Source organism: Camellia sinensis, chromosome 8 (genome assembly GCF_055761805.1).
Source record: "Camellia sinensis isolate YWXY chromosome 8, ASM5576180v1, whole genome shotgun sequence".
Lineage (NCBI taxonomy): Eukaryota > Viridiplantae > Streptophyta > Magnoliopsida > Ericales > Theaceae > Camellia > Camellia sinensis.
In genome coordinates this window covers 129,776,275-129,848,363 of record NC_138968.1, presented here as the reverse complement: position 1 = coordinate 129,848,363, position 72,089 = coordinate 129,776,275, and the positions used below count along the sequence as shown (strand labels likewise).

General features: G+C 34.4%; 4 protein-coding genes across 4 annotated transcripts; all 4 read left to right on the top strand.

Annotated features, from left to right (window-relative positions):
- Nucleotides 1–15,304: 15,304 nt before the first annotated feature.
- On the top strand, nucleotides 15,305–46,531 carry LOC114258608 (DExH-box ATP-dependent RNA helicase DExH6). The gene is made up of 14 exons (XM_082883463.1): nucleotides 15,305–15,730; nucleotides 16,721–16,811; nucleotides 16,967–17,279; nucleotides 17,444–17,518; nucleotides 20,344–20,388; nucleotides 23,558–23,648; nucleotides 23,775–23,833; nucleotides 27,334–27,495; nucleotides 28,731–28,783; nucleotides 29,916–29,949; nucleotides 30,073–30,162; nucleotides 30,254–31,258; nucleotides 44,750–45,856; nucleotides 45,945–46,531. The coding sequence occupies exons 1-14, from the start codon at nucleotides 15,571–15,573 to the stop codon at nucleotides 46,344–46,346; spliced, it is 3,687 nt and encodes a 1,228-aa protein (XP_082739589.1). The 5' UTR covers nucleotides 15,305–15,570; the 3' UTR covers nucleotides 46,347–46,531.
- A 1,756-nt stretch (nucleotides 46,532–48,287) lies between these two features.
- On the top strand, nucleotides 48,288–61,734 carry LOC114258610 (protease Do-like 10, mitochondrial). Its single transcript, XM_028198591.2, has 8 exons — nucleotides 48,288–48,852; nucleotides 50,826–51,071; nucleotides 52,402–52,597; nucleotides 57,735–57,994; nucleotides 58,417–58,544; nucleotides 59,328–59,531; nucleotides 60,972–61,022; nucleotides 61,279–61,734. Exons 1-8 carry the CDS (start codon nucleotides 48,465–48,467, stop codon nucleotides 61,528–61,530), a joined length of 1,725 nt encoding a protein of 574 aa, XP_028054392.2. The 5' UTR covers nucleotides 48,288–48,464; the 3' UTR covers nucleotides 61,531–61,734.
- On the top strand, nucleotides 54,189–56,658 carry LOC145797114 (uncharacterized). Its single transcript, XM_082883464.1, has 2 exons — nucleotides 54,189–55,733; nucleotides 55,825–56,658. Exons 1-2 carry the CDS (start codon nucleotides 54,748–54,750, stop codon nucleotides 56,462–56,464), a joined length of 1,626 nt encoding a protein of 541 aa, XP_082739590.1. The 5' UTR covers nucleotides 54,189–54,747; the 3' UTR covers nucleotides 56,465–56,658.
- Nucleotides 61,735–64,625: 2,891 nt separating the features above from the next.
- On the top strand, nucleotides 64,626–65,545 carry AS2 (Lateral organ boundaries (LOB) domain family protein). The gene has a single exon (XM_028198616.2). It carries the CDS (start codon nucleotides 64,664–64,666, stop codon nucleotides 65,366–65,368), a length of 705 nt encoding a protein of 234 aa, XP_028054417.2. The 5' UTR covers nucleotides 64,626–64,663; the 3' UTR covers nucleotides 65,369–65,545.
- The last annotated feature ends 6,544 nt before the right edge of the window (nucleotides 65,546–72,089 follow it).

Below are 72,089 nucleotides of genomic sequence, written 5' to 3'. Positions count from 1 at the left end.
TCTAAAATCATTTGAACCACCCATGAGGGAGATAGAAAAAAATAAGGCCCAGCTTGTCTCAAGTTGAGATCAAGATTGGATCCATCCAGTTTGGCCCATGGGGCCCATTTTTGGGCCCGTATTGATAATCCGAACCGAATGTGTAGAAATCGTCGAGTACTACATGCTTGTAAAAAATCACATTGATCGGATATCAATAGCTATGTCATCAAATCAGTTTTGTATAAAAAAAAATGGACGGTGAAATAATTAACGATTGATAAAAAATTATTTTGTTCACATGGCTATCGATATCCGATCAACGTGATTTTTTTACAGACATATAGTACTCAACGAGTTATACACATTGAACGGTTCGGATTATCAAAACAGGACCCGTAATAGGCCTCCACGGACCCAATAGTATGGTCCAGTCTGATCTTAGACTGGACCAAAGTCATTGCCAAAAAAATATATATATACTTAAATAATCCAAATTATTTTAGAGGTCCTGAGTCATTCATTTTTGTTTTGGCATGTGTGGTTGCTGCCAAAAGTCACATCAACATTTGAATGAAAGTCTGGGTGAAGTAAACACATGGTGTCATTTGTTATTGTTGGTCAAGTACTTTTTTTCTAAAGAAAACTCTAAAATCTAATCTTTCAGTAAGCATTACCACCACATACCACCGCCATTGCCACAAATCTCTTTCACAACTATCAACCCTTCCACTAGCTCCATCGTACTCCCCAAAACATCTAGAAGAAGACCAAAAACTATCATTTATCATCCCTGTTGCTTCTCCTTGAAATCATATATTTAAAAGAAGAAGAATAAAAAAAAAAAGAATGGGAGGGGGTGGCAGAAGAATCGCCACAATTGGAACCCTATAATAAAAGGAAAATGAAAAGAAAAGGAAAAAAAAAAAGACGAGGAGCTTGGGAGAGAGGGGTGATGGAGAGACTAATGGGGAGTAGAGAAGGTTGGGAAGGGAGCAACAACAGGGCCGGCCTTTAGATTTGTGATGTGTAAGGCAAATTACGAAAATTGGACTCCTCTAATTTATATTTTTTTTAATAAAAAAATTATGTATAAAATGATAAGTATCCACAAATTTTTTATTTAAGTATGCCCTGAAATTTGTGGGGTCTAAGACAAATTTTTTATTCAAGAACTATACTTCGTAAGAAACATAGCTATAATCACAAACACTTCAATTCACAAATCACAAATACTTCAAATCAATCCACAAATCACAAACACTTCAATTTACAAATCACAAACACTTCAATTTACAAATCACAATCCACTGATCTGATAGCAAAAAAATTATTCAATTAAAACTGATAAATACTTAAGTAAAAAAATTAGGGTTAAATTATTTATTCCACTAAAATCTAATGGATAAAGAAGGTAACAAAAAAATTAGGGCAAATTTATTATTCCACTAATTGATAGAGAAATAATATAGAAAAAAAAGTAGGGCAACTTTATTTAATAAAATCTGATAGTGAGAGAGAGGACATACCATGAGGGAGAGTGTGTGTGAGAGAGAGTGAATCGCCGGAGAAGTGTGTGAAAGAGAGAGAGTGAGTCGCTCACAATGCTATGCTCTGCGTCTACCTTCAACTTGGTGTACATACTTCCGTCTTCATTTAATCACTTCATTAAAGAGAGAGATTGAAAGCAGAAGCACACTAGCAGTGCATTGAAGTAATGTTGTATATTGTATGTATGGTTTGGGTTGGGGCCAAGCACATTTTCTGTTTTTTTTTAATTTATTTTTTTATTTTATACATTTTCATTTTAATAAATATGGGCAAAACATATTTATAAATAAATATGGGTTAAATTATACATGGGTCTAATAAAACATTTTGGAGCTCTTTGAATTGATCTTAAAAAACAAAAAAAACAAAAAAAAAAGGTTGGGCCTATAACAATTTTTAAAATTTTGGGACCTTATTTTTTGACCAAAATTTGGAGCCTAAGGCACAAGACTTACCTACTTTAGGTCAGGACTGGCCCTGAGCAACAACGATGGCGGGTTAGGGTTTTAAAGTTAGAGAAGATGAAAGAATTTTGAGGGAAAAAACATTGAAATGGGTTAACGCTTGAAAGGTAGAGATGATGAAACAATTTTGAGAACGAACAAAAAATTATTATTATTGAGCGTGATGTGAATTGGTGTACATTGAGATAAAAATACCTTCAATAAGTTTTTTTAAAAGAAACTTGTTGAATATTGTAGTTAATTGCATCTTATTTTTGCTAATTACATTTGGACAGTTTTGATAAGTTCTCTAAATAATTTATACGAATAAATAGATCAAATAATGAGTAACATTAGAAATATACATAAAAGATAATTAAATAAAATAAAAAAGTATACAATACTTTAGCTAGTGTATTCAAATTATTTAATGTATAGTATAAAAATAAAGAGTGGTGCAATAATCCCTAAGAGCACCTGGTAGGCCAACAACTCTATTTTGACATGAAGAATAAAATTCACTCAATATGCCAAATGCTGAGTTGACATTTGGCATGAACTTAACATATCAAATTTGACATGTTTTATGCTGATGTCAAATGTTAGTCTACCCAATGAAATAATTTCATTTTTAAAAATAATAGAATAATAGATTTGACATATTGGATGAAGAGTTTTTATGTCTAATTAACATATGCCAATTTGCTATTTCAAAAAAATTTAGCACACCAAATTTTGAAAGTTTGGGTGGAGATGCTCTAATATATCCTTCATATTTGGGTAAATTACCAACAAGTCTTCTCTAAAAGAGATGTGGCTTATTTAGTCCCACAACTTTTTGTTTTTACTCAAAAGTCCTGTAGCGTTTTTCTTCTTCTTTGTCTTTGTCTTTTTTTCTTCTTGATTTTCGGCGATTAGCGACAATGCCTTTCTTATTCTCGTTTTCTTTTTTATATATAGTCATCGATGACCGCCATTGATTGAGATTCATAGGCAACCACCGACTCTCTACTTCATCTCTACCGACAACGAAGAAGATCAGTTTTCGACAAAGAAAATGAGTAAATCTACATCAGATCCGACTAGTTCTAAATCAAAAATAGTTGTCGGAGTACAATCTTCTCTATATTTATCTCTCTCCTTTGATCTCTCAATTTTTTTTATATTTTCTATGCTACACATTTCTCTTTCCTTGTTTTAATGTAAAAAAAATAAATAAATAAATAAAAAATAAAGTTCTAAACAAGTTGTTTCGTGTTTTAGTTACAAGCGATGAAAACTGTAAAATTTTGTAGTTTCAATTTTTTTTGTGCTGAAATGAATCATTGTTTAAAATTGTAAAATTTTACAGTTTTATGACATGTTTTCTAATTTGATTAATAAGGATAAATGCTTAATAGATTTTTACTTTGAAATTCTAACATTTTGCAGTTTCAAAATTTACTTTTCAGTTTGATTAACATTAGAGATTATTTACTTAAACCTTACAAAAATTTAAAAAAAAAACATATGTTTTTTTCTCATTGTTGTTGTTTTATTGTTGTTACTAGGGTATACCCGTGCCTGAAGGCACGGTGACCATTAATTGAATATAAAATTATTGGGTTAAAATGTAATTTATTTAATTTGTTTTTCAAAAAAATTTGAGGTGAAAATATAAATAGATGATCCGTATGGTTTTAAATTTTCAAATAAATTTTATAATTAGATTTTTGAAAAGAGTTTGGTGTATCGTAGTATTTTTGTTTATGTAATCCACTTGCAATTTGTAATAGAAAATAAGCATTTTATTATCCTAGCCAATAACAGTACCCAAATAAATTTCTATATCCACATTTTTTTAGATAGTGAGTTTTGGTTGAACTAAAGAAGAGAAATCTCAAAGCTATAGTTTTGCATAAATTTTAATGTAATGGTTAAAATCTATCAATTCTTATGGTTTGGTGGTCAGTTTATTGTGTAGAAAATTAAATAAATGAAAAATAAATAAATTGTATGCTGCTTGGTGAATAAATCAATTTGAACATAAATTTTCCAAATTTATAGGTAAACGAAATAGTGAAAAGTAAACACATAATTACGTAAAATTCAAGCACAATAAAAGTATAAGATTTTAAACAAACAACAAAATGTAAATCCCACAATACAAAAACATCTATATAAAAATCAGACGAAATACGCCAGCCAATGCTATGCAATAGAAAAAAATAAACAAATTAAACACACTAGCCAATGCTCTGCAATACAAAAAAAAAATGCCAAATAACAAATTAAGCACCCTAGCCAGTGCTCTGCAATACAAAAAAAAATGTCAAATAACAAATTAAGCACACCAACCAATGTTCTGTAATACAAAGAAAATACAACACCCTTCCTAATAAAAAGATAACCAAATAAAAATATGATTAGTTTTGTTTAACCTAATTCAAGATCATATTAGGAAGAAAAAATATCTAACATTTACAAAAACATATATCACCTAGTGTGTTACATTTACAAAAACAAACTCATACCATAAATCAATAATTCAAATGAAAATTATCTAACATACATCTAAACTTAGTTATAAATTTCACATAGATAAAAGGCTTTACAAAACTATTGTAAGTAATAAATTTCACATCGATCGGAAACTTTACAAAATATGGATCGTAACTAGCATATGTACGCTATTCACAAAAGTAAATATGAGATTCAAAATTGTTCTTTCTTAGAAATCCTAGGAGCGCCTCATCACTTTCCAAAAAGTCCTCGTATCAACTTGTATGTATCCCCAGTGAGAAACATGCACGACAATCTATTAATTTATGAAAATAAAAAAGTTAGTATATTAGCAAATAAAAAAGTTATATATCAAAACACTTTCAAATTACCTTGTTACATCCCCATCGAAGCAATCTAGTTGTATTTATATTTTTGAGCTCCATATATTTTTTAACCCAATCCTACAAAAGTCGACACATATAGTAAAATATTTTTAAAATAACAAATTTATCAATAAATAAATTGTACCTTTTGACAAAGTTTTTCTTGGAGTTGATAAAGGTTACAATTATTTTTTAGGAAATGTTAAAGAGAGCTAAAAATACTTTGTTTGAGTGTACAGAAAACAAAGAGCACACAAAAAAAATTGACAACACAGTTTAAATGATCAATGGTCACTTAAACAATATGATTGGCTTTGTTTTACTCGATAAATATTTTTTAAAAGATGTTGAATATATACCATTGGACATGCGTTTTCCTTCTATTTGACAAAAGAAGTTGTCTTTTCTTTTCCTTTAGACATTGCCTTGGCCTTTTCCTTTTCCTTTGCCTACCAAAAATAAATAAAATTTATTCAGAATACGAAAAAGAACATGTATTTATAGAATTTATTAAGATTACGAAAGAAGAACATTTTGAACTTGATATTTATACTTACCTTAGAATTGCGGATAATATTAAGATTGCACTAATCACGAGTAACAACACCAATATTCCTAGTCTCATGGAGCAATGAGTTTGCATGAGTAGGCCTACAAATATTTGTTGTGTAGAAAATAAAATTTGTTAAATAAAATCTTAACAATAAGAATATGTATTTGTATAATTAAATACAATGTTTTACCAATTCCTTTGTGAAGCTGAAGATGTGCTTGGCGAAAGTAGATGTGTAAACATTACTCCTTTCTGAGCCGGTGGAGTATTAGTTGTGCTTGGTGGAATCAATTCTCTCGATCTTTCTCGTTCACGTCGCGAACATTGTCCCAATTGATATGAAGAACTTGCCTTATCATTTCTTTCGCGTTCTCGCCGTGCACGTTGAGCCAATGCAGCTTTCGATATAACATTATTGTTATGTGCCTAAAACATGAAGATTAATTTCATAAGATGCCTAAATTTTATCGTCTACTGTTTTATACTTTTCTCTTCATTTTTCATTTCTATTAATTTACTTTATCTTAATTCCCTTTCCTTCTGATATTTTGTAAAAAAATTGAAAACTTTTTCATTCTGTATCCCTCCTCCCCTCATTCCTTTTTTGTTATATTCCTTTATTCTCTTGTCAATAGCAAAAAGCCAAAAAAGAATAATAATAATTTAAAACAAATATATTGTTTTTTGTACAAATCTTATTTTAGTATGCTTAAAAAAAAACATTTCACAAATTTATATGAAACTGTTTACTATAAGAACAGTATATGTCACTATGCAAGTAGTATGTCAATTTTACATTTACAAATAAATAAATAATCAAGGTTCATGGTCCAAAATAAATATTTCAAAAAAAGAACTTTAAGTGGGAATGTTGAAGAGCCATACTGCTGAACATGCATTTTCCTTTCCCTTGCCCGAAACGGTGGTCTTTTCGTTTTTCTTCAACAATGCCTTGGCAATTTCCTTTTCTTTTGCCTACAAAAAAAAAAAAAAAAAAAAAAATTAAAGAATAAAGAAAAAATCTATATATGTAGAAAGTTTTTAAAAAATCTATAAATAAGAATATACGGTGTATACAGTGTTTTGAATGAAAAAAAATCTATATAATTAAATTGGGCGTACCTCTCGAACACGGATGACATTAAGGTCACGCTCATCACGGATAACAACATTAACATTTCTTCCTTGAAGAAATTGGACCTAAAAATACAAAAGAATTAGAGGTAAAAAAAATAAAAAAATTATACATGTAAGAAAATGAGTAAAAGGAATCAATATTACAATTCGACGTAGGTCTCCATCCATCTGTAAATTATAAGAAAAGAGAATTTTGTTATAAGGAATTAGATAAAAAAAAAGGAAAATTTACCCATAAATCCTAGTTTCTGAAAAGTTGAACCATTTAGTCCCAAAAGTTTTCTTATGCTCCATTTAGTCCCATTTACACATCAATCTAATGTTTGAAACATTAATCTGATGTTCGAAATCTAATGTTCGAAACATTAATCTGATGTTCGAAATTTAATGCTCGAAACATTAATCTGATGTTTGAAACATTGTAATGGGACCTTTCAGTCTATAAGAAAACTTTTAGGACTAAACAGTGTATAAGTTCTTAATTTGGGATTTATTGGTGCATCTCCCTAAAAAAAATTATGAAAAGAAAAGAAAATTGACTTTTGCTTATAAGAAAAATGTTTCTTTTTTTTCAAATAAATAAAAAAGAAAACAACTTACGTAACCAAAAATAGTAATGTTGTCCATAATTAGCGGTTGAAGGTCAATGGTGTCTTAACCTGAAAGTGCCTGGTTATGTAAATTTGACAAAGATAACTGTACGAAGGCAAAATGAGGTTTAATAATTGCCATAAAGAAAAATTAACCGCTACAAAATTAACAGCCTCCTAACATATTTTAGTTAACAACCTAATTTAAGAAGTTCGTTTGTGCATGAATATCACAGATGGAGAAAAAGGATAGAAGAAAAATTAAATACTCTCATAGAAATCTTCATAATTTTTCTCTATTGACCAAAATGTAGAACTATAGCAATACATGATTTTGTGGTTGATTCTATATAGCAACTTTGCACTGACAAAGGTTAATTGTTATGGATTGTGTTGCCCATTTTTCCTACTAACAACTAAGTAAATTATAAAAAAAATATGAATTATACTAATGAATAAAATTTTAGCAAAACTTAATTACAGAAATTTAATTACTAAATTTGTATTTTAAAATGTAAAAAAAAATAAGTAAAAAACTGCAATAAAAATTTATAAAAGGGCTCACCACACTGTAACTGAAAAATTACAAATACCTTTTGTATGATCTGTATAATTGCAAATGCCTTTTTCAAAAAAGTATACTACACAGTAGCTTATTTACTCCAAGGAGTAATACTCTCATAAAAATCATTAAAAAGTTAGTAAAACAAATTTTTAAAATAAGTTTAAGTTTTTTCAAAAGTCCTGATAAACATCTAAAAAGTATTTTTTTTGTTTGAAAAATTCCATAAATAAAATTGAAACAGCAAAATAAACTGGACTCTTTTTAAAGAGAGAGAAGCCTAAACATTTTAAAATAGCAGTTTAATAAAAAACCAAATTAAAAACAATTCACTAAAAGCAAAAAAAATAAGGGTCATCAAATAAAAAGGATTAACTTTTTAATATTCCCTTTTCCTTTCAATCAACAAATTCCCTTCAAATCCTAAATCCAAATACAGCCTAAGAGAGATGAAAAAAAAAAAAAAAAAAAAAAAGACCTATCATATTACAAAATTAAACTGTAACAAAATCTTTGTAAAAAAAAAAAAAAAGAATAGTTGTTCAGGCCCAAAAGTTTGACTTATTTTATAGGTCTATTGATATGTTTAGAAGAGGACTGGTTGATAATTAAATATTATCTAATTATCAACCAATCATCTTCTTAACACATCACTGGGTCTATAAAATGGGTATAAAAAATGAACTTGTATAAGTATTCACATAATTCATCATACATTCCAAAAAAAAAAGTATTCTCTAGAAATTGAACAACTATATACCAAGATACATAACTATACCAAACATTAAAAGCTTAATGTGTAATCTAATTATTGAAATGGGTTTGAAATGGTTTCAACTTTGAATCTATATCCAACGGTAAAGATAAAAGAGACAAAATCTCAAATTAATCTCAACCATTCAATCTCATGGACACTTAGGATAGATGTCCCATCTGGGAAAAAAAACAGAGCTCCCTTGTTATATAGATTGGCACAGGTTTTGTTAGACATGGCTTTCTTAGACATGACTTCTCAATATATATATATACATACTGGAATCATACGTAAAGAGAGGGCTTGGGGTTTGAAAAATACGAAATGTGGTTTAGATTTCCATACTTACCACATCTGTAAAATTAATTTAACTCCTAATAAAATTAATAAAATTCAAACTAATAATAGATTAATTTAACTCCTAATAGATTAATTTTACAAACTAATAAAATTCAAATGTTATCGAATGTTACAAACTAATAAATTCGAACGTTATCAAAATGCTATACAAACTAATAAACATGTGTTTTATGCAATAAATAAAACTCAAACTAAGGCCTTGTTTGATTAATAGGTTAATAAAATAGTACCACTAATACTACCAATCAAACATGCCCCAAGTGTCATTCAAGGAGAAAAGAAAAGAAAAAGAAAAAAAAAACAAAGATTAATTTAACTCATATCCATATTGGTTAAATTTGAAACATTAGATAAAAAGTCAAAAACTAATACAAAAAATAAACCGATTCAACACAAAAAACATGCCCTAAGAGGCAAAGGAAGGTATGTTTATTTTCTTCTTCCAATTTTTCATTCTGTTTATTAAAAAAAACAAAAATCGCCCTTTGTTTGGTTTCCTAGAAAGCAGAAACCCACTTCAATTTGTTAAGCAATTGGCACAGATTTTGTTAGACATGGCTTTCTTAGACATGGCTTCTCAATATATATATATATATATATACATACTGGAATCATACATAAAGAGGGGGTTTGGGATTTGGAATCATATATACATACATATTAGAATCATATGTATAGATATATATACATTCATAATCATATATAAAAAGAAAAGATTATTTACCTTGTTTGGATATGAAAGGTCTTAAGGAAGTCCAAAATGCTTCAGACTCAATGCTTCAAACCTGTTGTCAATATTATTGAAACAAAAGATTATTGAAGATTATTAAAGATATCCAATTCATTAATATTTTGAAAGATTATTAAAACAAAAGATATCCAAAGTTCAGATTTCCATTTGGCCAATTGTTAGCTACTAATTAATGCTTGGTTGGTTGTGTATGAATGACATTTAATAAATCGTAGAGGTTATTTGTAAATCAAATTTGAATGTTATGAAAATGCTATACAAACTAATAAATGGGTAGTACCTTTGATTAATAAAATAGTGTCACTATTACTACTAATCAAACATGCCCTAAGTGTCATTCAAGGAGAAAAGAAAAAACAAAAAAAAAAAAGATTAATTTAACTCCTATCTATTTTGGTTAAATTTGTTTGCGAATAGGAAAATTAGCTAAAAAGCCAAAAACTAACACATAAAATCAACTCATTCTCTCTATTTAAAAAGCCACAAAAAATAAAATTAAATTATGGACTTGTATCACATACATACATACATAAAATACAATTATACACTTGTATCCAATCAAAACTCAGTTTTCCATTTTCCCCATTATTTGTAAATCAAATTCAAATGTTATCAAAATGCTATACAAACTAATAAATAGGTGTTTTATGTCCATGCCTGAATGTACTATCTAATAAAATTCTTATATTACAATCTATGTGTTGCAAAAATGTTAACGACCATAAAAATGTTTTATGAAAAGTGTCTCAAAGTTGTGATCAAACAATCAAAAATGTTTAGGATCAATCAATCAACCAACAAAGGCTAGATGATTTTTTGTAAAACTTTTAAGAGAAATTATGTATTATGTAGCATACCCAAACAAATATAGCCCTGAATAGTATATCAAAAAAACAATAGGAAGACCACTATATCAAAAGTTACATTGATCACAAATTGTTCTAGGACCATCTCAGATGAAACAAACAAATTTAGATGAGTAAACTAAACCAAGCCTGACGTCCCATCAAATGGGATCGATTGCATAAATAAAAATGTACACAATAAAATAATCAATTTCAAATTAGTTTAATAAAAATTAAAATTAAAATTAAAAAAGCCATTGCCTATTTTGAAGAGTGATTGTGGTCAGCCACCATGACAAAATAAGAAGCCACTTACACACAAATGCAAAAAATATATTCTTGAAGCCCCAAACACATTTCTCATGTCATGGCATTTTTTGATGCCCAAAATATTAGAGTGATTTCATGTGGACAATGACACTTTTTACCAAGAAAGGTAATATATCTTGTATATAAGAATAGCACTATCACATTCTCTCTTCTTCTTTTTTCATCTTGTCGCACTCAAATGCCTCTCCAACTCACAGAAAATAATGCAGTGGAATGGAATACATCTATTGATCCTCCATAGCAAATTTTGTTTCATAAAGTCAAAAAGCCAACAAATAATTTCATAAAAATAGTACCACTTTGATTAACAGGTTAATAAAATAGTACCATTAATACTATTAATCAAACATGCCCTAAGTGTCCTTGAAGGAGAAAAGGAAAAAATAATAATAATAATTTAACTCCTAATAAAATTAATAAAATTCAAACTAAAAATAGATTAATTTAACTCCTAATAGATTAATTTTACAAACTAATAAAATTCAAATGTTATCAAAATGCTATACAAACTAATAAATTCGAATGTTACCAAAATGCTATACAAACTAATAAACAGGTGTTTTATGCAATAAATAAAACTCAAACTAAGACCTTATTTGATTAACAGGTTAATAAAATAGTACCACTAATACTGCTAATCAAACATACCCCAAGTGTCATTCAAGGAGAAAAGAAAAAAAAAAACAAAGAATAATTTAACTCCTATCTATATTGGTTAAATTTGAAACATTAGATAAAAAGTAAAAAACTAATACAAAAAATAAGCCCATTCAACACAAAAAACATGCCCTAGGAGGCAGAGGAAGGTATGTTTATTTTCTTCTTCCAATTTTCCATTTTTTTTTATTTAGAAAAAAAAAAGCCCTTTGTTTGGTTGCCTAGAAAACAGAAATTAATATTAATATTCTTCCAATTTTCCATTGGCACAGGTTTTGTTAGACATGACTTTCTTAGACATGACTTCTCAATATTATATATACATACTGGAATCATACATAAATAGGGGGTTTGGGGTTTGGAATCATACATATATATATATATATATATACACGTCCATAATCATATATAAAAATAAAAATAAAAATAAAAATAAAAGATTAATTTAACTCCTATCTATATTGGTTAAATTTGAAACATTGGCTAAAACGTCAAAAATTAATACAAAACACCAACCCATTTTTTTCTCAACCCACAAAAAATAAATCCATCCAACACAAAAAATGTATGTTTCTTTTCTTCTTCCAATTTCCATTTTTTTTTTAAAAAAAAACACCCTCTGTTTCGTTATGTAAAATTAGAATTCTCTACTCATAAAGACCCACTTAAGTCTTCGTTCCAATGATTTTATCGATCAAAAGCTTTTCAAAACCATAGAAAATCAACACCCATTTCCCATTAAAGAATCAAACCCATTGGATGATGTTTCCACAATAGATGTTTATCTGCCACTATAGATGTGGCAGATACATAAATAATTTCTATGTATAAACATCAGATGTAGATGTTTATCCACACCCCTAGGACTATAGATGTTGGAAAAATAATTTTATAAACATTAAATATAATTTCCCACAATTGGATGTGGCAGATACATAAAACCATGTGAGATATCAAACATTTCAAATTAATTTTATAAATGCATATCAGATTGGGATCAAAATGCATATAAATAAGGCAAAACTCAATGGATACAAATGAAAGCACAATCAAAGAATTGGATTAAATCACAGTACACAGCAAAGGTCCAATAATTCAAACCTTGGGGACATAATTCATCTCCAGAACATTCCTTCCCTAAGTGAAAGAATTGGATTAAATTTAGATTCAATTCTCTCTCAAACTATCAAATGTATATGGTATTACACATACATATCAAACACATGAATTGAACTGAATAAACAATAGGATACCTTGAGTTCGGCCTAAAGTTCTTCACGTTCATGACCTGTAGCAATTGGCATAACATCTGCAACTGTCTTCTTCCCCTTCAGAATAATATCTGCCATCCATCAACAACTAAATGATATTTCGAATCCTTCCTCCTCTTTTTTCATCAAATTCAATTGAAATCTTGGTTAAAAACTTAATTTGATAGGAGTACTCCAATCCTTACTATTTTTTTTCAGCAAATCTTTTTGAAAAATTCCAAACTCCAATCCTTAATTTGATGGGAGTACTCCAATTATATTAAATTTACTGTGATATTAATTATAATATTAGTTTGATTATGTATGTCTTATGTAACATTTGATTATGACTCGATTTTTTTTTACGTACAACATTAAAAGAATTCAATTATGACATTTATAATGATTAATTTTATAAATATCATAATTTACATATAGTACATATATTTAAAAAATGGGAGAATTACTTAACAGTGAAACAGAAAAAAAAAAATACAAACATATGAGATATAAGTGATTCTGTTATAGGGATGCAAGTCTCATTTGTGTATTTTTTTTCCCCTATTACACAATTAAGAAATTAAAAAAATAAATAAAAAAACACTTCAACACATATTTTCAAAAAAGTAAAACAAAACAAAATAAATAAAACACTCAATCAGTGAGCCAAACAGTGTCTCATTCCTACCCTAAAACCCATCCCTCAATTACAGGGTTTCTGCCAAAATCTAATCCTTTTCTCTGTTCAGTACGTGCATCATCTCCGTCACCCTCCTTACTGTCTCAATGACTACTATCATAATAGGGGACCTGGGGAGCATGTTGTGCCATGTGAGATTCACTGAGACTTATAGGTATATTTTGATGGTTTGAATCAAATATAATGGCCTTGTTTGGTTTAATCAGAACCATGTTCAACATCAAACATTTCAAACATATGAAACATATCAAACCCATTACATACATTTTTATCTATATATATCAAACATTGTTTAATCAGATTAAATATTTCAAACATATCAAACCCACCATATCAAACATTTCAAACATATCAAACCCATATCAAACATTTCAAACCCATTACATATAATACACACAAATACATACATGTTCAACATCAAACATTTCAAACATATGAAACATATCAAACCCATTGCATACAAATTGTTTAATCAGATGACATATATCAGATTACAAACAAATTGTTTAATCAGATTACAAACTCATTACATACAAATTGTTTAATCAGATTACAAACCCATTAATCAGATTACATATCATCAAACCCATTAAATATATCAAACATTGTTTAATCAGATTAACCATATATCAAACACTGTTTAATCAGATTAAACATTTCAAACCCATTACATATATGATATATATAATACACACAAATACATACATGTTCAATATAAATCATCAAACCCATTTCAAACCCATTTCATAAATCAAACCCATTTCATAAATCAAAATTATGTTCAACATCAAGCATTTCAAATTAATCATATCAGATTAACCATATCAAACATTTCAAACCCAAACATTTTAGATTAACCATGTTCAACATTTCAAACTATGTATATATATGTATACATATATATACATCCAAAATGCAAATTATATATATTATACACACAAATACATACATATTGGCTTGAGAGAGAGAGAGAGAGGGGGGGTAACCGGGGACAGTGACGGTGATGCTCTGGCCGGGGACAGACTTCGGTCCGGTTCCGGCAGTGACGAACCCCTGTTGACGGTAGAGAGAAGATGAAGACAGGAAAGCACGGCAAGGGTTGGGTTGGGTTTCGACAGGGAAGCACGAGAATGGCTCCAATGGAGGTAGAGAGAGAGAAAGAGTGTTCAAAATTTGAAAACACAAAGAGAGGAGAGGCGTATCTGTGTGAGAGAGAGAGGGTGTGTGTTGAGAGAGTGTGTGTTGAGGGAGATGTTTTTGACCCTCAGATTAAATGAATCTAATGGTCAAAATTTAGACAAAGGGACAAATGTCCCATCTGATTTGAAAAACAGAGCTCCCTTATTATATAGATGTTTTTTCTTCTTCTTTTAGTTTACCAATATTTAACACATTTTGCTATATTTTTTGCTTTAATTTCTCTATTTATTTTTTTCCCGATAATATTCTGGGCATTTCGACGATATTTTTAACATTCAACAAACGTTTCTAACATTTCGGCGACTTCTAATAATGTTCAGAACATTCTAGCGATACTCTAGCGAACTTTAGGCGATGCTCTGACGATTTTCAGGTGATGTTAAATATTCTGGCGAGTTTTTTGACGACCGTCTGAAGTAAGTTCGATGGTGGTGGGATGTAGCAGAGTCTATAAATAAATAAATAAAAAGATTTGTTGGTAACAATTAAAAATATGTAAAATTAATTGGTGTAAGTATTTTGTATTATGATTAAATAAGTTTTCAATTTTGTGTATAGGACTTACAGGTAAGTTTTCCTTATATTTTGCCTTTTGATGAAGTGAAAGAGAGAGAATAAAGAGATAAATAGAGAAAGATAAAAAATTGAGAAGTATGGTCTATTTTATATCATTAAAGATGGATTAAAAGTATCGAATTAGAGTTCTCAAATATTTTTTAAGAATAAATTACCATTTTAAATTTATAATCCCCATCTGGAAAAATAAAAATAAAATAAAATAAAATAAAAAATTGAATGTAGTAAGGAGGGGGTTGTATATAGTTGAATTCGTGGGGATAAATAGAAGCTACGGCATGGACAATTGAAGGGGCAAAACAAGGCAAGAATCATTTTTTCAGAACAGAAAAAATATCCCAAATCTTACTTAAATCCTGCAGTATCTCCAAACCCTTCATTTTCCTTCCAGCTGCAGAACAGCAGCAGCAGCAGCAGATTCAGAGAGAATATATAACCCAAAAAAAGAAAAGAAAAGAAGCGAAGATGATGAAATTACAAGTCGCACCATCTTCATATTCACAGAAGAAGAAGAAACAAAAGAGCGGAGGCGGCCAACAACAAGAACAAAACCCTAATGTTGCTGAATCCACTCGCATTCGTATATCCCAAATCATCGACCAGTTTCTTTCTACAAATGATGATAGTAAGCCCAAGTTCGCTCAATCAATCACAACCAAACCCAAACCCAAATTCCAATTTCAATTTTTTTTTTTTTTTTTTTTTTTTTGGGTCCTTAGCAGTTCAATAGTGTATTTTCTTGATGTTTTCTTTTTTCCTTTCTACTTATTTTATTTTTCTTTGCATTTATTTGTGTGATTTTGGAAATTTGGCACATGGGTTTTTCGTTGTTTATTGAAACTGTGTTTACATTCAGATTCTGCTTCTTTTCTGTAATTCTCTGCCCATTCATTAGGTATCGTTTTGGTTTTATCGTCTCTTAACAATACCCATTATCCAGATTGATAATGTTGGTCTTTTTCCGATTCTGGAGAGGGTCTCTACGCATTGGGCCATCTCCTGCCCTTACTTATATTTGTAGTACTCCAATGGCCAAACTCAAAGTTGAGTATAAATTTCAGTAGAAGTATGATAATTGGCACAATTGTAAATTTACAAGCTATTATATCACCCCAAATTGGGTAGTTCTATTTGCACAGCAAACTTTATCTTAGTACACACCATTTGTGTTGATATAAACTTCCGAACAAAAGTAAAATGTTCAAATTCCCATTCAATAGTAGATACGTGAACATTTGTATTTTGTTTGGAAGTTGATATCCGAACAACACAACTGGTGTGTAGTGAGACAAAGTGTGGTGTGCAAACAGAATCACCCCCAAATTGTATTTAGAAATTTGAGTAAAAAAACGGTGTCTCTCTTGATTGGGGTCAAAATTTGAGTAAGACTAAATTTGGTATGAGTTTGAGTAAAGGAGTGGAGAGAGATTTTGAGCATTTTTACTCAAATTCAAATTTGATATGGTTAAAGGGTAAGGATTGGAGATGCCCTTATATGCTCTATGTAGTTTGTAAGATTCATGTGTTCATTGGTAGTTCCCTTTTGGCGCCTTTAGTTTATAAATTCTTGCTTATTTTGGAAAAAGTGATTTTGATAATTTTGTAATTGATGCAGTGTATGCTTTCGAACCCAACCTTACAAATGCTGAACGTGCTGTGGTGCATGAATTATGTAGGAAGCTGGGTCTGAAGTCCAGAAGTAAAGGGTGAGTATAGATATGGTAACATTAGAATTTTCTATATTATTGATTCATAATAATGTAGGCTAGTTTTTCAGCATCCTCTTTTAATTTTCTAGGCGTGCTGGTCATAATATGTTTGCTGTTTACTATATAGTTCTTATGGACTTGAGCTTGTGTAGGAATGGGAATAAACGGCATGTTTGTGTGCACAAAATTAAAAAGAATGGCTTCACCAAGGATGGGAAGGAAAATTGCAGTTCTTTTACATTTTCGGAAGATGCAAAAGAGGTTTTACAGGACTTATTTACTCAATATCCTCCTGATGATCGAGATTTGGGTGAGGAAACTATTGGGAAACATGGTGGAAAAACTGAAAAAATACGAGAAAAAAGAGATGATATTTTTTGCAAACCCTCTATGAACAAGGCCGAAATCGGGAGAAAGGTGGAATCATTTGCTTCTAAGTTAGAAAAATCCCAAGAGTTAAGACAGGTCCTGCTGACTAACCATACTGATTTTTTGAGTTCTATGTTTATTCACATGGTTGGATATACTTTTAAAATGTTATTCTTCTATTGGAGTTAGATTGGGTGGAACTTACAATATTCTTTTAATAATTTGAGAATGATGGTTTCTTGTGATTTTATCCTTGACAGATTACTGAAGGGAGAGCTAAGCTCCCAATTGCATCGTTCAGGGATGTGATTATGTCAACAATAGAATCTAATCAGGTTTTATATGTTCCTTTTGCTTAGTGGTGTTCATTTGTTCTTTGTTTCTTTTCTTCTTTTATTTGTTTGTTTTCATTTTTTATTTTATTTTATTATTATTTTTTGGGGGGAAGGGATGTTTGTTCTTACAGAATTTATCAAGCTATATTCACAGAATCTTCTAAGAAAATAACCATAAGCCTGAAAAAAGCATGTTTCTTTCTTAAAAGAAAATATCAAATAAATAGACCTCCCTTAAGGTCGTAGTGTTGCCATAGCAAAGGGTTTAATGATGTTAATCATGATTTTTTATTTTGGGTTATTTACGTGGACCCTCCCATAAGGTTTTTGACAATTACAAGGACTTCCCCTGTTTTTTTTGAAATTACATTGCCCTTCCTTACTTTACCTGACAATATACATAGAACCCCCCCCCCCCCCCCCCAAAAAAAAAAAAAAAAAAAAAAAAATCCAAAGTTAACATGGCATCAATGGCTAAGATGGAAAAGTATGATGTCATCACTTAAAAATTTTAAAATGGCAATTATGCCCATGTTCAAGTCAAAATATGTTGGAAGAACTCACACTAGTCAAATATAATTTACTTATTGGAGCATAACATTGCAACACTGAATCCTTACCCTGCCCCAGCATAATCAGATGTAGTAATCCTTTTTCATTCATAGCTACGATCACTCATGGTCTCGGGCGACCACCGCAACCTCTTCTTCCTCTCTTATTCCTCATTTTTTTTTCTATAAAACAATCGGCACGCCATTCTTCTCCACCTCTCTCAATCCCTTCCACCACTCCTAACTGCCTCCTTATGCCCCCGTTCCTTTCCTCCAACCCCGACTTCCTTCTGCATCACGTATGCCCCTTCCACCACCCTGCTAGCCTCCTCCAACCCACATTTCCCTACTCTGGTACAACTGATCATTTCATGGGGATGTGATGAGCAATTAGCCTCGGCTTTGATGACGACCCCAACAGTAGTTTGTCGACCAATGCAGATGGGGCGATAGTCCGTGGTGACTCCAGGAATTTTTTTCAAGGTGTTCACAGTTGGTACTCCAGGAATTTTTTTCAAAATAGACATTCAAAAATTTAATTTTTTTAGACTTTCCAAATCACACAAATAAAATAAAATTATAAATATATGGATATCGATGTTTCAAAAAATGAAATGTAGATACAAAAATTTACATAAATATATTTTGTTTTTATCACTAGCATGATAAAAATAAAAAATAAAAAAAAAATTGAAGAAAGCTCCTTTAATTCAAATTGACATAAACTATAAAACTACTGATCATCATTAACATTCAAGTGGTACATTTGTTGAGAATTGCAAAATCACACAATTTTGTCAAATAAGTACTTTGCATAGGCTGAGGAAGCAAAACATATTGTGTGTTTACTTCACAAAGCATATATATTGATTAAAGGATTATGGGATGGGTTGGCTGTACAAGAAAGTGGGCTGTAGTGGGTGTTCAAGAAAAAAGGTTAGGGTGTTCAACATAAAAGCTTTGGGTTGAATTACATATATATATAAATAAATAAATAATTTCAGGGTGTTCAATTGAACACCCACCCTTACATGTAGAGTCACCCCTAGTGATAGTGATGCGTGTTGGTTTCGGTTTCGCATTGAAGGGATGAATTGTGAAAGACATGCTGGAGGAACATTGAAAATGTAGTTGATGAGTGCTATTATCGTCTTTCTTTCCCCTTCATTTGATTTGTATTCCTTTTTTTTATTTTTTATTTTGAAGTTTCAATCCATTTTCTCTCTCCAAAACTTTCAACTTCTCTCTCTAAAGTTAAACCCATCTGAAGCAACTATACTAACCCATATCTGCGACCTATGTATGCAACAGTGCAAAAAAAGAAGAAGAAAAGAATTCAATCTTGCAAGGTTTATGATGAAATGACTGAGAGACTTGCATATGCTTCATGATCAATAAAGTGAACCCAGAACACACAAATTAAGCTGGGTTTAATTTACAGAGAGAAAATCAAATGAGTTTAATTCATAAAGAGAGTATGGGAAAGATAAATCTATATATATATCATTGTTGCTTTGAATTGCTCCTAGAAAACCCACATTATTTGTTGTTGAAATTGGATTTAGTTTTTAGAGAGAGAAGTCAACTAGGTTTAATTTCAAGAGAAAATATGAGAAAGTCTGTATATAAGTATAGACAAAGAAATAATTTATAACGGGAAAAATAGATGAAAAAGAAGGTGATAATATACTGTGGAGGTGTTGGTGCTCTGGGTGGGAGACCATAGCTGGGGAAGAGGGATGTTTGCTCGTGGTGGTGAAGAATATGGTTGGGGAGTTATTTTTTGTGGTAAGATCGAATATTTTAACACTTGTGTTTTCTAAAATGAAGGGTATTTGACACTGCTAGCATGACAACTCTGACAGGGGAGGTTAGTGTTATTTTAGAAACCTCAAGGAGGTCTCTGTAATTGCCAGAAAATTCAGGAAGGGTCCGTGTAATTAACCCTTTTGTTTTTTGACCCAAAAAAGGAGGATTGAGGTCTGGTGTCTTAATTAATTAATTATTTATTTAAAAAAAGGGTATTGTATAGTAGTCTCTATGGAGCTGGGACAAGGCTTTCTTTGAGACTGAGGTGGCGAACATGGTTGCCACCTGCTAATGATTTTTAATTTACAATGTATATTGCTGCTTGCTAATTTAACAAGATATCTGGTGATATTAGACCTTTTTTTTTGGTACCTATCATGTGGATGCCTTTGACCTGTGATTTTTATCCATCTGTTTTCTATCACTTCTTATGGACTTACTATGTGTTGAAAATACTGGAACCAGGTAGTGCTTATATCTGGCGAGACTGGATGTGGAAAGACAACACAGGTTAACATTTCTCTCTCTCTCTTGATAAGCAACAAATTTTTTATTAATGAGAAAGAAGAACCACAAAGAGTACAATGTAGAACACATAGTCCACCAATAAAAGAAAAATAAAAAGCAAAATTGCATGTCACCCACCACTCTCCATCCTTTACTAATAGAAAACAACAGTATCCCCTTAAAAGGGATAAAATGCCAAAACCCAAAAAGATGTCCAGTAACAAATTTTATCCCACAAACCCCCTTTATCTTCTATGTTATCCTAAAAAATCATTGCATTTTTTTCTAATTATAGAACCCAAAGCACCACAAAAACTACGGCCTTGTTTGGTTTGTTTCTCAGAAAAATTTTTGGGAAAAATTATCTACAAACAAATTTTCAAGAGTAATAATAAATTTTTCCAAAAAAAATTTTAAAATTTTGTTTGGTTGCCTACTTTCCAAAATCACACTCTCTCTCTCATACACATCAAATCAATCACTTTTTTTAAAACTCTCTTCCCAAAACAAATTTCCAAAACTATTTCTGAAAAAAGGTGAACCAAATAAGTTTTCGTTCTTTTTATCTCAAAAACTACTCTACAAACACAAACCAAACACACCCTACACATCCATGAAGATCATGTGCCTTCCTATTAAAGCCACATCCCAAAAATCAATGAGAAGCATTCAACATTACTTGACAAAAAGATATTGTTCTTAGTTATCTTCACAGCCAGTGTAAACGTATTACGACTGTGCATGGCAATTTTATTTTCTCTCTTCTATATGATGCTTTAATTTCGACTGGTAGAATGGAAATAAGATTACACCATGCAGTTAGAAGGTTTCCTGAAAGGATCTAATTAGTTTATATTGGGGTTTTTTTTACCACAATTAATTTTATTGTATCAAATTACGTAGAATGGCAGCCCAATTCTTTTAAAAGATTACGAACTCTTCAATGCCGGAGATTTAAAGTTTCACTCTGAATTAAGTGTCATCAAATAGGTTACCAACTTAGAGATGAAAAATAACTGGTTTTGGTCAATGAAGTTCTGGTAACACTCATTTTTAGCGCTGAACTTCCAAACCTGAACCTTGGTTTGTGGTAGTTAGTTGGGTGGGCTTAAAAGACAAGGATTACTTACTACCTAAAAATTATTTGTCCTTAAAGAAAATACAGTTGTTGGACTTGTTGCTAACCAAATCTCCATCTTGCAATGGGCATTATTGAAATAAATTAGTTCGGTAGGGTGTTAAGATGCTATTAGTTAAATCTGATGGCCATTATAATGTGGTCAGGATAATTTTCAAGGGGAATAGTATACTCTTTTGCACTAAGAAAATTGCTAATGGGATTAAATATTAGAGAAACCTTAGTTGTAAGCTTGACTGTAAGGCTTTGATTGACAGGAAATACACTAGCTGAGGATCTTTGGCCAGCTGTCAAGTTTTGTTTATCGCATGACAATTATCTAGTTACTCCTTGATTATATATTGCATCTTAGGGCTACCCCTTTGCCTCATTCAATCTCTCTAAAGCCAATCCCTGTGCTACTGTTCAGTTTCTGTTTTCCCTTGTTTGTTTTGTCCAGTTTTGGGCTTCATGATCTGTTTCAATAAAAAGTTTTTTTTTGGACAAACTGACTATGTTTTTTAGAGTCGAAAATTACATTTGGAAGCCTGCCATATCTGGAATGAGTTGGTTTAGTGTCCTGTGTCCCTAATGTGATCCAAATCTTCCAAGTTCTAAAATTTAAAATTAAGACATGTCTGCTTTTGCTGAATCTGATGCATTTTTGTGCCCGACAAGTCTAACACAGTCATGGACCCTTATGGACCTGTCCTGTGCTTTCTGGTCGGCAGGTTAGAAACCCTCAACAAGAACTTTCTGTGGAGGGTTCCTTTTTGTTTTATTTAAAAAGCAGAGCCAATTTTTATTTTTTAATTTTATCCTTTTGGGTAATGCCTATTGCTCATGAATCTCCCTTTGGAAGTTTTTTTTTTTTTTTTTCACAATCTGATGTTGTTATTTGGTATTTGCCATCTAACTGTCTTTGCTTCTACAAATGGTTTTTACTATTCTTACTCCTGCATTTAATGTTTTTTACCATTTTTAATCCTGCATGTAATTCTTAGAATTTAATGTGTACTAATTGAGCACTTTATATATATATATAATTCTTAGAATGAAGTTTTTCTTCTTGTGCTGCTTTGTTTGGTTCCATTTTACTATCCATTACCCGTACTGGTTCAAGAAAAAAATTTAGTGCAATGATCTATTGCCTTTTGGCTAGGTAGTGTACAAACCATGGGCACTTCATCCTTTTTTCTCTCTTTCCCTCTCTTAATTAAAATTTGTGTTTCCCCCCTTTATCTACTAGATATACCCATTAGCTTTCATACTCCTATCTGAAGTTCTTGTGCAGAGAGTGTGGGGGGGGGGGGGGGGGGAAGTGAGGTCAAGCCAATATTATACACTATGTTTGGTTTGAGTTTTCTGGATTAAGTTTTTTGAAAACTGAGTTTTTTGATTTTCGTGTTTTTTTGTTTTTATTGAATATTTTTAAATTTTTAAACATTTTTTTTACTTTTTTAGATGCACCTTACTTAGATGTGTCTAAAAAGTAAAAAAATTGTGAAAAAATATTTTAAAAAATTAAGAAATACATAAAAATACAGAAAATGTACTAAATATTTTAGTGAATTTTTAAAAGATTTTTTTTACAATTTTTTTACTTTTTAGGTGTATTTATGTTAGGTGTGTCTAAAAAGTAAAAAATTTGCATAAAATATTTAAAAAATTCAGTAAAAACAACAAAACACGTAAAATAAGAGTGTAGAATTTTCTGAAAATTGTTTTTAAAAAATGGGAACCAAGCAAAGTGATAACCGTTCTCTTATGTGTAGAGTGCTTGCGTGTATGTGTGTAAAGGGAATACAAATTTTCCATTTTGTACTTTCGTATTAAATTTTGACAGCTTGGATGGAATTCTTTTGATGCGTGACAGTGATCTTCCATTGCTGCTCTAATATGTTAGTTATGAACCACAGCCAAAAAGCATTTGATTTTTCATATTGCAAAATTTTCTTTGATGTACTTGGTATTGTATTAACTTTAACTTTTTTTGAACATGTCGCAAATATTATTATGCGTGGCACTTGACTTAACCTTATCAATATGATTCAGGTCCCGCAGTTTCTTTTGGATTACATGTGGGGCAAGGGTGAGGCATGCAAAATAGTCTGCACTCAACCACGGCGAATCTCAGCAACATCAGGTGCATTCCAGCTGTTTATGTCTATGAATATCTTTGTTCTTGCTTTCTGCTTCCCTTTTTCTCTCACTTTCAGCTGCATTCAAATAATAAATATTATTTATCTATTTATTTATTTTTAATGTGTAGTTGCTGAAAGAATCTCTCGTGAAAGAGGCGAAAATGTTGGAGATAGTGTGGGATATAAGGTAATATCTATGATCGGTACTGTTACTTGTATGATTGCTATTTTCATATAGCAATAAATTCATTTACTTTTTAGTAGATTTGACTAGGTCTCGGGTTATAGCAATAAATTCATACATCTTGTTGGAGACTCCGCTTTTGTGGGAATCTTGTGCACTGGATTGACCCTTTTTATGATTTATGTTTATCTATTTTACCAGTTTCTACTTCTCTTGCATAAAATTGAATATTGAGAAGAACTTTATGATGGGAGTTTTTTGATACATTCAGTCAACAGTTGATCACATAAGAGATTTAACCAAAATTAAAATTTTGAAACAATTTTAATGAAACGTTTTTTTGCTCCATTGCAACCTCTAGTGAAGCAACTAATGGTTTCTGTGCTTGCCTAGAGAAAGAAGTTCCATGTTATGTACTTTGCAATCATTCCTAATTGAGGAAATAATTACTGGTTGCATTTGTATTGGAATATTTTTTTTGTCAATATTTGACAATTTGTTTGGAAACTACTTCTAATCTAAGTGGAGAAGGAAGATTGTAAGAAGAAAAGAGAAACCGGAGGGGGTAAAGAGGTTGCAAAGCGTGCTAGGGACAGACAAAGGTTCTCTATTCTTCATCTGATTCACACCAAGAAAGAAAATTTAGGATAAAAGACAGTTTTAGTCCCTAAAGTATGTGTTATTTGTCATTTTAGTCCCTTAAATTTCAATTTTGTCATTTTGGTCCTCAATGTTATCAATTTGAGTCAATTTGGCTCTATCTCTTACATTCGTCTAAATTGATAACGGGAACATAGATAAAAGACAGTTTTAGTCCCTAAAGTATGCGTTCTTTGTCATTTTAGTCCCTTAAGTTTTAATTTTTTGTCATTTTTGTCCTCAAAATTGTCAATTTGATCCTACCTAACGTCTGTCGACATTACGAGTACAACTTTGGCAAGGTCAACCTGAGCAACCCGAGCCTTGCCCAACTTTTTTTAAGGGCTTGGACAAAATATTTTTGAATTCAATACGGGCTTGGACAAAAATTCAAAAGCCTGAATTAAATGTAGGCGAACTTGTGCAAAAGACATCAAACAACCTAAGAACTCAAAACCCGAATTATATATATAAATATATCAAAATAGTATATACATATAAATTATTAGCCTTTGGATGATTTTAAAAAAGTAATTTAGATTGTTGTGTGTACAGTACAAGAAGGTATATATTCAAGGTAAATAGACATGTTGCATAAAATGATTGGAGTTAGGACCAAATTGACAAAAATTAAAACCTAAGGACTAAAATGACAAGGAACGCATACTTGAGGGACTAAAACTGTCTTTTATTCGTACTGTTCCCGTTATCAATGCAAACGGATGTTAGAGCTAGGACCAAATTGACTCAAATTGACAACTTTGAAGACCAAAATGAAAAAAATGAAACTTAAGGGACTAAAATGAAAAAGAATGCATACTTTAGGGACTAAGCTGTCTTTTATCCGAAAAGGTATGATAGGCTTCTATAATTAGTGGAAAATAACTGTGATAGCTTCTTATTCAAAGGCTTGCTATCAAGATAGTGACTTGAAAAGACAACCAAGAGAGAGGGGTTGATTTGGATTTTTCTTCAGAAAAGGATCTGCCAGTGTTCCCCTTGAAGCCTAACACAAACCACAAGGCAATAAAGAGAAGAAATAGAGGTAACAAACATGCAAATAATTTATAGTGGTTCAACTCAACCACAAACCTACATCCACTTGTCGATGAGGTGCCTCTCACTACACCGGTTTCTCCACTACATCCACTTCTCTTACAAATGTTTGTTTAATATGGAGCCAATTCTCCAGTTACAACACCTGAGATTTATTCAAAGCCTGTCCCTTATCACTCACACATAGGTGATGGGGAGTGTGAAGGCACATGATGATGCTTGAGGATTTAAAAAGTGGCAAAAGGATAAAAATTATAAAAAAATCAGGAGATATAAGTTGGCCAATAAGGAGGTTAAAAGGAAATTAAGTTAAATGAAAAACATTTAGAAAGCCTACGAGGAGAGGAATATAAAGGAATGTTTTGACCGAACCCAACGACACTAAACGTTGGGCAACTAAAAAACAACACATTCATAAAATAAACGTAGCTGAGATGAGGATGCTCAAATGAGTGTGTGATAAGACTGAAAGATGGAATTAGAAATGAATATATTCGTGAAATGGTGGTAGGAGTAGCACTAATTGAAGATAAGTTGGGAAAAAACATGCTAAGATTGTCATGTACAACAAAGACCGATAGATGCAGTGGAGAGGAAAGGGTTATATGACTACTATATAAATGGAAATGTTAAGGGGTGGGAAATGCCTAAACTTACTTGGGATGCAATAGGAAAAAATAATATGATTTTTTTAATTTAACTTAAGCAAATAGCCCTTTGATAGAGCAAAATGATGAAAAATAATTCATGTGGCTGACCCCACTTGATCTTGATTTGGATACAAGAGTTAGTTGTTTTATTTGGGTTTAGATTTTATTGTTTATTAGGATTCAATTATTTAAAATAAAAAAAACTTTGGTAACTTTTATTGGAGTTTCCTAGGATTCCTATAAATATGTGTAATAGGTTTGGAGATTGTTACTTTGGCATTGATTGAATATTGAGTTGATATTCTGTTTTTGCTTTCTCCTTTATTGTCTCTTCTTCTCTAGTTATTCTTCTTCTCTTCTTCTTCTTAGTGTGACATCAGAATTGGTACTTGGTAGTAATAGTCATGTTTTTGAAAAGCATGCAAAACAAATATGTATGTCTCTGCTTGTGTATGTAGATACTCTAATTTCATAATTATGGACAATCGTATATAGCAATTATAAGTTGCTTCACAAGTGGTATTTTCTCATGCCGTGTTGGAACAGTTGTTCCAATACTATACAAGTGAAACAAGTTGTTTCTAATTGGGGGTGTTTGTTTCAGCTTTTCAGAGCCAACTTATGGCTTTTAGCTTTGAAAAAGTTATTTTGGACTGTTTGGTTAAACTTATTTCAAACAGCTTCTGATTCTAACAGCTTATTTTAACTCAAAAAAGCTGATTTTGAGAAGCTGCTCACCCCTTGCTTCTGATTATCAGCTTCTGCTGTGGACATGTTAATTTATGATTATACTCTTAAATTTTTTTATTTTTTATTTTTTTAAAAATAGAAAAAGACTCAAATGGACTATAGATTATTATTATTATTATTTTTTATGAGAAATGTAGACAAACAAAAAATAAAAATTAATTAAAAAAGCTATTTCACAGCTTATTTAACAAACACTACTCAGCAACTTAAATCTATAATCCAACAGCTACACCAAACAGATTAACAACTTCTGATTAAAGTCATAATCTATAATCTATTAAGCTATAATCTATAAGCTGTTTTAACAGCTACACCAAACGGGCCTAATGTTTCTGGTTTTCATTTACCATTCATTATTCTAAAGCTATATATCTTATTATTACTGACTTAGCTTTGTTGCAAACCCAGATACGTTTGGAGACCAAAGGTGGGAAGAACTCATCCGTTGTGTTTTGCACTAATGGGGTTCTGTTGAGGGTGCTGGTTTCTAAAGGCACTGAAAGGTTGAAAGCAGAATCTTCAAAAAGACTGGCAAAGGATGCTGTTTCTGACTTAACTCACATTATTGTGGTATTCATCTTATTCTAACTTGACGTGTGATTTTTTTAATTATTTGCTCTTGAATATTGTGTTGTATTGTCCAATCTAGGGTTTGTTCTGTTACATTCATTGCATTACAATGCTGACTTGTCTTCCGTTATATTTATTGTTGATGATTCTGATAGCTCCTTAGTCCTGAACATAGATTTGTTTAAATTGGTCCCTTGTCTGATAATATCTATTGCTTCTAATAACTATTCCATATTTTTAATATTAATCTTTATATTCAAATTCTGAAGTAGTGAGTTGTCCCTTTAAATGGGGGTCTACCCCCTTTTAGATTTTGAAAATAAGCGGTTGGTCCATCAATCTTTTAAGAAGTATTTTGAGGAGTGGTGAGAGGGATGTAGGGTTAGTGGGTGAGAGGGCTTCAAGTTTATGAAGCTCAAGTTAGTGAAGGTTAGGTTAAAAGTGTAGAATAGGGGATTTTTTGGGGATTTGAGGGTGATTGAAGATGTGATTTTAAGTAGAATTGAGGAGTTGGATATTTTTAGTTAAGGGGGGTTCTAGATGAGTCTCCTAGGAAGGAAAGATTGGAGTTAAAGATTAAGTTTGGAAATTGGGTGTTAAGGGAGCAAATATTTGGGGTAAAAAATTGAAAATTAGATGGTCAGAGGCAGAGGATAATAATACCAAACTATTCCATAGGGTGGCATATGGGAAAAGGGAGAAGAAGTTGATAAAGAGGTTGGAAACTGATTCAGGAAGGGTAGTGGATGCAGAGGGAGGATTAGATAATTAATTTAAAAAATTCTTTTTATTCTGGGTTGTATACCTCGAGTGGGGTGGACAGGCTTGGCATTGAGGGTTTGGATTGGTTTCCAATCGAGGTCAATAAGTCCAATTGGTTGGAAAGACATTTTGATGAGGAAGAAATTGGATTGGTTTTTTTTAGTTTGATAAGGACAAGGTTTCAGGACCCGATGGTTTGACTATGGTTGTTCTTCAGGTTTGTTGGAATGTGTTTAAGAGGGAGGGATTTGGTGAAGGCATTTACTGAAGTTTTTGAGAATGTGTTTGTGTGGGATCGGTGGCTTCGGAAAGATTTTTTGAAAGTGTCTGTTGCTGGTTCTATGTTCTCTTAACCGGTTATTGAAAGTCCATTGATGTATCTATTTTTTCTTTTTAACTATGTTTTTGAAGTCCTGAAAAATGTATGCTATATATGACTGCTTGTTTTGTTTTGATGATTTGTCACTTAACAGGATGAAATTCATGAGAGGGATCGCTACTCCGATTTCATGCTAGCAATTCTCAGGTACTTCCTTTTTGGTATCTTTTTTTATTCTTTGTGTGGACTTGCTTATGTACATTGCTTGGTTGATAAATGTGGTATATAGACTCCGTGACATAGGACCACTTTAAGAAAACTGACCTGAGGCTATCTGCAGTTGGATTTGTGGTGGGTTTAGGTTAGGAAATATTCAAAGGTGAGAATTTTGAAAAGTAAGAATTCGTTCTACAGTTTGTAGAATGACGAAGGCTTTCAATTTCAGAAGTTGCAGGTTGCTCTATCTATGTCAAAATTAGCATGAATCGAGAGCCTACACTATGTTATGGGTTTATTTGATAAATTGAAGGCCAATAGGTAGGGTGGGCTTGGTTAAGGGAGTTTAGGGGCTGATCTGTGACTTTAAACAGCAACCCAAGTATAATTACTTTGTGGAGGAGAAGACGAGGGAGAAGAAGAATCTAGCAATCCCACCTAGGATTCGTTAGGAATTACGCCCTAAAGTAAGGCTATATAATGCATCAAACAATGCTTCACAAGCCTCTGGTAAGTTCTCAAAATGTCAACACTATTTTGAAAAGATCGTTTACATGTATATTTATAGGCTGTTGGACTTTCATTTCTACTGGAACTTTGACTCGCAAATAAGAAACTAGTGAATCTTTACCAAGTAGAATATTCTAGACTTGTTAAATGCAATATCAAGAAACCTGAAAACTGTGTTTGACCCAGAATGTGTTCCATGGGTGATCCCTATAGCCATGTCCAGCAACTTGCAAAATTACTAAAATCCTCCTAACTCTCCTCATAAATCATAAATAAATATGTCAAGCAACATTCTACCTTAAATGAAACACCAATTTAATACTTAAGTAAATCCTAACATGTTTATATAATGTTTTAGGAATGCTCCATGCATTCTTGTCCCTTTTCTTATGTCCAAGCTATGCATCTCTGTGACATAAATGACAAATTTGTGTTTTTATGTATGAGCATTCAATAATTGTTAGAATCGTGTTTGATTTTTATTAAAAAAGTAGCATTCACTCTGTTGTATTACCAATCATTAGAGAAAGATGAGGTTGGGTTATGCATTAATTTTTCCTTTTTTACAGTATTGATATATCTTTTCTGACATTGGTTAGTTATTTATCTGCAGAGACATGCTTCCTTCATATCCTCAATTACGTCTGGTTAGTACTGTTTCTTCCATGTATTCTGATAACATGCCTTAGTCCTCTGGCCAAGAGTAGATAAATGAATACACTGTGGTTGGTACTACTAAATGGAGTTAATGACCAATTATTTTATGACAGGTTCTAATGAGTGCTACACTTGATGCTGAACGATTTTCACAATATTTTGGTGGATCCCCAATTATCCGAGTCCCTGGGTTCACTTATCCTGTAAATGTTTCTCCTCATCTCCTCTATAGTTGATTCCAATCGATTGGTCTTAGTGATTTTCGTTGTGATCTTCGTCATAATGTTGTTACAGGTCAAAACTTTCTTCTTGGAGGATGTACTTACAATTCTGAAAGCAACAGAGAATAATCACCTTGATTGTGCTTCAGAAGATGCCATGGTCGATGAGTTTGAGTTGGGAGAGGAATACAAGATTGCCCTTGACGAGGCTATTAATTTGGCATGGTTGAATGATGAGTTTGATACCCTCCGAGATTTGGTCTCTTCTGAAAGAACTCCGAAAGTTTTTAATTACCAGCATTCATCGAGTGGAGTAACACCACTAATGGTGTTTGCAAAAAAAGGCAAAGTGGGTGATGTTTGCATGCTCCTCTCTTTTGGTGCAGACTGCCATTTACAAGACAGTGATGGAATTACTGCACCAGAGTGGGCTGAACGGGAGAGTCAGGGAGAAGCTTCTGAAATTATTAAAAAACACATGGAAAAAGTCCATTCCAACTGTGAGGAAGATCAAGAATTACTCGATAAATATTTATCCACTAGCAATCCTGAGCTTGTTGATGTTGCCCTTATAGAGAAGTTATTGAGAAAGATTTGTATGGATTCGAAGGATGGAGCTATCCTTGTTTTCCTTCCTGGGTGGGATGATATAAATAAAATGAGAGAGAAATTACTTGCTAGCCCCTTTTTCAAGGACTGTTCAAAGTTTTTGATAATATCTCTTCACTCCATGGTCCCATCTGCGGAGCAAAGGAAGGTTTTCAGACGCCCCCCTCTGGGTTGCCGTAAAATTGTTCTTTCAACTAACATTGCTGAGACTGCTATCACTATTGATGATGTTGTTTATGTTATAGACAGTGGACGGATGAAGGAAAAAAGTTATGACCCCTACAATAATGTATCAACTCTTCAGTCTTCTTGGGTTTCAAAAGCAAGTGCAAAGCAAAGAGAGGGACGTGCAGGACGCTGCCAACCAGGAATCTGTTATCACCTTTATTCAAAACTTCGTGCCGCTTCGATGCCTGATTTCCAAATACCAGAAATTAAGAGGATGCCAATTGAGGAACTTTGTTTGCAGGTAATCATTTCTCTCCCCTGTTACTCAATGACAACTACAAGATAAAAGAAACTCGAATGAGTGATAAAGGAAATTCCTCTGCTGTTATATATATATTATATACCCCATTATACATATCTTTTTTTCTTGTTTACCATGTGTAGGTATGATACATGGGTTAAAAAGTACTGAAAATGCCTTTCTTCCCCTGCCTATTTAGATGTAGATTTTGGTATCTCAGAAATAAATTAATCCATTACCATTAATGCGTTTTCAGCTTATAAATTTTAGTTGTTTCAACAATCCGTTGTTAATTGTTGTATAATCTGAAATTATTGGCGATATTTGAAGTAGTTGAAGTGTAAAGTATGCAAAACTTTGATTAGGGCTAGAGAGAAAGAGAGAAGGAACAAAGAGAAGACTGTATATATATTATTAAACATATGTTTCTTGATTCCTCTTATAAACCTAAAACATCAGCAAATATATAGAATACAATACGGCCATAGTATCCTCACTCAACACAAAAATTAACATATACTATATATTCTAACACTTCCTCTCAAGCTGGAACATAGAGATGGAACATGCCTAGTTTGGCAGAGAGACGCTGAAATAAAGAACGAGCAAGTGGTTTGGTGAAGATATCACCCAATTGATCATCAGAGCGAACATATGGTGCCACAAGTTGCCGACGCAACAACAAATCTCGTATAAAATGACAGTCAACTTCAATATGCTTTGTACACTCATGAAACTTGGGGTTGTTGGCAATGAAAATAGCAGCTTGATTATCGCAGTTCATGCTCATAGGAGTAGGAACACGAATACCAAAATCCTGCAAAAGATAATAAACCCATAACATCTGAGAGGTGGTATGCGCTATAGCACAATACTTAGCCTTAGCACTTGAACGAGCAATAACTAGTTGTTTCTTGCTATGCCAAGTAACAAGGTTATCTCCAACAAAGGTGCAATATCCGGTTGTTGAACGACGGTCAGTCCGACTACCGGCCGAATCAGCATCACTAAAGCCAGTGATAATCAAGGAAGAAGAAGGACGATAAAGTAAACCGCGACCTAGAGCATGTTTGAGATAATGCAAGATTCAACACAACATCAAAATGGGGTTCATGAGGAGCATGCAAAAATTGTCTAACAACATTCACAGCATAAGTGATATCTGGATGAGTGATGGTAAGATAAATCAACTTCCCAAATAAACGACGATATTGACCAATACCAGGAAACAACTCTTCAATCTCACCATCAAGTTTAACCAAGGAGTTCATAGGAATATCACTGGGACGAGTGCCCATAAGACCAATTTCAGCAAGAAGATCAAGAACATACGTTGAGAAAAAAACAAACCTCGAGAGGAGGGAGCGAGCAATCTCAATCCGAAGAAAGTACCGCAAATTACCCAAGTCCTTTGTGTGAAATTGCTTATCCAAATAAAGCTTCAGATCAATAATACTGACGGAGTTACTTCCAGAGATGATGATGCCATCCACATAAACAATGAGAACAATAACCCCAGTAGATGATTAGTGAACAAAAACAGAGTGATCAGAAGTAGAACGGCAGAACCCATATGCAAGCACAATGGGTACTGAAGCGATCAAACCAAGCACGAAGAGATTGTTTAAGACCATACAAAGCCTTCTGTAAACGACAAACCATATGCTCATGACCAGGAACAACATAGCCAGGGGGCTGATCCATATAGATCTTGTTGAGATTGCCATGAAGAAAGGCATTCTTTATATCAAGCTAATATAAAGGCCAAGACTAACTAACGGCAACAGAGAGGAGAATCCGAACAAAATTCAGGCTAGCCACAGGGGAGAAGGTCTCCGGATAATCAATGTCATAGGTTTGAGTATAACCTTTGGCCATGAGACGGCCTTTAAGCCACTCAACAGCACCACCAGGTAGATACTTAACTGTATAAATCCAACGACAGCCAACAACAGGTTTCCCAGAAGGAAGAGGTGTAAATTCGCAAGTCTGATTCTGATGAAGAGCACTCATCTCCTCATCCACAACATGTTTCCAATCCGACATCGACATAACCTACTGATAAGAAGATGGAATAGAAAGACAAGACAAGACAAGCTATATGCAAAGGAGTGAAAACTAAGGAAAAGACGAGCTTAAGAAACAAAATTAGAAATAGGATGCTGAGTATAAGTACGTTTACCTTGGTGCATTGTAATAGGTAAATCATCATCAGATGGCACAGTTAGAGAAGCGGAAGGAACCTTGGACATAGAAGATAAAGTAGCCAGGCCATAAGAAACCACGCGACAGGCTTGGGACCGCTGATAAACCTGTAGAAGAGATGACGAAGAAGAATCTAAACCAACGGAAGATGACAGGGGGAACAAAGGGCATCGGAAGAGTAGGAGTTGGAATGGATGTCTTCCCTTCACGACAGGAGATAAGATCCGCTGACAACTGCTGACCAGATAAGGAGAAAAAAGAGGTGGACTAAAAAAAGGTAACATCGGCACTAATAAAGAACTGACGAGACTCGAGATGATAACACCGATAACCTTTCTGTGTACGGGAATAGCCGACAAAAATACATTTGTGAGCACGGGGAGATAATTTATCCAACCACAGAGCAACGACATAGACAAAGGCCACATAACTAAAAACACGAGGAGGAAAAGGAAACGAAGAACAATTAGGGTATAATTGAGAGAAGGGAGACTGATTATGTAAAACAACGGAGGGCATGCGGTTAATAAAGAAACAGGCAATCAACACAACATCACCCCAAAATTGTTTAGGAACATGCATGTTAAACATCAAGGTCTAGGCAACGTCTAGCAAATATCTGTGTTTTTGCTCAGCAATACCATTTTGCTGCGATGTATGAGCACAACTAGTTTGATGGATAATACCACGAGCATCACAAAAACCATTCACAATAGATTGCACATATTCTAAGGCATTATCAGACTGAAATATCTTAATGCGTTTCGCAAACTGAGTAAAAGTTTTATTATAAAACTTAGAAATTATTTGGGGCAAGTCAGAACGCTGCCGTAATAAAAAAACCAAGTCATCTGAGAATAATCATCCACAAAAATAACAAAATAAAAAAAAAAAATCATTAATAGTAGGAGTGCGATAGGGACCCCATATGTCGGTATGGACTAAATCAAAAGACGTTGACACACGACTAATACTGCGACTAGAAAAAGAACTGCGGTGATGCTTGCCGAGCTGACACGCTTCACATTCAAGCTGAGACAAATGGCTTAAACCTGGATTAGCTAACTTAGGCTTGGCTAAGGATGGATGACCCAGACGGAAATGCCATTGCAAGGGAGACACGGTGGCACTTAAAACAGCAGAACCAAAAGGAGGAGGACTAACAGTGTCCAAAAAATATAAACCATCCTTCTCATGCCGCAAACCAATCATCTTCTTGGTCTAGGGTCCTATAAAACACAAGAAGCGGAGAAAAGGTTACAGAACATTGTAGAACTTTAGTTAATTGACTAACAGAAAGCAAATTAAAAGAAAATGACGGGACATAAAGACTAGAGGGTAAGGAGAGAGATGGAGTGGGTTGAAGAGTGTCCTGGCCACTAATAAGTCGGAAGGATCCATCAGCGAGTATAATATTACAGGTAACAGGACGAAAAGTATGAAAAAAAGAGGAATTACTAGAAATATTAGAACTAGCGCCGGAGTCTAAAAGCCAAGGTTGAGAGGATTGAGCCATACATGCAATATTACCTGAGCTAGCTGATGTAGCAGTAGAAGATGAAGGAAAAGTAGTACGAAGAGAATTGACTATCTTAGTAAGCTCGCTAATCTGGGTGGTGAGTGCATCATAAAAATCAGCTGGGGAAGCACCTGGTTCAGAGGGAACTGAAGTCGACTGAGAGGATAAAGCATCCATAACCTGATTCACATGATCAGGTTTACCATATTTCTACCAACAACAAGGTTCAAAATGACCTAAGGCACCGCAATGAGTACATTTTCGATCACATGAGATACAACACCAATACCACGTCCACCACCACCATGAGAACCACTAGAACCAGTATGGGATCCATGAGAACTAGTAAACCAAACCAAACCAAGCTTTGAGTCCCATCAAATGGGGTCGGCTACATGAATCCTTCTTCTCCACGCGGCCCTATCAAAGGCCATTTCGTTAGTTAAATTAAGTAGATCCATATCTCTATTTACAATGTTAGCCAACGTTAATCTAGGCCTACCCCGTCCCCTAACACTCCCCTCTACCGTTACAGTATCGCATCTCTTCACTATTGCCTCTGTTGGTCTCCATTGAATGTGACCAAACCATCTCAATCGATTCTCCCTTAACTTATCTTCTATCGGTGCTACTCCTACCCATTTTCGAATACACTCATTAATTTCTAATTTTGTCTTGTCTTGTCTAGTCTTGCCACACATCCACCTTAGCATCCTCACCTCAGCCACACTCATCTTATCTACATATTGTTTCTTGGTTGCCCAACACTCCGTCCTATACAACATCGCTAGTCTAATAGCCATTCTATAGAACTTGCCTTTTAGTCTAGTGGATATTCATTTATCGCATAGTATCCCAGACGCACTTCTCCAATTACACCATCCCGCCTTAATCCTATGGGCCACATCCGCATCAATCTCCCCCGCTGTTGTGATAATCGACCTTAAATAACGAATATGTTCACTCTTAGGCAGTTCTTGGTTCTCAATCTTCACTTTTCCTCTGCTTTCATTGTTATTGTTACTGTTACTAAATTTACACTCCATGTACTCTGTCTTAGTTTTGCTTATCCAGAATCCTTTCGATTCAAGAGCTTTTCTCCAAATCTCCAACTTTGTGTTAACTTCTTCTCTAGTCTCATCTACTAGCACGATATCGTCTGCAAAAAGCATACACCATGGCATGTTATCCTGAATATTTTTCGTTAACTCATCCATAACTAAAGCAAAAAGATAAAGGCTTAAGGTAGATCCTTGGTGTAACCCAACAGTGATAGGAAATTTATTTTTCTCTCCAGCAGGCGATCTAATAGTGGTCACCACCCCTTCGTACATGTCCCTAATCACATCAATGTAACCTTTTGTCACCCATTTTTTTTCTAACACCCACCATATTATATATCGGGGCACTCTATCATATGCTTTCTCAAGGTCGATAAATACCATATGAATGTCTCTTTTCTTTTCTCTATACTTTTCTATTACTCTCCTCAAAAGATAAATTGCTTCCATTGTTGACTTGCCAGGCATAAACCCAAATTAATTCTCTGACACCTCTGTTATATCTTGCAATCGGCGTTCCATCACCCTCTCTCACATTTTCATTATATGACACATTAGCTTGATTCCTCTATAGTTGTTGCAATTCTGGACATCTCTTTTATTCTTATATATTGGCACTAAAATACTCTTCCTCCACTCATCTGGCATGTTCCTAGTCAATAAAATATTGCTAAACAACCTAGTCAATCAAGCAATCCCTTTTTTACCCAAGCACTTCCAAGTTTCAATAGGGATATCATCGGGTCCTAAAGTCTTATTTGATTTCACATTCTTAAGTGCAATCTCCACTTCAAAGTTCCTAATCCTGCGATAAAACCTATAGTTTTGGTTTATCGCATTACTGGCCATTTCTTCCCCTATTCTCATACCTCAATGTTCCTCATTTAGTAGTTTCTCAAACTAGTTTTTCCATCTTTCCTTAATCTCTTTATCCTTCATCAATACCTTAGAATCCTCACTCTTGATGCACTTAACTTGATTAAAATATCTTATTTTTCTCTCTCGTATCTTAGCAAATTTGTATACCCTCTTCTCTCCCTCTTTACTATCCAGTCTAGTGTATAGGTCATCATAGGCTTTCAACTTCGCCTCTCTTAATACTTTTTTGATCTCCTTATTAGCCAATTTATAGCTCTTAAGGTTTTCCTCAGTTCTATCCTTCTGCCACTTTTTAAAGCACTCGTTTTTTGTCTTAACTACCATTTGAACCTTTTCCCTCCACCATCAAGTTTCCCTAGAGCTGGGTCCCGTCCCTTTCGACTCTCCAAGCACTTCCCTTGAGATTCTCCTCATACAATTGGCCATCGAGTTTCACAGTATTAGCATCATCTTTCACGTCTCAAGTTATCCATTCTATTCTTAAATATTTCTAGTTTATCCTCTTTTAGGTTCCACCATCTTGTCCTACGACGCCCACCATCCTTCCTAGCTTGGTATTGCCCTTTAAAACATAAATCTAGTACCAAAATCTTATGTTGAGAGGTCAGGCTCTCTCCAGGAATTTTCCTTACAATCATTGCATTTTAGGCGGTCTATTTTTCTCACTAAAAAGTAATCTATTTGGCTCTTAAAAGTTATCAAATGCTCATCCCTCTTCTTATACATAGTATTGGCCACCACCAGGTCAGAAGCTAATGCAAAATCTAAGATACTCTCTCCAGTCTCATTTCTGTCACCAAAACCGTAACCACCATGCACCCTTTCATAGCCTAGTTTATCTATGCCTACATGGCCATTAAAATCTCCACCTATGACCAAGTTCTCTCCTATGGGTATCTCTTGTACGATTTCATCCATTTGCTCCCAAAAATCCCTCTTAGTCTGATCATCTAATCCTACTTGAGGGGGGCGTATGCACTAATAACGTTCAGTAGATTCCTTCCAATAACTAGTTTAACTAACATAATCCTATCCCTTTTCCTAATGACCGTCACTACATTCTCCACTAGACCCTTGGCAATTATGATTCTTACCCCATTCCTGCGTCTATTCTTACCACTATTGTAAGAATTTATGTATTATTGATTGATGTCTTGATTGATAGATTACAAGATGCATTAATTACAATTCCTATACAATCTATATATAGAAGAAAATGTGGTAGTAGGTGTAGTGGAGGTGATAGTGGGTTAGGTGAAGTGGAGTGTGTAGTGGAGTAGAGGTAGGTGAAGTGGAGTGTGTAGTGGAGTAGGTGAAGGTAATGTGGTAGTAGGTGTAGTGGAGGTGATAGTGGGTTAGGTGAAGTGGAGTGTGTAGTGGAGTAGAGGTAGGTGAAGTGGAGTGTGTAGTGGAGTAGGTGAAGGTAAAGATGGGAAATTCTAACAGCCCCCCGCAAACTCAAGGAGGAGAGAAACTAACCAACTTGAGTTTGGAGAGAGTAACAAAACAAGAAAATACATAAAAATAAAAAAGGATAGGAGACACTGTATGGTCGTGTCAGACCGTTGGTGAAGACACTGTATGGGGTGTCATAACGTTGTAGAGGACACTGTATGGTGGTGTCAGACCGATGTAGAAGACAGTTTATGGGGTCATGTCGGACCGTTGTAGAAGACAATGTTGTGACAGTTTACGGAGTCTTGCTGGACCCTTGTAGAAACTAACCGGAATCAATGTCGGGACAGTTTACAGAGTCTTGTCGGACCCATAAAGGAGCTAACCGGAATCAATGTCGGGACAGTTTACAGAGTCTTGTCGGACACTTGTAAAAACTAACCGGAATCAATGTCGGGACAGTTTACAGAGTCTTGTCGGACTCTTAAAAAGTTGCACCCTCAAAAGGTGTGCCCAATTTTGTCAAAAGGCGTGCCATCAAAAGGCGTGCCCAATTCATCAAAAGGCGTGCCATCAAAAGGCGTGCCATCAAAAGGCGTGTCCACTTTGTCAAAAGATGTGCCATGAAAAGGCGTGCCAGTTTGTCGGGCGGCAAGAGGCGCGCGATACGCGTGGCTGCCTCGGCTATTTAACCAAGACGAAGGCTGAGGCTGAGGCATACCATTCTGAAACCTCTGAAACCAACCCTTCGCTGAAAAAACTCTGCCTCTGCGGAGAGAGAAACTGTGGAACACTTTGTTGCCATTCTGTCACCAACCCTTCCGAACATTACCAGTCTGAAATTGCTATTTCGCTGAAACACTTAGCAACCCAAAAACATGGCCTCTTCTTCCCGTCCAGCTACCCAGAACCTGCTCACGCTCTTTCCAGAACTGAACGAGCCCACAAGAGAAATAACTGGTGCGGTGGCCAGTGAACCTCAACCAAACACCTCTGGTTTTGCTCCATTGAACTTTCCGATGCGGTCGGTGGAGCAAAAAATGGCGGTGCAAACTGATATTGAGGCTAATCAGTATACTCTGAAGTCATGCGTGGAAACCATGACGGTGGTCAGAAATTTGTCGAACCGGCTGCAGAGTAGGACAAATGAGGTGCAGCATTTAAATTCCCAGCTGGCTCTGCTCCAACGCATGTATAAGGATGCGCGAGCAGAGATAAGTGTGCTGAAAGCAGAAAATAAGGAGCTGAAGCGGAAGGCCACTGTGATGTTCCGATTTGGAGGTCCGCCGTATGCTGCAGTGGAGGAGTATGGAGGAGTGAACGTGCTCGGCGGCGTAGGAAACACGGAGGCAGCACCGTCAAGGGCCGCCCAGGACGGAGGAAAGAAGAAGAGATCTGCAGCAGAGTAGAGAAGAAAAATCCCACTGTGGGTGTTGGGTGTGTTATGGTGGTTTTTTTTTTTTTTTTTTTTTTTTTTTTTTTTTTTTTTTTTCTCGTGTAAAATTATGATCGGGGTTGATCCTGACATGAATAAAATAAGTGTGTTTGGCAAACTCGAATGGTAGGTGTGGTAAGGCAGAAAAAATCAACTGGAATGAATTTTTTTTTTTTTTTTTTTTTTTTTTTTTTTTTTTTTGTGAAAATAATAATAATAATAATAATAATAATAATATTAATATGGAAATCATGGAGTGGGCGGTGGTACAAAAATATTGTGTAGAAAAAGAGGGAGATGGTGGAAAAGAGAGGCCACTCATGTTATTAAAATAAATTAAGGAATTAAAAAAAGTGATATTGGTTTTGTTTTCAAAAAAGATGGATTAAAATAAATATAAAAAAAGAAAAAGAAAGTGGAGACCATGATGAAAGGTGGGAACAAGTGTGCTGGTGCTGTGTTGTAATGGTCAGAAAGAGAGATAAGAAAATAAAATAAAATAAATTTCAAGGTGCTGTGTTGTAATGGCATTGAAATATCCACCATCATAAAGAGTATCAGTGGTGCTGCATATGTTTATGAGCATTATTTGAGGCCTTTCTTTCTTAACCCACAGCAGACTGTTAACGTCTAGTATGTCCCAAGGAAGAAGGACATCTTCAGTAAGCCAGATGACATTCTAACTGCTGCTGAGAAGTACATAGAAGAACATGGCCCGGAAGCATTTGAGAAGCTTGTTAGCAAGGATAGGGAAACCAAGTTCAGGAGTAGCAATTACACGTATTTTGATGAGGACCACAGCTATTGAGCCTTGTTTGGCTGAGGGAAACACCTTTTTTCCGCTGCTGTTAGGAGTATCTTTCCGGTGGAGAAGCTGCTATGGACTATTTGGGGAGAGTGATGTCGAAAGCCGGAGCCTTGGATCTCGCCACCGGCGTCGGCGGAAAGATCGAGAAAGACGATGTTCTCTCCGCTGTCCAGAAGTATGAGCAGTATCACGGCTACTATGATGCCGAGAGAGAATGAGATGTTATGAAGATATGATGAGGAGGTAGGTATGTAGTAGACAATTCTAGCGGACTAGGTTGAGGTCCGGCGGGCGGCCAAGGCGAGGTTGCCGCCCGCCGGTGAAGCGAAAAAATATTAAATTCTTAACCTTGCTCTGATACCATGTAAGAATTTATGTATTATTGATTGATGTCTTGATTGATAGATTACAAGATGCATTAATTACAATTCCTATACAATCTATATATAGAAGAAAATGTGGTAGTAGGTGTAGTGGAGGTGATAGTGGGTTAGGTGAAGTGGAGTGTGTAGTGGAGTAGAGGTAGGTGAAGTGGAGTGTGTAGTGGAGTAGGTGAAGGTAATGTGGTAGTAGGTGTAGTGGAGGTGATAGTGGGTTAGGTGAAGTGGAGTGTGTAGTGGAGTAGAGGTAGGTGAAGTGGAGTGTGTAGTGGAGTAGGTGAAGGTAAAGATGGGAAATTCTAACAACTATAATATAGTTTAAAATCGGTATCCTCAATTTCCCTAATTTTCTCACCTGTCCACTTAGTTTCTTGTACGCAAGCTATACTAACTCTCCTCCTAATCATAACATCTACCAATTCTATCGTCTTACCAGTTAAGGTTCCTATATTCCAAGTGACTACTCTAAATCTGTTTTCTTGAACTAGCTTCTTTACCCGCGTTCGTCTAGAAAAACACGGGAATCTTTGCCCATTTTTCACCGCACCCAGGCATTAATGCGGCGCTTCTTTTGCTCATTTTTGAAACACCCGGAGGCAGGTACAATGCGTTACTTGAGGGTAACGACCTAGCATTTAAACGATTCAAAGTAGGATTCATTTTCATAAGGGATCCGAACGGCTTTTTTTACGTGTTGGTTGACAGCTACCTAACACACAACCCTCCTCCTTAACCCGGGCTTGGGACCGGCGGAGTTGTTAACAGCCCCGGCGGAGTTATCCATGAGAACTAGTGCTGCCAGGAAAATTACCTCGATGAGACCCTCGTTCACTATTGCTAGAGATCAAGGCAGAAGAGGACAAGGGCTAAGAGGAACCAGATGTGGAAGAAACCTGTCCCAAAGAATAACACAACAATTGAGAAAAGGCATTAGTAGTAGAAGGTAAGTCTCACTAGTGAGAATCTGATCTTTGAAAAATCAAAATCTAACCCCATAACGAAGGATGCCATCATAAACTCCTCCCAATACTTCTTTTGTTAAGCCAAATCAGTAGTAAAAGGTCGGTGTTGCAACAATTGGTCCCACAAAGTCTTCAAACCACTATAATAGTCAGGAAGAGGACAGCCAGACTGGAGGGTAGCAAAAATCTATTCATACAACACATAAACTCGAGAGACATTACTCTTATTAGAAAAGGACTCAACAAGGGAGTCCCAAATGGCCTTAGAGGTGTCACAAAATTCAACGGTAGTAGCAACATTAGGCTCCAAACTATGCCAAAGCCATCCCATAACACAAGAATCCTCACTCAACCAATCATCATAACCTTTATCATCCTTAGCAGGTGGAAGGTCAGTAAGAAAACGCGACTTCTTTCCACACAAGAAAATCTTAACAGCATGAGCCCAAGCTAGATTATTCAGACCATTCAATTTCTTAGTGGTAATAGACTTGGGGAACTCATCATCCTTAGTTATGGAGGATTTCACATCATGTTTTGGCTCGGCCATGAGAAAGAGAACAACCAGCAAATGCAAAGGGAAAAAAATACAAAACACAAGGACAATCAACCAACAGGAACAGAGTGGAGTAAGGAAATTACCAATCAACTGTAACCAGCAAGCAGCCAACCAGCCTAAAGGAAGAGCCAAAATGATCAGCCAAGGCCAAAACAGAGGTGCCGAACAAGGCAAATCCACTAGAAATCGTCAAAAATTGACCTAGCAACAACATAAAGCAAAAACAATCTCACAGATAGCCTCCTAGGGCTATTTTGGCTCCCAAGGAAGAGGTTTCAACAAGCAAAAAACTTTGGGTAAGGAGCTTTATCGCAAATCAGAAATATGACACCATTAGTTCAAAAATCTTTCAAAAATAGAAAACTCACATTAGATGGTCTCAAAAAAATCCATTGAAATCACCATTGAGATTAGAAAAGGAAGACGATCAAGAAGAGGTCACCTCGTCCATACAATCTATGACATCATGCTGACGTCCTCATACAAAAGATGACGTCAGCACATCGTTATCACCTCAAAAGGAATCACGAGTGACTGAAAAACACTTTGATAAGGTTGAATCGAGCTCTGATATCAAGTTGAAGTGTAAAAGTATGCAAAACTTTGATTAGGGCTAGAGAGAAAGAGAGAAGGAACAAAGAGAAGATTGTATATATATTATTAAACGCATGTTCCTTGGTTCCTCTTATAAACCTAAAACATCAGCAAATATATAGAATACAATATGACCATAGTACTCTTACTCAACACAAAAAATAACATTTACTATATATTCTAACAGAAGTCATGGGCTTGAAAATCTTGCCTAGGGAACATGTTAAACTTTGTTGCTTCCTTTTGAAGTCGTGCTCCTAAAAATGTTTCCTAGGGGAATGATCAGAATTTGGACAATTTAATTGCCTGGACACACACAGCAACAGACAAGCTCATCCATGCAGCATTAAGTAAAACCCTACCATCCTTGACCAAATCCTTCTCAGAGCTTCCCTATTATTGCACCATGTAAACCAGCTACCCATGAAACCAGCATCGATCAGACCACAATTAGAGATAGCTCCCACAAAATTCCCCCACAACATCATAATCAATAGGGTTACCAAGAAGTTTTTCACAACCAACCAGCCAACAAAATTAAAATCACCCCCAACCAGCCACAGAGAGGACACTGAAGCAACCAAACCTCTAAAACCACAGTGCATTTAACACCGAAGCAACCAACATTACTAGAGTGAATTTAATTATACAAATTAGTAGAATTGAATACCTAACATAGTGCACACTTGGTTTGCCAAACGAAGTAGATATTTCTGCTCAAGATTTGTTAAGGAGTAGTTTAAACTGGAAATCATTAGATTGTCAACAAGATAATACTATATGGATAGAATAATGCTTCGAGTACCGGATGAATTTGCCTCACTTATCTTTCCTACATAGATAAAGACTTATCTTTCCTATATAGATACAGCAGAGTAGGACCCATTTGAGTTAGTAGATGGGGACTCCTACTAAAGAAGCTAATAGTTTCTTCTTACAAGAAGTGGAAATTCCAGCTCAAGATTTGTTGGATAGTATAAACTGAAAATTATCACATTCTTAACAATATATAACTATAATCCTTTGCTTACTAGGATGAAATCACCTCACTTGTCTGACCCATATAGATGCAATGGAGTGGGGCCCATTTGAGTAAATAGCTGTGGCTTCCACGTGCTTGTATCTATGGGAGAGCAAATATGATGATTTTAATCCTGATTATAGCATTTGCATAAGCTGTGGCTTTTTCCGTAAAGTTGTGGGATTAGTACGTGTGACGGACAGGGATGGGTTTACATAAAGTTGAAAGATCTTGTTAATTAAGGCCTTGTTTGGCAAGTGGCTTTTTTAGCCAAAAAATCAAAAAGTCACTAAGAAAACCAAAAAGTCAAAAACCCATACTAAAAAGTCAAAGATTCTTTTCTCTCTAGTTTTTGCACATTTTTTCGTAAAAAATCATCTCAAACATACTAGTTTTTTTACATCACATTTTAGCAAAAAAACCAAAAAGTTACTAAAAAAGCCTGTTCTCAAACGAGGCCTAAATTGTGCTTCCAATTTTGGTTACAGATTGTATTAAAAATTTGTAAAACAACTTTTTCCTCTGTTTGGGAGAAGGGGAGGCGGGACCCATGTTTATCAAGGATATGTAGTGTATTCAAATAGCTTCAGGTGACCATGGGGCCCCACCTGCTCCACGGTCTGTCCATAGATATGTAACATTCATTAATGCTGGTATTGTTTGTGATTGACAGGCAAAACTGATTGATCCAAATTGCAATATAGAAAATTTTCTACGCAAAACATTGGACCCTCCAGTTTTTGAAACTATACGTAATGCAATTATTGTTCTTCAAGATATCGGGGCCTTGTCACATGAGGGAGAACAACTTACAGACCTTGGGGAGAAGCTTGGTTCTCTACCAGTTCATCCATTAATTTGCAAGATGCTTTTCTTTGGCATATTATTGAACTGCCTTAATCCAGCCTTGACTTTGGCCTGTGCCTCTGACTATAGAGATCCATTTATTCTTCCCATGTTGCCAAATGACAAAAAGAAAGCTGCAGCTGCTAAATCTCATCTGGCTTCAATGTTTGGTGGAAATAGCGACCAACTAGCAGTGGTAGCTGCATTTGAGTGCTGGATGAATGCCAAGAAAAAGGGCCAAGAAGCCCGGTTTTGTTCTCAATATTTTGTGTCCTCCAGCACCATGAATATGCTGTTTGGAATGCGTAAGCAACTCCAAAATGAATTACTCCGACATGGGTTCATTCCAGAAGATGTGTCAAATTGTAGCTTGAATGAACGCAATCCAGGTATACTCCACGCCGTCCTTGTTTCTGGTTTGTATCCAATGGTGGCAAGATTGCTTCCACCTTTCAAGAATACAAACCGGTCCATGGTAGAGACTGCTAGTGGAGAGAAAGTACGATTGCATCCTCATTCCTCCAACTTTAAGTTATCATTTACGAAATCTAGTGACCAACCTCTGATCATATTTGATGAGATAACCCGCGGAGATGGAGGTATGCACATTAGGAACTGTAGTGTTGTTGGGCCTCTCCCATTGTTATTGCTGGCAACAGAGATGGTAGTGGTTCCTATTAAGGATATTGATGACGATGACGATGACAATAACAATGAGAGTGACTATGAAGATGCTGATGAAGATGAAAGTGATGACGACAAAATCGAAATGCATAATAAGTTGGGTGAAGATTATGAAGAGAAGGTTATGTCTTCTCCTGACAATGCAGTTAAGGTCGTTGTTGACCGGTGGCTTTCTTTCAAATCAATAGCCCTTGATGTTGCTCAAATATACTGCCTTAGAGAGAGACTATCTGCAGCAATCCTTCTCAAAGTAAGTTCTTGTATTATTTTTTATTTTGGAGAAAATTTTCACAAATATTTTTTTTCCAACATTTAATTCTCGACCAAATGTTTTGTAGGTGACACATCCACGGAAAGTTCTTTCTCCACTTCTAGAGGCTTCTCTGAATGCAATAGCCTCTGTCTTATCTTATGATGGGATGTCAAAGATCTCATCACCAACGGAACCTGTGGACTCGCTGACTTCAATGGTGAATGCAACTGAAATAGACCAATCCACACATGGGAAGGTGAAAGGGATGGTTCAGAATTCAAATGGTTTCCTGAGATCTATGCCACAAGCATACAGGGGTACAATGAGCTGGAATGGCCCATTAAGCAGTCATGTCCAGTATCCTATTGCTTCAACACACATAAAACCATATCCGAGGTTTGCACCACAAGGTCCCAGTGGAGCCATATCAGGACCAATTGCTTTGAGGGGGGATTCTTCCAAGCGGCAGCGTGGTAATTGGTCTTGATAACAATAGGATTTACTAGGCTTTTCTTGTTTACTTATAGACAAAAAAATGGATGAAAATCCTGTCTAGTTGGGACGTAGGCCTTGATTTTGAAAGGGACCTCAATGGTAAGAAATAGAATTTTATTCAGAATGTTTCTTTAGAGCAAGATTGCAATTATAAGTTGTTTTAAATTTTGATAAAAACCAGGGCTCCTGGTGTTTTATTGTGAGGTTAAGCTGTTATAGTGCACAACTTGTGGCCTTCCTCCATATAAAGGTGTGCCATCAACAAGCGTGTGTGGTAATATTGAAGATAAACTTTTTGGGGAAAAAAAAGGGATAAAAATTGCATCCAGATTATTTGTCGAGCCCCTATGTCATAGACAAGCATGATGAGCAATAATGTTAGTTATAATTCATTATGCATTGCAGAGAAGGCATATCTATACAATTCAAGTTGGCATATTGGCAGTTACGTTGAATATTAGAAAAAAGAGTAATGCTGATAATCAAATTTTTATACCAAATTTGTTTACGATCCATATACATGACATTTTACATGTCATCTCTTGCATTGGAAAAATGCATGAATGGAAACAACTTTTGCAATATGCTTCAAGGAAGAGGAGGGGTATTGTGAAGCAGAAGAAGTTCCTCCTGTAAATTTGATGCAACTCGACACTACATCAAATTGAATGTTCATGGAAAGGGAGTGTTGATTTGCAAAGTAAAACTAATTAGGCTGCTTTGGACAACTCATCAACCTGCAGAATAAATTTTTTTGCCTTAAATCTTGAAATCTCTAATCAGTAATTCTACCCTCCTCAACCTCCTCTTCATGACCAACGCCACCTACTCCCTTCCATGCCTTGCTAAATGCGCCCATCACCTCCTTGACTTACCTTTTTCGAGGGTCAGAGCAATTGATTCAACTTCGGTCGTCTAGGTTTGAACATGGAGCATTGAATCATCACAAGGAAGTTACATGGAGGCCATTGGTTCAGCATTGGCAGTATGAACTCTCTCTCTCTCTCTCTCTCTCTCTCTCTCTCCATGTTAGTCAATTTTATCTCTTTATCTACCTCTATGGGTGGCTCGCAAATGTGGAGTGTGGTTAGTGGTCGGAGATGAAGAGTGTTGTAGATGGTGGTTGTAGATATGAGAGAGGTTGTGATAGTGAAGTTAAGGTTTGAAAAGCAAGAAATGATGAAATGAGAAAATGAAAGGTGATGAAGACACATTTGGAATCATGAGATGTTAGAGCAACTCCAACGATGGAAGCTAGAATGGTCTTGTCATAGTAATTTTTAATTTGCTAAATTAAACCAAATTAAGCTTTATGTCCTAATCAAGTGAGGTCAATTACATTATATGCTTAATTAAATTACTCCATCTGCCTCAAATTGTTTGTCAGGCATACAAACATGAACTTAATATTGTATTTTTATGCCAATTTTCAAGTATATTTAATTGGCTTTTTTTTTGGTTATAAAAATAAAAATAAATAAGTGGAACAAAATGTCATAATTTTTAAATTCTTATTTTGCATGCCTAACAAACAATTTGAGACGGAAGTAGTTACATTTTTTGGCTTGGTAAAGTGCAAAAAAAAAAAAAAAATTTAGATTTTGAAACATACCACTTCAATAGTTTCACATTATTTTGGTAGAGTCAATTCTCATATTAATTTTCTACTTGTTTCTCAAAAACTATCTAGTGATCTAGATTTTCCTTCTTACTGATATGATAGATTTGGCAATAATAATAGTATAAACTCAAAAATTTTATTTAGAAATTATTCGAAAATATTAATATGTGGCTCAGATTTATTCTACACATAAATTTCATAACACACATTTTCAATGTCGACCACACATTATCATTTTTGACGCAAATTTGGGTCCCTAGACTTTTTGGTTTCGCAAACCATTATAAGGGTGCTTTTTACGAAGCAACACCTAGTTGAGTTGCTCACAGCATAATTTTGTAATTTTCAGTGTGGATTAGTCATAATAAACTCAAAAACCTCAAGGACGTCAGTGTAATTTACTTTTCTATTGCTCGGCCCCTAAAAAAGAACCTAAAAAAAAATGCAGCAGAGACAGACAGACAGCAAACCGGGACGGGGCAGAGAGCGATGCTGAGATCAAGCCTACGTGCGGTTCGCAGGCTGTCTTCGTCCTACCCTGTACTCCACCTCCGTGCGGTTCGCAGGCTGTCTCCCCGCCACTCTCTTCCATTCGAAACCAAAACCCTTGTCTCTCCTCCGCCGCCATTCAAGTATTATTCTAGCTATCACCATGATAACCACCACAGCTCCGCCGCCGCCGCCGGAGGAGAAGCAGTAGTGTGTGATGATGCTGAGCTGCAGCCTACCAGCACCACAGCTAGGACTCCTTCTATAGACTCGTATGCGGCGATAGAGCTGGCCCTAGATTCAGTGGTGAAGATTTTCACTGTTTCCAGCAGCCCCAATTACTTCCTTCCCTGGCAGAACAAGTCTCAGCGCGAAACTATGGGTTCTGGTTAGTGTTTTTTTTTTTCGGAACCAAACTAAATCAAACCATGAAAATGCAATGCGGTTCGGTTCAGTTTGGAACCATGGTTACACCTTGTCATTGTTCACAATATGATCGCAACATGCTCAAACATCAAATAATATGCCATCATTTTATAAACAACAATTGTTTAAATGATTGTTTAGAATTAGTTCTACAATTATACAGGAGCACACTTACAAGAGTAGAGGTTAACAACTTATATACATGACATATTAATAAAGTACTTGAGTGTCTACAATAAATAATAAATTATATATATGTATGATATGTCTAAACGGTCTGATTCAGTTCCAAATTGAAAGTATAACTGTAAAACCACAGATCAAACTATGAAATATGGTTCACCTATTTTAAGAAACATGACTGAACCATGCATTGATAAAACCAACCAAACTATGCAGTTTGTTCTAGATCAGACCGGTTTGCGATTTTTTCATTTTTCTGCTCATCCCTAGTTCTGGGAGGAGCAGAGTGCAAATAGACCTAATCTTCAGTTCTCATTTGCACAAAGTGGCTGATGTTTGATTCCAATTTTCTTGTTTCTTGGCCAATCTGTTCTAAGGACTTACTATCTCATCTGACTAACCATCTAATGTTTTGATTTTTTTGTCGGTGAAATCTCCTTAGACTGAGCCAATATAGCTAAAAGTTGTTTCAGACCTCCCTCTTTGGCTGTGTCTGGATCATGGACTTGGGTAATTTTGGAAAGGAAAAGAGAAAGGTGAGGACAATGCGAATGAAATACTATAAGTTTTTTTTTTTTTTTCCTCTTTATTTTTGAATCCTTATCTAAATTCATGATCCAAACACAGCGTTAAGCACTACCATCTAGTGTCTACGGTGGGAGGCATGGTGTTTTCCTTTTTGTGACCACCGCTACTAATGAAATTTTGGGAAGACCATTTTCATTATAACTTCTTCAATTCTAGACATCTGTAAAAGATTCATGGTGCTGTTTATGATGTTTTATGCTAGAACAACATTTGATCGAGACATGATCATCCTAATGCTGCAATTTCTTTCATGAGTCAAACTTGGAAAGTGCATGGCATCATTGTGCTTCTAGATAATGGGCTTAGAAGGACAGTAGGACTTGATATAGAAGGATGTGGTTACTTCGTTTCTGCATATCTGTTCTTAGTGTTTTTTCTTGGTAACATGGTCTTTATTATCCTCTCTTGTTATTACATTTAGGCCTTGTTTGATTAACATGATTAATAGTGAAAGGATTAGTAATCCCATGATTTGGTGTAGGATTAGTTATCCAATTAAATAAGTGAGATAGTTATTTATTATGTATTCATTTTTTTTTTTTTTTTTCATACTTGAAATTATGACCCCCAACTCCTCTCAATATTAAAAATTCACTAATTTCGTCGGATTGAATGTCTGCCGTATATGTAATTCAATTAATAGTATTTACAATCAAACACATGATTGTGAGTTCATGAACTAACAATTCCAATCCTATGCTATAATCCTACTAATCAAACATGCCCTTAGAGTTTTATGCATTTTGTAAACAGTTTTTCCTCTCTGAATTGCATCTTCTGAAACCAGGATAAGTACGTGAGCTTCAACCCAACAGGGTGCTTCAACCCAACAGGGTGACAGTTTATGTGAAAATGTCTGATTTGATAGTTTGTGTTGTTCTGGCCTGTGGTGGGTCACTCTAAGCTGTTGCAAACTCAGAAAATTTGCTTTTAAAAATGAAGAAGAAATCAAAACTAAGAGTAGCTGCAAATTATGGACAAAGATAAATGATAAATGAGAATTACACATGTTGTGGTTTCGTTGTTATGCTCGTATAAGAAGGGTAATGAACCTATCTTGGTTGATTTTTGGTTTGTGAAATTTATACATGACTTATGATTAAAATTTATTTCATTCTACTTTGGTGCTTTTCTAATTTCAGTATTTCTTATACAATCATGTAGGATTCGTTATCCCTGGTCAGAGGATACTGACAAATGCTCATGTAGTGGCTGATCATACATTTGTACTTGTAAGAAAGCATGGTTCTCCTAACAAGTATAGAGCAGAAGTTCAAGCTATTGGACATGAATGTGACTTGGCCATTCTGACTGTTAATAGTAAAGAATTTTGGGAGGGTATGAATTCTTTGGAGCTTGGTGACATTCCATTTCTTCAAGAAGCTGTTGCTGTTGTTGGTTATCCTCAAGGTAACAATATTGAGATGTACATAGCTTGCAGTAGACAAAGGTAAATTAACTTAATTACATATCTTGTACGCATCTAAAGGAAAATGTGAACCAAGTATAAAACAAAAGATGGAAAAGAGAATATCATGATTTAGTTTTTTTTTTTTTTTAAAACAAGAAAGATTTAGTTTTAATTTTCGTTTCCATGATATGCCAAGTTGATATTAAATGGCCTTTGTGTTATTTTCCAAGTACGCTTATAGCATTCCTACATTTAATACACTGACTTTTTACTTGTTAGAACAATAATCAGCTTGCTTTGTTCCATTTTTTCAAAAACACTTTTCAGAAAATTCTACTTTCTTATTTTCCGTGTTTTTTTTTTTGCTTTTACTGATTTTTTTTAATATTTTAAGCAATTTTTTTACTTTTTAAACAGACCTAACATAAATACACCAAAAAAGTAAAAAAATTGTAAAAAAAATCTTTTAAAAATTCACTAAATACCAAAAATACAAAAAAAAAATTATAAGAATTCAGTACATTTTTTTTGTATTTTTATGTATTTATTAATTTTTTAAAATATTTTTTCACAAATTTTTTACTTTTTAGATATATCTAAGGTTCATCTAAAAAAGTAAAAAAAAATGTTTAAAATTTAAAAAATATTCACTAAAAACAAAAAAACACGAAAACCAAAAAACTCAGTTTTTAAAAAACTTAATCCAGAAAACTCAAACCAAACACACTAAATGTTGTTACCAGTTAGAATAATAATTTGTCTTGTCTGTCCTCATGAGAGTCATCTAGTGGTTCAACTTCTGGGGTCAATAGTGGAGCATAGCATCAGCCTTTGAAGGTGTAAAAAAGGTGGGGCAAGAATGCTTCTTGTGCTCAAATTTAGAATTTGGCATGTCCTAATTGATGTGGGACGGACCAACCCATTGTGGATGTAGAAGAATTACATTTTGGGTCTGGATCAAGTTATATGTGATATGTATTCACATTTATTTGCTGCTGGTTCAGCTAAAAATTGTTTGCCCACGCCACGTCAAGGGTATTCTTATAATTACACATTTATGGACATGTGCTGTAGGGGTCGCCTATGGACTTAGTATGGTTAAAGTTCTGAATTGTCTTTTATATATGGGTATTATTTGTTCTTAGACTTCCTAAAATACTTTGTGCCAATTTCTTCTATTTGAGAACCAACTGATTGTACAGAAAGTATGAGCCTACATTTGTTGTGCAATTAGATTTTGTGTTTTTATATTTTTAAGAAATCAATGGTAGTTTTCTTGTTGAAATTAAGTACACTAACAAACATGTGCCAATCGTAACTTGGTTGCAGGAGGGGACAATATTTCTGTTACTAAAGGTGTTGTGTCCCGAGTTGAGCCTACACAATATGTACATGGTGCAACCCAGCTGATGGCAATACAGATTGATGCGGCTATAAATCCAGGGAATAGTGGAGGCCCAGCAATCATGGGGAACAAGGTTGCTGGGGTAGCTTTTCAAAACCTTTCAGGTGCAGAGAACATTGGGTGAGTTTTTATTTGGTCTTCATGTGTGCTTATATGTGTGCTTCTTTATTACTTTGGATAACAAGTACTCACCCAAAACGATGGAATTCCTTCTTCCCCTAAGCATTTTACTTTATTTTGTGACCATATCTGATAATATTTGCTTATTTGATTTTCATTCTCATGTTTTCCAATCTTTTTGAACTGTTCAAGGAGTGCTAATGAACTGTTTGAATTTTCTCCTATGTTTATTTTTAGGCTTTTTATTTTTATTGTGACTGAGCGATTTGGGCAGGATAGACAATTATATGGTAACTTTTCTGCATTTTGTTCCTTTTAATCCGTCAACCTTTGCTAAACTTTGTTCTCAGTTGTTCTATCTGTAGTGTCGTGACCCTCAACGACCCACATCATACGGAGTAGAGGTACATGACTGGTCAGTAGCATTGCTACCAAAGGCCTTAACCGAACTTAAGTGGTTTGCTATGGTTAATATTGATCATTTTCAGTGTAATTAGAGTGAATGCATAATGAAACTAAGTGCATTAGATTCTCATTATACATCCATTGATCAGAGCAAGTGTCTTCTATGAAGCATGGACACTCCAAAATTGATGCCGTAGCAGTGTCCGACACGCGGACACGCCGGGGACACGGGGACACGTCGTGGACACGTACGGGACACGCCAGATGGCGTCTCTTTAATTTAATGATTTTTTTGGAAGGGGACACGGCGGGGATACGCGTGTCCATTTCTGGACACGCCATGGGACACGGCGGGGCTCGTTTTTGAATTTTTTATATTTATTTGGGGCAAAGTATAATATTTATAAAGTAAAAAAAAGAAAGAAAAACAACAGGCAAGCCCTAATCGAACAACTGAGGAGTAAAGGAGTAAAATCAGACCTGCGAAGACCTTCTCTCTCTCAGTCGAAGCCCTCTCTCTCAGTCGAAGCCCTCTGAAGTCGATCGAAGCTTTGTCTCTCAGTCGCAGCCCTCCGACGTCGATCGAAGCCCTCCGACGTCGATCGAAGACCTCTGATCCAGTCGTCTTCGAAGGTAAGCCCCTGTCTCTGCATCTCTCGCTCTCTTTCTCTTTCGCCTCTGTCTCCTTCTCTTTCGCCTCTGTCTCCTTCTCTTTCGCTCTCTCTCTCTCTCTCAGCTTTCGACTGAGATGAGACCGATTTTTATTTTATTTTATTTTATTTTTTTACGTTTATATATGTTATATGTAATAGGCTCTTTTTTTTATTTATTTTTTATTTTGATATATATTAATAAGACTTTTTTTTTTATTTTTTATTTTGATATATATTATATGTAAGACTCTTTTTTTTATTTTTATTTTTTTTTATTTTGATTTGTTTATACGTTTATATATATATATATATATGTAAGAACTTTTTTTTTTAATTATATGTTTATATATATGTATATATATAAAACTGTATTTAAATTCTGTTTTTTTTTTAATTTAAACTCTTTATTTAGATGAGGCTGTTTTTTTTAACTATATGTTTAAATTCTGTTTTATTTAAATTCTATTTAAGCTCTTTTTTTTGTTTTTTTTTATTTTTTTATTTATCCTTCTAATGTTAATGTTAATTTATAGGAAAAATGTCTAGTTCAAATTCTGCCAATAACAAACCATCTGCCTTTGATGCTGAAGATGATAAGCCACTGTGGAAATATGTGACTAGATTAGAAAAATCTGGTGCAAAGGGGGGGAATTATACGTTTCAATGTAACTTTTGTCGGGTTACACGTAAAGGTTCATACACTAGGGTAAAAGCCCATTTGATGCAAATTAAAAATCAGGGGATAGAAGTGTGTCCAAAAGTAACAAGTAAGGATAAACCTGATTTTGAGAGAGCAATTGCAGAAGCAAAGTTGAAATTGAAAAACTCTAGGTTGAAGAAAGTCCCATTGCCTCCTCCTAGTTCAAGTGCATCATTAGGTTTATGTTTTAATGAACAGGGAGTGGAAGTAGTAGTAACCCAGTTATGAAAGCATTTAACATTGCGGCTCGAGAACGACTAAATAGTAAGATAGCTAGAATGTTTTATTCAGCAGGCTTGCCATTTCATTTGGTAAGAAATCCTTACTATGTTAGTGCATTTACTTTTGCTGCAAATAACAACATATAAGGATATGTACCACCTGGGTATAACATGTTGAGAACTACATTGCTTCAAAAAGAAAAGATAAACATTGATAGGTTGTTAGATCTTATTCGAGGCTCATGGAGAGAGAAGGGGGTGAGTATAGTCAGTGATGGATGGAGTGATTCCCAACGAAGGCCATTAATAAATTTTATGGCTGTTACCGGAGGTGGGCCTATGTTTCTTAAAGCGGTTGATTGTTCAGGGGAAACAAAGGACAAATATTTTATTTCCAACTTGATGAAGGAAGTAATTATGGAGGTTGCGCCTAAAAATGTGGTTCAAGTCATTACAGATAATGCCGCAAATTGCAAGGCAGCGGGGCACCTAATTGAAGCACAATTTCCTCACATCTTTTGGACTCCTTGTGTTGTGCACACCCTCAATCTTGCCTTGAAGAATATTTGTGCTGCCAAGAATGTGGAAAATAATTCAGTTGCATTTGAAGAGTGTAATTGGATTAGTGAGATTGTAGGTGATGTGATGATGATCAAGAATTTTATTTGTAATCATTCCATGAGGTTGGCAATGTACAATGAGTTTGTGAGTTTGAAGCTTCTTTCAGTTGCCAAGACACGCTTTGCTTCTTCCATTGTCATGCTTAAGAGGGTCAAGTTGATAAAGCAAGGTCTCCAAACAATGGTAATCAGTGACAAATGGAGTTGTTATAGGGATGATGATATTGGCAAGACCAAGTTTGTGAAGGATAAGTTATTGGATGACTTTTGGTGGGATCAAGTTGACTACATACTTTCCTTTACTGCTCTTATTTATGACATGATTAGAGTTTGTGACACCGATAGACCTTCTCTTCACTTAGTATATGACATGCGGGATACAATGATAGAAAAAGTGAAGATGGTGATATATAAGCATGAAGGAAAGCGACTAGAAGATGAATCTACATTCTATAATGTAGTACATCAGATTCTTGTAGACCGGTGGAACAAGAACAACACACCACTTCACTGCTTGGCACACTCATTGAATCCAAGGTGATTACAACACAATTTACTATTTTTATTAATTTAAGTTTAATATTATTCTTTCACATTTAAAATGAGTAGTACTTTTTTTTCATTTTAGGTATTATAGTGATGTGTGGCTTCATGAGGATCCAAGCCGAGTTCCCTCACATAGGGATGAAGAGGTTTGTCTTGAGAGAAAAAAGTGCTTGAAAAGGTTCTTTGATGATCCAATGGAACGCACTAAAGCAAATTTGGAGTATGCTAAGTTCTCAACAAAAGAGGGGCCATTTGCTGACATTGATTCCATTGGAGATAGATGTGATATGAATCTTCATAGTTGGTGGGTTGTTCATGGTGCATCGGCACCCACTCTTCAATCTTTGGCTTTAAGGCTACTTGTGCAACCTTCTTCTTCATCATGTGCTGAGAGGAATTGGAGTATATACTCTTTTATCCATTCAAGGAGAAGAAACAAGATGACACCCCAACGTGCAAAGGACTTGGTTTTTGTTCATAGCAACCTCCGTCTTTTATCAAGGAGAACCCCACAATACCATGAAGGAGAGACCAAGTTATGGGATATTGCGGGTGACATATTTGATTCATTTGATGATGTTGGAATGCTTGAGGTTGCAAATCTGTCACTTGATGAACCTGAGATGGAGGTTGTGTTGTTTACAGATGATGGAGGTGCAAACGAAGAAAAAGGTGGTGATGCTAATGATGATGAAGACGTGCAAGAAATTGGATCTACTTGAAGTTTTGAAAGGCCTACTTCTTTTCTTTTTTTTTTTTCTTTTTTTTCTTCTTCTTTGTCTCTTATTTAGTGTTTTTGTGAAAAATATTGTTGGATGTTAGATGTTGGATGTTTTCCCCTTATATTTATTGTTGGATGTTGGATGTTGAATCTTTTGCCTCTCTTATATTTATTGAATTAATGGTACTATATTAATGTTTGTTAATTTTGATTTAGAATAAATGTAATACAAATCTACATAACACATAAAAAAATATATATATATATATAAAATCGCCATGTCCGTGTCCCCATTTTTTGGAAATTGCCGTGTCCCGTGTCCGTGTCCGTATCCGTGTCCGTGTCCGTGTCAGTGTCCGTGCTTCATAGAGTGTCTTAGTCTTATATTCTATTATATCGTGTCACTCTCTTTCTTGGCCAAACACAAGGCCATGTAATACATACATCTCATGGTCTAATAAGACTATGTATCAAATCTCTGACTACAAAATATATGATGTATTCATGTGGCACATGCACAAGATTCTATTCATTATCCTCATATGTTGTACAGATACTCATGCAAAAGCTGGATCCTTAGCTAAAGTTCAATTCCCTTAAACTTAAAGTGAGAAAACTAGGGTTTGAGCTACACTAGCCCAATGAATAATAAGAATACTGTAGTGTACGTTTTACCGTGGATATATTGTGATAAGACACAAAATGCATATATCAATTGACCTAAGATAGTAAAAATCATTTGAAATAGGACATAACAACTTGAATTTGAGCATCTACTTATAGTATGGTAACTTTTGAATTCCAAACATACTCTTCCCAAATCAGATGACCATATAGAAAAATCGAAAGCTTCTTCTTATCATTGCATAAAATTGAATATATAGCATCATATCAAACAATATATAAGAGAAAATACTTGAGAATCTCGGATAGCAAGATGAGGAAGCCCATTTAGAAGGAATTAGTTGCTCTTCAACAGTGGAGATTTACATTGATTGGCAGTGTACAGCCAGCAAGTGATGAATGTGTGATTTGACATCAAAGAATGAAATCCAGAAACTGACTAGATCATAAGTGGAGGTTAATGATTTTGTTGAGACTCAATAATTGATTCATAACCATTTCATATCTCTATTTAACAAATAGGTTATTTGTATGTAGGAAATATAAATTTTTTTTGGTACTGTATTAGTATGTGTTTGCTGAGGCTCCAATCATGTGACTAATCTTGTTTTGTGATTTCTCTAATGAGTCTGATTTTTGCTTTGCAGTTATATAATACCTGTCCCTGTCATAAAACATTTTATAGCTGGTGTGGAAGAAAGTGGTGATTATGTTGGGTTCTGCTCTTTGGGGTTGTCCTGCCAACCTACTGAAAATGTTCAACTACGAGAACACTTCAGAATGAGCTCTGAAATGACTGGTGTACTTGTGACCAAAATTAATATACTTTCTGATGCACACAGTGTCCTGAAAAAGGATGATATTATCCTTACATTTGATGGTGTGCCCATAGGAAATGATGGAACCGGTACTTAATTTTAAAATCCTTTCTCCTTTATTTTTTAGGACTTCTACTTTTCTGGTCTACTAACTAGCAACTGCAATTACCCAATTATTATTATTATTATTTTTGTTCATTTCCCAATAGCAAGGCATTAAAAATGAAAAATTAGTTATATTCTTAGTAAAATGTACTGATAGCCATGTACAAAAAAGGAAATGCCATTTCTGTGACTTTATTTTCTGTGTGCAACAAACCACCTTTATGTGTTGGCATTTTGACCATTCATTGGAAGAACCTCCCAAGAGCTATCGATGAAGGGCATTAGCTCTGAGATATCACCAAATTTGAAGTTGGGTGGATAAAACTGCTTTTTTATTGAAAGATATTGGTTGCCTGAAAATTTTTACTTGAATATCTGAATGTATTGCATTGTTTATACTCTGCAGTTCCTTTCAGAAATAGAGAGCGGATAACCTTTGATCATCTAGTCTCTATGAAAAAACCCAATGAAACAGCTGAAGTTAGAATATTAAGGAATGGTGAAGAGCACAAGCTTAGTGTCACCTGTCGTCCTGTAAGTCATTTTTCTCTCTCTCTCAAAAATTGGTAATTCGTATGATATAAAAATTTCTTTCAAAAGCTCTATTTGAATTCTGAAATAAAATGTGAGGCTTCTCTTCATTAATAACAAGTGATTGGATTAGGCAACTAAAAGAAAAAGCTGCAACAATTTACTCTACGTTTCTATTGTTGGAGACCGGTAAGGTTCATTTAAGTGGAACACATGACCGTTGATTGTGTGGAAATCTTTTTTCAAATTGGCCCTTTTGACAAATAAAATAGAATTATATTATGAAATTTAGTTATGTTTAAAAAAAAATCTAGTCCTACTAAAATGGGGCCTAAAGCCAATGGTTTAATGGCTTTAGGTGTGAGTGGGCCATGTTTAGTAGGTAGCTACAATGACAAAAGAGGACAACAATTTTTAACTATATTGACATGAGATGGAATGTTCTAGGAAATATCATGTCCCCAAGTTTAAAAAACAAAGAAAAAAGAAATTACAGTTGAGTGCTCACTGTTGAAACTTAAATCACAAACATAGTCCCTTTATCATCTAGTTAATATTTTTTATCGTTGAAACACATTGCCAATATTGTTAAGCTTGCGTAGACTATATATGGATTGCAATTGAAGCATTTACTGGCCATATTTAATGAAATAGTAAATGTAGTCCATGGAATGGGAATATTACCGAATGAAGACAGTTGAACCATTTATGAATTTTTCTCATTATTCATTTTGAAACAGTTTGCTGCTTTGTCTTGCATTTAATATACAATTGACGATGTTGCAGTTGCAGCCCCTAGTTCCAGTTCATCAGTTTGATAAGCTTCCTTCTTATTTCATTTTTGCGGGACTGGTCTTTATTCCATTGACCCAGCCATACCTTCATGAGTATGGAGAAGACTGGTATAATACTTCACCCCGTCGATTATGTGAACGAGCACTGAGAGAACTTCCTAAAAAAGCCGGTGAACAACTTGTCATTCTGTCTCAGGTCTTTCTTCTGCTTTGTCTTCTTTTTTTTTTTTTGAAGCAATATACCATTTTATATATACAGTAGTTCTACTACTTGCATAGGGGTGTGGTGGAGAATTTGAAGTTAAAACTCTTTAATGCATTTAAAACTCAATGATCTCACTACTTAAACTCCAGAAGATTGAAGTACTGATCCACAGGAAACACTTGGCACTTGAGGATCGAAGTTCTTGACATAAAATTGTTTGGACTTCAAGCAGAATCCAAAGTGTGTTTGTGAGAAAACTACATTGTTGTGGTGCAACCAATATAATTAATGATCATCTGTTCTCTAGGTCTTCACAAGCACGTGTCTGACGTTTTGAACTACAAATATATTTTCTTTTGATTCATCATGAATCTCAAGAGGGTAGTGTAAGATATAACTTGAGATAAGAAAAGGAGAAGCTAATTGAATATGTTTCTCAGTTTCTTCGTTGAAAAGCTTTCAAAATAAGAGAAAAACAGTTGTCTTTATGCGTTGTTCATTCATATTCCTTTTCTGTTTTTTGTTTTTATTTTTTCTAAATTGATTTTGCATTTCAACTAGCAATCGTATGTCCAAGGGAAAATGTCACTTTGCAATGGAATCAAATCAAAAGAGTTGAATTTCTAGAGAGAGGAATTCCCAAACTAGGGAAACGAGAGCTAAAGCTCTGAATTTTACAGTCTCAAAGTATCAAAAGTTTGTTACAAAGACAACAAACTAACTCACATCAGCACTCCCTTTCTTAAGAGAACTTGTCCTTTAGTTAGAACACAGACACAAAAGATTAGTCTACTACTCAAGGCACCAAATGTTGGACATTAAAAGTGTTGGAGATTTTCAAATGTGGAGGCAACCAGACTTGATAAGCCTTGTCATTAATCTTACACAAAACCTCACGAGGTCCCATTTTTTCACATGGAGTCGTCAATGTGGATCTTGTCCTTTAGTCCACTGATCTGTCAAGTTGAAGCATGAGATATATTTCCTTGCTGTCATCCTCCAGAATTAAACAAAAACATTTCTATGATGCCGTTGTTTTTCAACTGAAGACTTAATAAACGTCATAACCTTATTTTAATTGCCAAATATTTTTGAACCCCCATTGACATTACTATCCACAGAATTTATAGGGTAACTTATGCGTTGGCATCAAACAAACAAAAAGCATGTTATGTGAATTTAGTTCTAAAACACAGCACATTTGCTGGTCGGTCCATACAGTGGTGCCACCGTCCTTGTTTAACATGATCACAATGATTATGACTTCTAACTTGTTTGTGTTGTATCACTTTGAGAGAATATTTCGGGTTTTTGTTATTATTATTGTTTAGGGTGCAACTACACGAACTAGAACTTTGTCACTGAGGTGGTCATGAGCATTATTACTTAACCTTGGTTTTATTTATTTATTTTTATTTTATTTTTTTTTAGGTTCTTATGGATGACATCAGTGCAGGGTACGAGCGTCTTGCTGAATTACAGGTACCTTTATTTTTCCTTTGTATGTACACAGAATGTCTAATCAAGTCAGTGTAGTGCAATAGATATAGGGAACCAAGGTCCAAAAACCTTATTTACTTAATGAAAATTTCCTTGATCAAAAGTCGACATTATATGGATGATCACAGCCAAGTTATTTACCACAATGTTTCTTCGTCCATTTCAATTTTAGAGATATATGAAGTTGTGATTAAGCATTTTCCGATCAGAAATCACCGCAGTTTTTGGTCTATTACAGGTAAAGAAAGTGAATGGGGTGGAGGTAGAGAATTTGAAACATTTACGGTGCCTAGTGGAAGAGTGTACGGAAGAGTTCTTGAGGTTTGATTTGGATGACGAGAGAGTAATTGTGTTGAACTATGAATCAGCAAAAATAGCCACTTCTCGGATATTGAGTCGTCATAGAATACCTTCTGCGGTCTCTGCTGATCTTATCAACGAAGTGAAGGAGGACGATGACTCCAAAGTTGAGTTGGCTTGCTTGAACTGAGTTTTCTTTCTTTCTTTTTCCTTTTTTTTTTAAAAAAAATTTTGTTGAAATTTTGATTAAATTAATGTATCATTTATCTTGTTTTTTACTCTTCTTTTTATTTATTTATTTATTTTTGATCTATTAGAATGGCACCATTTTCAGAATTAACTAGCCATGGCCCTGGATTGTTTGTAATCCTATTAATAAAAACTTCTTACACAATATTGTTTGTAGAATCGAAGAGTTCACTTCTTTCACCGAAATCTTGCATCGCGTTAGCAATTTAAAAATGCTTTGTCAATCTTTTGAATAATCAATATCAAAATTTTCAAACTCGTCATTAGTATTCGGTGTTTAGCATTGAGATGGAGATATGGAGCCCTAAAACAAAACATTTAGTTAGATGAACCAACGTTCACATTTCTCGAGCCCTAAAAGAAAACTTTTAGTTCTGCCTGTATTAGAAAGGAGGTTTAATCTTGTTATTTAATTCAATAATTGGGATTTTGACTTGTTAATTAAAAAGTTAAAAGAGGAATAATAGGAGTGGGGAGAGGCGTGGCCTAAGCTGGCGCCGTTTAGTATGACTGTCGGAAATGTAGCTGAAATACTCAAATGAAAATTCAAGAAAGCCAAGGAAAAAATTTAGTTTAGACTTTAAAGAAAGATGCTGTCATAATGAGTAATTATTTAGGGGTAGTTTGGGATGTTCTAAATAAATGTATTTTTTGACTTTTTATAAATAAAAAAAATGTATAGAAAAGTAGAGAAAGTGGTTAGAAAAGTAGAAAGGAGATGATAGATGTTGATTGATTGACACAAATAAATGTATGTATGCTAAAAAAGTGTACTTTTTTAATTTAATCCAAACACCTACTTGATAGCTTATCCAATGTAGATGAGAAATACTAAGGGTTTGGAAGGAAGGAAAAAAAATAGTTTGCTTTTTTGATTTTTTTGGGGGCTAATTTAATCTGGTTAAATTAATTCCGTTTGGAAATAATTTTTTGATTTTTTTTTTTTTGTGAGAAAAAAAACTGAATGTAACATTTTATTTTGTTTATTTATTTAATTTATTTTGTCTTTTTATGTTTTTTTTAATTCCAACCCACTCCAAATCAACTTGTCAAACGGCAGCTAACTCACTTAAGTTGAGTAATAGAGAGATAAAAAAATAATCTATTTATTAATATGTGTTGTTATTTTTCATTGCCCAACGTAGATAATAATACATGATCACTCTAAAAATATATAATAATTTTTTTTATCAAAACTCAAGATAAAATGCAGCAAGATATAATTATTATAGTACATAGAAGGAATGAAGGAGAGAGAGAGAGAGAGCATGTTTAGTGCTAATTTCTAATGAGTGAAAAGTCGATAATCACAAAAAAAGAAACTAAAAATATTTCTCCTTACTTTTTAATTAATTTTTTTTAATTTATTTAAATTATTTACGACTAAACTGTGAAAATAAGTAATGTTGCACCATCCACCAAAATATATATATATATATATATATATTCATAGTAATCCTTTACTTTCGCAGTGCATTCTCGTCACCATCTTTATATGACATCAGAAAGAAAGAAAGCATTGTAATTCAATCAAGAGGGAGGCCCCAAAGAGGTGGAAAGTGAAAAGACTGCAGAAAAACGAAAGAAACCGACATATATGCATATGCAATGCATGAATGAACGGTTAAATATCATATTTCTTACTACTATTATATTGTATTATCTACAAGCAATACCCCCAAAAAAATTAAAAATTAAAATCACAATAATATATCAAGATTAGGTAAATTTCGGTGCGTACTACATGCATTCTACCACAAAAATGTGTTCTTTTATCATAAAATTTCATAACATCAACTATAAAATATATAATTTTGCTATAAATTGATATAACAAAATATTCAAAATTTTGTAGTTAGTTTTATAAACATTTGTGACTTTGTTATGATATTTTTTATTATGTTAATTTGTAGCAAAGTTACATATTTTATAATTGATATTACGAAAAAAATTATAATAAAATTATTTATTTTATAATAAAGTAGATAGAGAGTGCACCCATAAAATTTCCCAAAAAATTAATATCCAAATTCCAAATATACATATACTTGAACGACAACGACTAACCATCTTGAAAGTCTCTCACCACTCTTTTTACAGGTAAGCTAAGTTACCTGTCTCCCCTCTGTATCCTCCTTAGTATTCCCAATTCCTAAGTCTATGAAATTTAAGCAAAATCTGCTTCGATAGACTCTCTTCTTCCTTTTCATCGGAAACAGTGATTCAAATGTGAATATGAAGATGAAGAATTATTAACAAACAACTCTTCTTTTGACTTTTGACTTCACGAGATCCAATCTAACAACCTCCTCAATAAATTCTAGCCAACTTTTTCTTTTCCCCATTCTTTTGGCTAGGCATTGACCTAACCCTGATTTTCACCACTTTGGATATTCCTCTGTAATTAATTATGTGATACAATGTTACCTAATTTGAATAGGAAATAGCTTGTCCGTAGTTGAAATTTCAATTAAATTAAACAGTTGAGTTCTCTAATTGGTAAGAGTCATTAAATACAAAATTTTGATCGGTTAAAGTCATTAAACAAAAAAATCTTACCAATTAGAATCCTTTAAAAAAATTCAACTGAATCATGTTTTCATATACTCTTTAACACTAAAAGTCTTTCATTTAATGATTTTTACTAGTAAAAAATCTCAATTATCTCATCTAGTTTAACTTTCAACCAGAGACGAGTTAAATTTATCTGAATAACAGAATCTTCATTTCATTTTATTCCATTGAAGTGAATCAAATACTATATTAAACTCTCACTGTGATTCTTTTTTTTTGGTTTTCTATTATTGCCGGCTCTCACTTTCATTTTATCCCTGGCTTTCAGATCTCGCATTCATATGCAACTTCACCTTTCCATTGCTCCATTGTACATCATCTCTCTCATCTCATGTATGCCTTCTTTTTTTCAGTATCTTTTTCAATCTGCAGCTTGTTTTCCTATTCATAATTTCTTTTTCCTTTGTTTTGGTTTTGGTCTGAAAATGTTCTGTTTGTTCAAAAAAGCAAACAAAAAGAAAAAGTAGGAATTGCATGAGTTGAAGATAACATATACAAAGATGGCAATGACATCATCATCATCATCATCTTCAAACTTGCCGCCATGCGCAGCATGCAAGTTTTTGCGGCGAAAGTGCCTGCCAGAGTGTGTATTTGCTCCATACTTCCCAGCAGAGCATCCACAAAAATTCGCAAACGTTCACAAAGTGTTCGGAGCCAGCAATGTCACTAAACTTCTCAGTGAGTTACAGCCTCACCAGCGCGAAGATGCAGTCAATTCTCTCGCATACGAGGCTGACATGCGCCTCCGTGACCCCGTCTACGGTTGCGTCGGAGTCATCTCCCTCCTCCAGCACCAACTCCTCCAACTCCAAATCGACCTTACTTGTGCCAAATCCGAGCTCTCCAATTACCACCACCACCAAAACTTAGGGTTTACTGGTGGTGGTGGTAGTAGCGGTGATGGTGATGGTGGTGGTAGTGGTGGCAGTCTCGATCACCATCACTACCACCATCACCAGTTCTTCCCGAGGAGTAATAATCAGCAGCAACATCAGGAACAAGTGATGAGGACGAGATTTGATGTTGGAAACAACAATGTCGTCTATGAGTACGATGTAAACAGTTTATTCGCAATGAATGTTTCTCCAACTCCAAGCATCGGAGGACAACTGAATCATCAGTTTCAGCAACAACCTAGGGCTACGGTTAGGGCTGCTACTGCTAGCGAGGATGACTGGCGAAAAGCCATTGGTCCTTCTTAGGGTTTTCACAGCTTCCTTATTGGGTTGGATCAACAACATAACACTACTTCCAAATCAAACCCCCCTCATTCATATAGGTATTTACTAATTATTAATTATCTACCATATAGATTTCTATGGAACTTAGTTTTTCATTTCAGTGCTACTATCATACTATATTACTACTTTTCTACTACATACATGTCGGATTTCCAATGCCATTCAAGGTGAATATATATATATATATATATATATGAAATTATGATAGAAAATTGATTCTAAACTCCATGAAATAAGTAAACAGCTCACTTTAGTGTACCAAACAAGGGGGAAAATCGGCTAAAGGGATTTGTTAGATTAACTTTTGGGGTGTAAAACACTCAACGTTCAAAAAACAGTTCCACTTTCTTTTCTTTTTTTTTTAATTTTTATTCGATGAAAGTCAATTTTACATTTGTCAACAAAGACTCTCAGCAACCAAAAATGGTGACAAAAGTTTTGAAGACTATAATTTGGTTATTATTATAGATAAATCATAGTGAGGCTGACGATATACCATGCGAACCACCTAAGTTGCCTCCTCTGATGAAGAATATCAAAAGTTTAATCTATAGTTCTGATATTATGATACAATATCTAAGAGAAAAAAAAAAAATATTATATTATGTGTATATTAGATTGTCAAGTTAGAACGAGAGCGCAAAGCCACTTGAGATAGATTAGAGGTCGAAACTAAGGTTGAAAAACAATTTATGGCATGCGAACCACCCAAGCCTTTGAAATAATAACTTTGAGATTTCACATTTTGTCAAAGACCATAGAGAAGACTTTAAAAGGCTCTCCAACTTTACAAAGCACCAAGTACTCTATGACTTTTTTCTTGGGACTAAACCTTTAAGAAAGTTATAGTGACGAATTAGGTTAGGCTTAATTAGTTTTTGCCTGTCTTATTGATTAAAGTAGTAAAATTTATCACTTTTATATCTTCTTTTAAGAGATAACAAGATAAGTGTCTTGAAATGAGTGATATGGAGTACAAGACCATCAAATAACTTCTCTTGAAGATTATCCAAGCACGTTGCCCAGTAACCAACAACTAAAATTTGGATTGTGAGGTGAGAAAATTAAAAAAAAAAACAACAAATTCTCTTATATTCTTTCATATGTAAGGGACAATATCGGTATTATAAAATTTATACAACCAGGTTTCTTACCATATCTCATGACTTTTGGTAATAAATGAAACCTATAATAAATATAAAAAAAATAGGGTTTTATTTCTTATTATTTTGTACTTAACTTGTGAGTTACAAACCAAACACGAGAAAAGAATGTCATTTCTTATCATTTCTTAAACAATGATATAAAAAATGCATATAGCATTTCTTTGCTTCTCAGTTTCATCGGCCAGGGACCATTGGGCCCTCACAATCATTTAATGGAGCACTTGGACTTTCTTGACCAACTTAAAGGCCCAAAACCCATTTTCACAAAATTATCAGCAAGGGCTCTATCAGAAGAGTCCACTGTGAATGTTCATGTACCTCCTTGAGATTTTGGCAAAGTATTTTGGACTTCTTACATCATTTAGACCAATGAGTTACCTAAATTTTGACATAAAATCAGTACCATTTGAATTAAAATCAAGGGAGATACTCCCCCATTTTCTAAACTCAGACAGATTTTGATCAATGATTACAATTTTTTATCATAATTCAAGTTGTACCTGACCTGCCATACTCCAATTTTAAACTGGGTGGATTATCATAAAAAGTGTATAATTAGGGTTACCTAATCCAATTCAGTTTGGTTCCCGGGTTATTTCATTAGATTACGGATACGCTAATCGGTAATTCGCCATTTAATTGTTCCAATTTCGGTTCTTAAAATCTCATTTATTTGGATTCAAAAACATAGATTAAGTATAACAAGTTCCACTTCAATTACAGTCAGTTCATTTTTGTCTATTTATAATTTTATTTTTTTTAAAAAAGGCCTGAATTAGCTTGTCAAGAAGTCCCTATGAACGCTAGAATTTAGGATTTTTTACCACTACAAAAAATTAAGGTTGTAGAGACTAAAATTTAGGGACAAAATTATTTTTTAGGGACCAAATATTTTTATTGCGAAAAGTGTCGTCATTGTACTTTTAGCAACGAAAATTAGACATTAGTGATGAATTATTATTTTTTTGGGACCAAATTTTTTGTCTCAAAAAGTAAATCATTTTGAGATTAAATTATTTTGTCTCTAAAAATCTATTTATTAGTGACATTTTCAAAATTTTGTCACTAAAAGCTTTATTTTTGACTTTTTGGGACGACCTTTTAGTGACTATCCTCAAAACGATAGAAATTGATCCCTAAATGTCTTTTACAACAAAATTTTCACTTTTAGAGATCAAAACATTTAGTCTTTAAAACTCTTATATGTTGTGGTGCTAGCCGGTCCCAATAATTAAATATATTACCTATTAGGTCCTAAGTTTCTACTCATGCACCAGGAAGTCTTATTATAATTTTTTTATCCCAATTTTGCCTCTACTGTTATACTACCAGAGCCATTGATGAATTAGTGATGTTGGTTTACATGAGAACTACTAGCGCTATTGATGAATTCATTGAGAACTGCATCTGTGGCCCTTGGATTTGAGAGAGATGGTGTTAGATGTGAGAGCGAGCAAGGAAATCAACATGAATGGAGATGGGGTGTGTCAACATTGACGAGTTATACAGCCATTGATGAATTCGTTGGTGTTGGTGAACATGAGAACTGTCTCTGTGGCCTTTGGATTTGAGAGAGATGATGTTAGATCTAAGAGAGATCAAGAAAATTGACATGAATGGAGATGGGTGTGTCGACATTAACGAGTTCGATACTATGTATTGTTTAAACCAGTGATAAATTTGTTTAAACTAGTGATAAACCAATGATAAATTTATCACTGATGAATTTGTTAAAAAACTTACACATAGCAGACTTGATTTGAGAGAGAAATGCGGCATCACAACAAATTTATCACTGAATTAAGTAACAAATTTATTATTCATAAATTAACAAATTTATCACTAAATTAAGTAACAAATTTATTAGATCAGTTACACATCTGTAGAAGATCAACAACACCTTTCAATGCACTGATTGGACACTTTGCATCCCAAACCGGTGATAAAGGAAGATGGTGGCAACGACGATATCGAAGATGGTAGATCAATGATGGAGGATTACGGTGTTGAAACTAGCAGCTGAATGATGAGGGAGGAGCAACGGTAATGGCGACGAAGGAGAAAGAGATGATGGTTGGTGATAGAGAAGGAGGAGGAGGAAATGGTGTGCTAGTGAGAGAAATAGGAAGGGGGAAGAGAGAGAGAGAGAGAGAGAGAGAGAGAGAGAGAGGGGGGGAAAGAGACACGGATGTGTTTAGGTTTAGGGTAAAATCACTCAATTGAATGTAAGGGGTAAAAATGGAAGATGGGTTAAATTATTTTGGGTTAGGACATTTTAGAAATTAAGTTCGGTCCAAAGGGCCAACCGTAACTCCCCTAGAATTTAAAGGACTTTATATAGGACTTTGATATGAAGAAAATTGTAATTTAAGGGAATTAAACAATTTAAAAAATATTTAATTAATGGATAATAATGATTTGGGATATATTTAAATAAAGGATTAATTTTCTCCAATTGCAATATCTAAATGAGTTTCATTGCATACCAAATACTTCGAATAAATTGCTAAGGCATGGAGCATTGTTTGAGTTGAATTATAAAGATAGTGTACGAGCACGAAATAATATTCTCATATAATCTTGTTGATCAAGTTTGCACTCCTTCAAACGTCATTGCTTTACTTCCTGAAAACACAAACGTGAGCTAGCCGGCGGGTGTGTACCGGATACCTCTCCGATACCTAAGTCAGCAAATAGACAATAGACAAAAAGTTCTGTCTTTTTTAGAGTCAAAATTGTGATACTTGTACATAGGTCCTATCATGAGCTTTTATAGATTCCGTCTGGCACAACCCTAATAGGATTCCAACTCTCCTTAGTAGAGTCCTATTAGGAATCACTTAAGATAATGCTTATCTTTTCATACCCTCCTCACTGCTTAACCAAATGAGATGGTCCAACCATGGTCTCGGTAGTAGCATAACCGACCTAACACTGCCTTGCCTTACACTAGTCTTAACCGTGCTCACCTAGCTCGGTGATACCTCGCACTTAGCTTGGTTCTACCTCCATCTATATCTCGGTCCACAACACCCAAATCCAGCTATTAGTAGATATCACTAGCAGAACGGGCGGGATCAAGGACCGAGCTATGCATACCACTTCCTCGGCCCATAGCTCGGCCCACATTCCGTTTGGTATTAGCTCGGCCCACTTTTCACACAAACTACCCTCTCAGATAATATTTTCATAATTAAAAGTCACGAGTGTGCTCACAACCCAAATATATAGAATACATATAATCAAAATAACAGAAGCATGACTAACTAGTTTTACAAGTCTATTAGCAAACTAGTTAGGTTTACGTAACAATAACCTAAATAATGACAAAATTTTGAAAGGACTTAAAACACATAGAAATAAAATATAAAGCATGACCACCCTATTGGCTCACCAAAAATTCACCCAAGACATTTGAATGAATGTATATTACATGCAAGAGTCATATCATGCAATTTTTTTTATTATTTTTGTATTAATTATTGTATGTGTATCATCATAATATACATATATATATATATATATATAACAACCAATTTTTCAAATAGTCTGAAATTCATGAATGAAATCAATGCATGAATGAAATTATAGTAGTTATTTGGACTTTTTTATGATATCCGCGATTTCTCTCAATTTGTAACCTAATACACAAATCAATTAGTTCCGGCAAGCTAATTGTATGTTATATATTATCAACAATTTTCACATAAGAAAGTGAGATGTTATCTTGAACAGTTACATATTTAGGATCCTTAACACAAATAGACACATCACAAGTTCTATATATACTACTTACCAATACAATTATTAACTTAGGCAAATACTCAAGTCCTAATTTTTTATTGGTGATTTTCTAGGTCAATAGATTATGAAAGAATCAACTTCATACAAGTTAACGTCCTCTCACCAATAAAATGAAGTAATATCCAGTAGTAATTGGTAACTCTAAAAGTAGAGTTTTAAATAGAGCTCTACTGACCTGGCAGCTAAAAAAAAAAAAAAAAAAAAAAAGTCGAAATATCACATCACAGTGGGACCCACTCCCATTAGAGCTATTAGAACTCATAAATTAAAACTCTAAAACATTTTTGTCTTTACTAGAAAGCACACAACCAACCAAATAGTGAACAGACTCATAAAATTAAATTAAATTAAAAAATTGTGGTGTGAAAATGTATAGAAATGCCCAAGTTTTGGACATATGTCACATAAAAGATTAAGTTGCCTCTAATCATCATAATATACCCGTTACAGAAAATATTAGGATGGGGGGAGGTTTCCTTATGGTGTTTTTTTTTTTAATGTTTTTGTTTAGTGTTTTCAGCTTAATGCCCCACAAACAAAATTTATAAAATAGTATAAATTACATTGACCTCCATTATTGTTTTAAAAAATATATAATAAAATTTACAATTTTAACATAATCACACCAATATCCTTTATATTAAAGTCAAAAAAATATAATTAGAATTAAGTGTTATAAGAATTAAAATTGTAAAAAAATAAATATAATTACATCAAATTTAAACAACTTATCATCCTGTTTTAAATCTTAAGGAAGCAAATAATAATAAGAAATGCTAAATGCACATAATGTACGTGTGAGAGAGTTATATATTTTATACATAATATCCTTTGTGCACATAACATTTTTCAATAACAATTGATATTGGTAATTGTATGGGGAGGAAATATTCTTAGCTCTCCGTACTTCCTCGTGTCCAAGCTTCGTTTCACTTCAAATAACCTGAGAACACAATGACGGTGAGCTACCCGGCGCGTGATTGCCAGAAAACCCCTCTGACGGTCAAGTTAGCACCCTTATAAAAAGAGGAAGGGAGAGACGACAAAAGAGAGATAGAGCCCTGTGTGTAAGAAAACTCCAGACGTATTGTATAAAGGCGCCACACAATTTAAATAGCTTCTGCACGCACCACTCTACTCGTCCTTTTCTGGACGTGTAGCAGTACTGCCCTTTCCATTCCTTACACGTGTACACGTCAATACTGTCAAACAACATTTGGCTAAACCGCCAAACGGTATTGACGTGCAACTTTAGTGGATTCCTCTCTTTACATTCTGATTAGGCCACGTAGCAAATCTTACCAAGTTACTTTTGGCATGGCACTACAGTCCGCCCTTTGAAATCGCATTACTCTCAACCAGTCAAAATCTAAAGCATCTAGCCGACTTCTTCAGTCGTACCCATTCGTTGTTGCTGACCTTGCTCAGTCTTGGTGTACAACAGGTTCGTCTAGTCTGGTGGGAAGCACCATCGCTTCACCTAACTCGGCTAATGATCCACGCAGAACAACTAGCCCAATCCAACTTCCGGACCTCGGGCTAACTCAACCGCATGATCTATAACCTCAGCCAAACTGCCATCGGTCATGCCAACTCGGTCGCGTAATCCAACGGCAAGGCCCAAGTCACAACTAACTCGGCACGTTTACTTGGCGCAAACTCCTCTCTCAATTGCCCCTTAATTCCGTTCGCACTCACGTGACTAGACACTA

Bases quoted from the DNA above. Each gene is read 5' to 3' on its own strand.
- LOC114258608 (XM_082883463.1), top strand. From the start codon at position 15,571: ATGATGAAATTACAAGTCGCACCATCTTCATATTCACAGAAGAAGAAG. The intron at 28,784-29,915 runs GTACTTCCTTTT...ATTTATCTGCAG, and splicing joins TTCATGCTAGCAATTCTCAG to AGACATGCTTCCTTCATATC. The intron at 29,950-30,072 runs GTTAGTACTGTT...ATTTTATGACAG, and splicing joins CATATCCTCAATTACGTCTG to GTTCTAATGAGTGCTACACT.
- LOC114258610 (XM_028198591.2), top strand. From the start codon at position 48,465: ATGCTGAGATCAAGCCTACGTGCGGTTCGCAGGCTGTCTTCGTCCTAC. The intron at 57,995-58,416 runs GTACTTAATTTT...TATACTCTGCAG, and splicing joins CATAGGAAATGATGGAACCG to TTCCTTTCAGAAATAGAGAG. The intron at 58,545-59,327 runs GTAAGTCATTTT...ACGATGTTGCAG, and splicing joins TTAGTGTCACCTGTCGTCCT to TTGCAGCCCCTAGTTCCAGT.
- LOC145797114 (XM_082883464.1), top strand. From the start codon at position 54,748: ATGTTGAGAACTACATTGCTTCAAAAAGAAAAGATAAACATTGATAGG. The intron at 55,734-55,824 runs GTGATTACAACA...TTTTCATTTTAG, and splicing joins GCACACTCATTGAATCCAAG to GTATTATAGTGATGTGTGGC.
- AS2 (XM_028198616.2), top strand. From the start codon at position 64,664: ATGGCAATGACATCATCATCATCATCATCTTCAAACTTGCCGCCATGC.